We start from the raw sequence: 72089 nt of genomic DNA on the forward strand, positions 1-72089 counted from the left end.
TGATTATAATTCAGTATCTGAGACATATCAAGTCTTCATCCAAGGTGGGTCCTTTTGCAGTACTTTGTATTTAGCCTGTACTATACATTGATCTTCTCTATTTATATGTCTGTACTGAGTATTGACCTGGTAGAAAGTGCAAATAAATCTTTGCTGTCTTTACAAGACATTACAAAAGGATGGTTTTTTTACACTGCAACTTTAAAAGTAGTCAATTCTCATTTCCTCACATATCTTAAATAAAACATAAAACACACATCTGAATGTTTGATGACTGTCTTGTGTTTACAGCTGGCAGCCAGAGGAGGGCGCCATTATATCATGATTGTATCTGATTGTTTGGCTGTTGCAGACATGGTTCCCAGACCAGTGATGACGATGACGTCAGAGCACCACTCCAACCTGACTGAGGGATCCTGCAGCGTCACAGTAAACTGCTCCATCCAGGACAACTTGCTGTGGTCCGTCTGTGATGAAGACGGCTGCAGACCACCTCAGAAGTCATTCCACAATTTCAACATCACCGTTTTCACTGAGAACAGAACTGTTGTCTGCAGTGGCAACAACCATGTTAGCACAAATAACATCACAGAGAGGATGGAGACAGCTTGTAAGTTTCATCAGTTACTTGGAAATTTAAATAAACTGTTGGTTTGTCATTCGTGCATTTGTGTGCTGAAGTTCAACTTCACGTTCATTTTTATTTTATCATGATTATTTTCTTGAATTCCTTATTATTTAATTCAGTCTTTTTTCATCCTGGCCTATGGGGACACCTGCCCTGCATGTTTTGGAGGTTTCCAACTCCAGCACACCTGATTCAGATTAATCAAACTGCTCATCAAGGTCTTTGCTAATGAGACATCTTTCTGTTACTGTTTTATGTTGGAGATGGGCTTTCCCAGCTGCCTCTGAAGGCATCTTACCTCTGACTCTGATTGCTTTACCCTGATTGTTAATGCTTTCCACCTGTGTTGCTCCCTTGATAAGCAGGAGTCTCTGCTGCTTACTGCCAGATAATCAGCATTTACTCCTGTAAGTTTCCAGCCCTTCTCCTCTGTCTGCTTCAGCCTGATAACTTTTTGTTTTATTTTTTGTGAGGCTCTCTTGGACTTTGACCTTCGGATTATTTTACGGATTGGATATGGATTCTGGATGAAGCTTATTTCCCTTTTGGAGGAATAGAAGGAAATACTGGAGCTCCTGGAATGCTCTGCCGGAATCATAATAACCCGGTGCTATTAACCCTCTAGTTCTTCCCACATCATCTCCTGTTGTCGCTTGCAGTTAGGGATGGTGAAACCGAGGCCTCATGAATCATCGAGCCAACTTTGACCCAAATGCTTGAAAATGGCTTGCTGTTCTGAATCATTTGACCAAACCAAAGAGCTCCATCTGCTGGCTGTGGGAGTCTGATGTATCAGAAGGACAGCATTGACAAATCACATCTGTCATTCCTAACTCAACTTGGAATATTTGTTCAATATACGATACGTAATCTACCATCCGAGTGCATATTTATTTTCTGTTGTTCATATAAATAAGAATGAGGGGTATTAGGTAACATTTGTTTAGGTAACAGAATTGTGGTGTAACTTAAGTAAACCAATCTGTAATGATAGTAGTTACTCAGTGGGAAGGCATGAGGGAAGGAGTGTTTGTGTAACGGGTATAGTGACTGTGTTATTTTATACAGTTGTAATAAAAGTGTTTACTGTTTTATGTGTCTTATTATTTATAATATTGCAAATGCGGGTTATCGTCTACCTCATGAGTTGTTTTCTTTTGCATAGCTGATTGTTGTTAAATGTGGCACAACAGTTTATAGCACACTGCACATTTATGTACATAGATTATTTACTCAGTTTTTTTGTTTATCTTCTATTTTTTTTTTTTTTTTTCAAATTGTTGATTTTTATTTTATAATGTTTTATGGCATTCAGGTTAGACGGCAAAGTAAGATTTTCATTGTTCAGGGAAACTTGTTTCCTTACTGTGCAAATGACAAAGACACTTTGAATCTTGAAATGTATTATGAGAAATAAACTTTGGCAACATTGTGATGTGTCATAGATTTTTATTTAAAAACATATTTTCTGTCAGGCTTCAGTCTGCTCCTCTTCTGGCACACTACCTCTCCAGCTCTGGAGAGGTTGCACCTGAAAGAAACACAAGAACAAAATTGTAATTACCCAACTTTAAAATCATTAAATTCTCTGCTGATGGTGATCAGAAACCAGCTTGGTGTCTAAGGTCCTGCAGGTGGTGGTTTAACTCTGCAGCTGTAGACTGAGACGTTTCCTCTGATGCTTCTGGTTGAAGTTTATGATTAACTTAACTTAACAAAAATATGTCATTTTTGGAAATCGTCAAATTAACTCAAACAAGAAACTAAGAATAAACAAAATAGAAATAGAAAGAGTAACAGGTATCAAGTTTCTTGGAGTAATAATTAATGATAAATTAAATTGGAAATCACATATAAGCTACATCAAGTCAAAGATATCCAAATCAATTGCAATATTACTTAGAGCCAAAAATTTCATAAATTCAAATTCACTATATACTTTGTACTGCTCCTTCATACTCCCATACCTGACTTATTGTGTGGAACTTTGGGGTAACACCTACAAAACAAATACAGAACTCATATATATTATTCAGAAAAAAGCAATAAGAATCGTTTGTAATGCTCCGTACAGACAACCCACAAACCAACTCTTTGTCAATTTGAAAGCGCTCAAATTCAGAGATCTAGTTGACTTTAAAATAATACAATTTATGTATTTAGTAATTCATCAAAAAGTTCCACAAAGTATCCAGGGGTTGTTTCAGATAAGGGAAAGCACATATGCTCTACGAGGTACAAGTATGCTAAAAACAGTTATGGTACGAACGAAAACAAAATATCATTGTATTACAACTAAAGGAGTTAAGCTATGGAACACTTTAAGTGATGAAATGAAATCATGTCAAACTCTTAATAAACTTAAAAGTACTTTGAAAAATCATATACTACATAAATATAGGACAGAAGCATTTTGATGTATGTATGCCTGAGTGCTAGTATGTGTATGTATATGTACGTGCATGCCTATGCATGTATGTATGTGTGTATATTTATAAATATATACATGTATGTGTATATACATGTGTAAATGAGTATGTACATATAAGTATATGTATATATGTGTGTATGTGTGTGAATATATATGTGTATATTATAAACATAATTGGAGAGTATGAATCTGCTGAATGACGGCTATTATGTAACATATATGAGTAATTCCATTGAGGACTGATAGGTAACTGATAAATTATTTATTGGTGTATTGTGTTTTAAAAAGGGGCAGGCATTATAAGTTTTCTTCTTCCTGCTCCTTTTCTAGCATGGTTGTGCCTTAAGATGTGTTTTTGATTTGTTTTAGTAAAATTCTGTGTTGCTTGTGCATAGCCATGTGAGAAATAAATAAAATAACTAACTAACTAACTAAATGATTAACTTTAAAGTCTGCTCTTTGCAAGGCTATTTAAGAAGAAAAATGAAGATGAGAAACAGCTTTTGAAGCTTTTGAAGAAAGATTATATGTGAGTCATGTTGGGCGGCTGGAACCAGCCTGGACCACTTTGCTCAGACAGGTTTCTTACAAGCACCTGATCTTTTAAGAATTCAACAACAAAAAATCCATGTATAAAAAGAAAAATGACATATTGTAAAGCAGATTGAGGTGATGTTAACAATGTCGTCATTGTCATCCATTAGGAATTTAACCCAGGAACTTAATAATTAGCTCATTTTTAGATAGGCCTGCTGATAAATCCACTCACTATAAATTATAAGGAAAATAACGAGAGGCCAATACAACATGACTTTATGTATTTCTAATGGTTGCTGTATCTTTACATTAAGTCATTGTTCAGGTTTATCTGAACATTTTAGCACTTAAAAAAAAAAAGAAAAAACTGCTTAGTTCTTTTTTGGGATGGCAGTAAGAAATGAGGAAGTGGATTTATTTATTGTCAAACGTCACTGCAGCAGAAAGCAGACAGAGCTGAAATTAAAGCTTTTTATTCATTCTAATAATTTAGGGTCAGTTAAGATCTACATGCAAAAAGCTTTGCTGATATTTTCTGTGTTGCAGTTTGGGGGAATCAGGCTTATTTTTATTAGCATGCATACTTTAAGTTTTATCTGCTTACTGATCTCCAGCACACTAAAGGTGTGTTCACACTTAAGAAGAAAGGAACCTGGCGGGGCCAGCGGCTGCCGATCTTGGCCCACTGGGACCTGTGCCCCAAGACCATGGGGGGCTCTCGCCCTTCGGGTGGGGCTGGAGTCTTCTTCGGGGTGGGGTATTTGGGTTGTGCTCCAGGGCTGCTGCTGAGGGCCCGGGTCTCTGACTTTTAATTTGACTTTAGTTCATGCCTCTATGGATTATCTGCAGCATGTTTTAACACTGAGCTCATGTTTCCTTTCTGTGCTGCAAGATTAAAATGGGGAAGTGGAAGTTTCAAACCAAACATGCTGCTTTCTGCAATCATACTGATTTTACTCCTGATTGACAAGAAAACCAGAAGGAAGTTATAAACAGTTATAAACTGAGTTCAAGGCTTAAAGCAAAGTAGAAAATATCTTCATATTTGCACAACTCATCTCTTTGATGACTTGTCCTCACATAATGTTTCAGAAAATCTAAATAGTGGCCATCCTGTTGTACATTCACTTCACTTGCATTATACTTCATTCACTTTATGGGCTCTTCAGAATCATTGCACTAAAAGAAAGAAAAAACTGAAGCACATCTTTCACAGTTTGACACATTTTATCTGCTATAAACACACTAGCTCTGAGCTGAATGTGATGCATGAGGTCATTCTTGTACTCACACCTCCTTGTATGTGGTGAAGAACTGGAAAGTTGTCCTGTCAGTTTGTTATCAGGCCCTAGAAGCCGACTAATGTTTGACACAACAGAGCAATTTATTCTTTAATTTAGTGTTTTATCTAGTTTCAGCTCTGGTGATAACATTGTTAAGGTTACCATAGCAACATGGCTGAAAAATAAAGGCATTTCTAATAAGAAATGTTCATCTTTACAATTTCACAAAACATTTTCTGCTTTAATCTGCAGCAATCTGATGTTTCCCAGCAGGAGTTTGTATCATGAAGTGACGATCAATGTTCTTCACTTCACCTGTCAGAGTTTTTAACATTATGGCTGTAAATGCTGTCTTTGTGAAACAAAATGTTTAGCTTCAGCTCAGTCACACATTCAGTCAACGGTTTGGGGTCTAAACCACAATCCCACCACAATGTGAGAACATCTGCAGACTGTAGCATCAATACAATGAAACACTGAACTAAACATAACAAATATAGAGATAAAATTATTTTAAATCTATTCTATTCAGGTTTGACACTATATACATCCATATGAGTTTTTATTTATATACAGATATGATCTATAGATAGAAAATGGAACAGATCTGGAAAGTTACTCTATATATATATATATATATATATATATATACACACACATACACATATATATATGTAGTATATTTTTATGTATTAAAAAAAATAATGACACATTTATTGTTATCAATAAGCGATATTACTAAAATGTTTCCAAACCAATGCAAGAAAAATCTGGCCCGTTATAGCTTACATGGTGTATGTACGTCACTTGAGGTGCACATTAATCTGTGCAAATTTACACATATTTTTCTTGTATTAGGAGTTAGCACTAATGTGAAAAGTCTGCAACCAGCCCACAGTGGCAAACCGCTGAGACCGTTGAGGAAATGGTAACTACCGCTACAGAAACGGTAAGTGCCATTGCAGAAACAGTAACTGCTGTTGTAGTGAGAGTGGCTGGCCTGGATCTTAGCATCTCTCTTTCTCTCTCCCCGCCGCCACCCTCCCCTCGCCCTCCCTCTGCTTCTAGCTGTTGAGAACAACTGCACAAAACTGACGTTACTCCATTTGCGATCCACTAGTTTTGCCTCACGTCAGGTCCCGGATGTGTGGCACAAAAGTTTGAATTTCAGATCTGAATTTGAATTTCAGATCTGAATTTGAATTTCAGATCTGAATTTAAATTTCAGATCTGAATTTGAATGGAGAGAACTGAAACTGAACTATGAAAATTAATTAGGGAATGAATTTTTTCAATTACAAAAGTTTCAACTTTACCAATATACACATTCAAAAAACAAAGATTCAATATCAAATATGATAATTTGGATTCAGTTTTTTAAAGCAATTATTCAAACAGGCATATTCAGATTCAAATTGAATGATTCAAATTCAAATATAAAGAATTCTGATTCGCTCCCCAGTGGCACAAAGTTTATCTCATAGAAACGTGTCATCATGTCATCATGTCAGCTGCAGAGAATCCAATAATTCTGGACCTGCAGTCAGGTCCAGAACTATTGGATTCTCTGGTAAAAAGGGCATCAGTATTAACACATGAACCTAAATATAAGATTAATAAATAAACTATCTTAAAAAGTGTTTATTTTATGCATATACATATGAACACAACGAGCTAAAAATAGCTGTTTTATTGGTGTTTTTATCACTTCATCATTACTTAGAAAACTGCGAGTTAAGTTTACTAATAATTAGCAAGTTCACTGCTAATTTACTCATATGGATTGTAGGTGTGAAACCACAGACCCAAAAAAGTTGAAACCCAAACTTGTGGTTTTCTCACATTTTCTCTGAAATCTAGTTCTCATGCTACTTGCTGGTGACAGTTGCTGATGGAGACAATTATAGACTGAGTTCAAGGCATAAAACAAAGTAGAAAATATCTTCATATTTACACAGCTAATCTGTTTGATGACTTGTCCTCACATAATGTTTCAGAAAAAACTAAATATTGGCCATCCTGTTGTACATTTACTAACTGTGAAAGCAAATAATGCACATTGTATTATACTTCAGTCACTTTGTGAGCTCTTCAGAATCATTGAAACTAAACAAAGAAAAAAACTGAAGCACATTTTTCACAGTTTGACACGTTTTATCTGCTATAAACACACTAGCTCTGAGCTGAAAGTGATGCATGAGGTCATTCTTGTACTCACACCTCCTTGTATGTGGTGAAGAACTGGAAAGTTGGCCTGTCAGTTTGTTCTCAGGCCCTAGAAGCCTAATAATGTTTGACACAACAAAACCTTTTATTATTTAATTCAGAATTTTATTTAGTTTCTCCTGAGAATATGACTTTTCTAAGGTTATCATAAAAACATGGCTGAAAAACAAAACCACCTCTAATAAGAACTGTTCATCTTTACAATTTCACAAAACATTTTCTGCTTTAATCTGCAGCAATCTGATGTTTCCCAGCAGGAGTTTGTATCATGAAGAGATGATCAATGTTCTTCACTTCACCTGTCAGAGTTTTTAACATTGTGGCTGTAAATGCTGTCTTTGTGAAACAAAATGTTTAGCTTCAGCTCAGTGACACATTCAGTCAATGGTTTGGGGTCTAAACCACAATCCCACCACAATGTGAGAACATCTGTAGACTGTAGCATCAATATAATGAAACACTGAACTAAACATGACAAATATAGAGATAAAATTATTTTAAATCTATTCTATTGAGGTTGGACACTATATACATCCATAAGAGAGTTTTTATTTATATATAGATCTGATCTATAGATGCACCAGAGGAATGACGTGTGGGTGTTGCAGAGGGAAATAACAAACAGAGCTCTGAGATGGAGAAAACGACAGTGGGTAGCAGAAAAAAGCACAAGATATTTATAACAACTGTGGTTAGGCTGAACTACTTTAACAGTTTTCTGTGGGGATGAATGAGCTGCTGTGGTGCTACTTCCTACTCTGTGGGGCTTAGAGTAAAGTCCAGGACTGACCTGGATCCTCTGATCAGCTTCTGTTCAGTTCTTTCCTGCCCTGTTCTGTACATTCACCACCCCAGCAGACCACACAGTAATACATGCTGATGCTAGCACAGTGTTCTATGTTTTCAGCAGTGACTTCCTAACTCCAAAAGACCTCGGCCTTCTCAGCTAGTGGAGATGAGTTTGGCCTTTCTTGTATAGGGCATCTGTGGTGGGTCAGTCCAGTTTATTGTTGAGGTGAACACCCAGTCACTGGTATACTGGTGCACGCCATGCAGCTTCAGTGAAATCAAGAGAAACACAAACACAGATTTACTGAATGTAACAGAGACAGAATGAAAGGAATAAAAGTTAACAACATAACAAAGATGGAGGTCTTTAACAGGGATGGAGAGCTGGTTGGATACAGTGAGGGGGATTGGGGGATGAGTGAGAGTTAAACAGCTGAGTGTAAAAGTTTAGCAACCTGGAACTGGTGAGAAAGGTACAACTCACCACTTTTTTAACTTCACATTTGAAGAAGTGGATGCGCCAACAGAGGAGCAGAAAATAAAAACATGCTCGGGCAAACTGTCGTGTGAAAAATCAAACAGCACAACTTTATAAATAACTACACATACACACAACACGTCCCTTATCAATAGACATTGCAATATTTCTTTAGGGATTATATTAATTAAGACCTTGCACAGACCTCTGTACATGAAAACAGCTAAAATGTTTGTGCAATGGACAGGAAATGTAACAACGTCAACCAACTGCTGCGGTCAAAACTACCAACGCTATCTGAGCTCAGTGTGAAAGGGAAGGAAACGGAGGGGGTTTTAATTTAAGAAGAGAAGTTAGAAAAACATTAGTCTCACATGCATGTCAGATGTAACATCTCCTTCATCATTACTGTTGATGCACATTAGAAGACTTTCTGACTGGCTGTGCAGCAGGACTGGATGTGATGATGGATCACTCTTTTCTCTGTGTGCTGGGGTTATTCTGTAAGTACATCACTGACTTTCTGTCTGCAGATGATAGAAAATATTTCTATATAGTGAGAATGACTGTGTATCATTGGTTTAATGTGTTTCTCTGAGAGCCTGAGAAGAACAGAGCTGTGTGTTTCTTGCTAATCAGATTGTTGACTCTCAAAAGTAAAAAATGTGATTTACTTGGGGGGGTACATATTCTGGCAGACCCCTCTGCCAGAATAATTAGCCCCTTCCATTTTTCACTCCAGATGACTTACAGCCACCAAATTCACAACATCAATCAATAATCACGATCTGACTCTATTCCCAAAAGTAAAAAAATGCTGGGTCCAATAGGTTCCGATTTACTGAGTGGGTCCATATCCTGGCAGACCTCTCTGCAGAACATGGACCCCAATAGACCTACAACTGAAAGTGATCCATGAATGGCATCTTGTGGTTCGGTTGTATGGGCCCCTTTAACAATAGAAACACACAAAACAGCGTACCGGACCACCAACCAAACCGAACCAAACTCCTCAGTTGAAACGAGGCTTTACATGCCCTCCACATGCGAGTTGCTTCAATCTTCAACTGTGCTACATGTGAGGGTGCTTTTCACAGCAAGGGAGCTTTTTTCAGCTCAACACTTATTTCTCTCCACTTCCGTAAAAAAATGATTTCAGACAGTATGCAGAAATCGTTCCGATGAGTTTCTGCCATCAGTATAGACGCTGAAGTGAAGACCAGTTAATGATATTCAGTCTAATTCTTTAGACAAACTGAAAGGGAAGATTTAAAACTTACAGTCAAAGGAGTTGATGATCATGTGGAGAGATTCTGAACAAAAACACAACTGAGAAAAGTCCAGTCGGCTATAAATTGTGTTATTTAAAATGTAATCTCATGAAAATTCTTTTCTTTATGTTTAAATAGTATTGGATAATATCTTTAAGTAGCCTCTTACAGTCATAGCACCTGCACATATTTTTGTCATCCAACACTGAAACAAGGTGCAAATTTAGAGCAAGCAGAACCTCAGTTGTCTCAAACATCATGGTCTAGTGTCTTTGTGGTAGAAAATGGGATATGAATTCAAACAAAGCACAAGCAGACCAGAGAATTTGATGCCCAGGGACCACCAGCTCAGGATCTCCAGGCATCACAAGTGTCATGCAGGTTTTAGATCAGGGATCTAACAAACATACATTACGTCATTATCTAATTCAAACGTCTTTCATTCTTCTTATTATAGGAGCTGTGCCTCTCAGTTTTGTGCAGCCATCAGATCCACTATATTCTTGCAAAATATCTCTAGTTTTGTTTTTACTTGTGTGAGCAACACAAAATCTCTTCATTTTATTTTGACCTTATGTTTGCATGAAATATGAGTATTGGGCTTGTCTTTCACATGTTCCTGGGTGTTCAGATTTGATGGAGTCTCTGTTTATCTTGTTTCCTGTTTTGTTTTGTAAAACATTTTCACGTGTGTGCTTGTATTTGTCTGTGTGTGGGATTTACTTCCCTATCACACCTGGGTCCCCTTTCAGGAAGCGGATTTAGTAAAAACTCAGAGTTATGGGAATCTTTTTTTTAATTTTTTTTATTTAACCTTTATTTAACCAGGAAGTCCCATTGAGATTCAGAATCTCTTTTACAAGAGAGACCTGGCCAAGGTAGCAGCCAAATACAGTTTACAAATACACAAAAATTAAGCAAAATAAACACATTAAGATTTAGAGCAACTATTTAAAAACACAGTGAGCCTCTCAAGAAAAACAAACACATGTCTCCTTTACCACGCTCTTTATGATTGCCTTAAATTTATCCACTGAAATAAAGGATTCCAATTTAAGATCTCTTTGTAAATTGTTCCATGTCCATGGTGCAGAATAGGAAAAGGCTGTTTCTTCCAACTCTGTGAGCGACCGGGGAACAGTGAAAAGCAAGCGATTTGCAGAGCGGAGCCGGTAACTCCCAGAACTGACACAGAGTAGGTCACAAAGATATCCTGGAAGTTTTCCTGATATTGCTTTATAGATGAAAAAATACCAGTGATGTTTTCTGCGAGTGGTTAGTGATGTCCAACCGACCAGATTATGGAGAGTGCAGTGGTGAGTGAGGGATTTTGCATTTGTTATAAATCGTAATGATGCATGATACACTGAATCGAGTTTATGCAAAATTGATGAGGCTGCATGCATATACAAGGTATCACCATAATCAATCACAGACCAAAAAGTAGCATTCACAAGTTTTTTCTTTGCGCTGAAAGTAAAGCAAGATCTATGTCTAAAATAAAAACCAACCTTCACTTTGAGCTTTTTGATTAAAGTGGTGATGTGTACATTAAATGTAAGCTTATCATCAGTCCATATACCCAAGTACTTGTACGATGAAACCCTCTCAATGAGTTTCCCATCTGATGTAGAGATGTTATAATCACCTAATGGGGATAGGGCTTTTGAGAAGACCATAAATTTTGTTTTCCGAACATTTAAAATCAATTTCACTTTCAGAAGTGCAATTTCTAAAGACTGAAATGCAGCCTGAAGATCTTGTACAGCCCCTATGGTGGATGGAGCATAGGTGTAAATGACTGAATCATCAGCATATAGATGTATTTTTGATTTAATATCTTTTCATTTATGAAAATAGAAATAGGCCCCAGAATAGATCCCTGTGGAACACCTTTCACTATGTTAAGGAATTCAGATTTATGGCCTTCTACAAAAACTCACTGGGAACGATCTGTAGGATAATTTTGAAACCATTTTGTGGTATTACAACTAAAACCAATTGATCTTAATTTGTCAATAAGCAATCCATGGTCAACTGAATCAAATGCCTTAGAGAGATCCACAAATAAGGCAGTGCTGTTTTTAATCTAAGGCTCCAATTATGTCATTTATTACAACTGTGGCAGCAGTGACAGTGCTATGACCAGCTCTAAAACCCGACTGAACATTATTTAAAATATTTTTATCAGCCAATTTACACAAGACTCAAGGATCTTAGCCAGAACTGAAAGTTTAGAAATTGGACGAAAATTGTCCAAATCTGCAGGATCGCCACCTTTAAATAAAGGGAGAATTTGGGCTGATTTCCAATTTTTAGGTATAGTATTAGAGCAAAGACTCAAATTAAAAATATGAGTGATGGGCTCAGCAATAATATCAGCTGCAACCTTTAAGAGGTATGGATCCAGTGTATCTGGACCTGCAGACTTTTTGTGATCAATTTCTTTCAGTGCTTTATGAACTTGAGAAATGGAGACAGGTTTAAAATCAAACAGCTCCTTATTTCTATATTCTACTGAGTTGGCTGGGCTTGAGACAGGTGTATTCACATTTTTGTGATCAAATATAGATCCAGCTTGAATAAAGTGTTTGTTAAACTGATTGACCATAACATCTTTGTCTTTTATTTTGTCTAAGCCAACAAGAATTTCTTCCTGGAGGATTGAGGCCATGTCTGTACCAGACAGGGATTTAATTCAATTTCCAAAATTTTGCAGGGTTTTTTGATTTTCTGTAACTGATTTTAAATAGAATTCAGATTTGGATTTTCGGATCATTAAAGTACACTTATTTCTTAGAGTTCTAAATGCTGTCCAATCTTGAGAGGAATTTGAAAATCTAGCCTGCACCCACAATTTATTCCTCAAACAAATTTGCTCTTTGAGACTGTCTGAAAACCATGGATTTCCCTACCACTGACCCGAAACTTCTTGATTGGTGCATGTTTGTTAGTAATAGAAAGAAAAATTGATTGGAAATATTGCCATGCCAATTCAACAACAGAAATCAGAGAAACTCTATTGAGATTATTTTGGTATAGGTCACGCAGAAAAGCCTGCTGTTCAAAGTTTTTAAAGTGTCTTTTAAAAATGAGACGAAGTTTTACCTTGGGGATTTTAGCATTTCTGACACAAGCAATTACACAATGATCACTAATATCATTACAAAATATAGCAGGTGAAATGTACTTGTGAGCTATATTTGTTATAATTAAATCAAGAATAGTAGATTTATTATGTACTTTGGGATTTAATCTAGTTGGTTCATTTATAAGTTGCACCAAGTTTAATGTATCACACAATTTCTTTAGACAATCTGAATTTTCTGAAATCCAATCCAAATTTAAATCACCCATAAGAATGAATTCAGAATCATTTATTTCATGTAAAATATCTGAAATAGATTGAAGGGCATCTTTAGAGGCAGATGGGGGCCTATAACAGCCTACTACAGTAAAATGAGTGTCCTTTGAAATGGTCACTTTAATTGCCAAGAGTTCAAACTGTTTAGCTTTTGTAACTGAGAGTGTAACAGAGCTTATGAACCTTGATTTTACATAGATTGCAACCCCACCTCCTTTACCAACTCGATCAGTTCGATGAACTTTATAACCTTCAGTTGAAATTGATTCATCAGGTATAGAATTCTTAAGCCAAGTTTTGGATAAGATCATTACATCAGTGTTTGTATTTGCCCAGATCTTGAGCAAATCAATTTAAGGGACAAGGCTTCTAACATTTAAATGTATAAACCCAAGACCATCTCTACTTTTGAATTCTGAGGCGGGTAGATAAGCACTGCGAATTAGCATACAGAGATGTGGCTAGCAGGCAAAGCTGGAGAATTAGCATGCAAAGCTGTATGCTAGCATGCAGAGCCTGAGGTTAGCATGTATTGCTTGAGGCTAGCAGACAATACTGACTCATGGAGGACAACAAGAAGAGCTTCCAGCAAAGAGATAGCAGTCCAGTTTGGTAAAAAGAGAGGCTAGCACAAAGGTCTAACAACTTCAAACTGGTATCTAGTAGCATGGGCTGTGAGTCTTTAGCAGATTTTTTAGCAGGTTTTGTATACTTAGCTTTAGAGTTCACACAAAGAAGGGTGTTTAACAGCTAGCAAAATTTGTTGTTTGTCATAGGCTAGCACATTGAGAATCTGTCCACTCAGGTGCTCCAATCCATCATGTGGATTTCCAAATAGGCCTAGGCCTCATGCAGTTGATATTCCATGGCAATCAAAAATAACTTCTGCTGAGTATATAACATCCCAAACTGCAGGAAAAGTGGTTTCCTTGAGAAGCATCACAGACATGTGCCCAAAACATTTAAAATATTACACATAAAACCATAAAAAATCAGATCTCAAGCATTGAGACCCACACAGAGAACTGATCTGGCTGCCATCTTGAATGAAGAAGGTCTGGGTTTTTGGTTTCATAAAGCGAGTTCAGTGTAACTCTGTTACAACGAGTCAAACAAATATGGTTTTTTAACCCCAATGTGCAGACACAGACAAACCAGAAGGCACAGGATGAATCAAATAGAAAAGAGTTTTTAATGAAAGTTCGAGCTGAATCTGGAAACAGTCTAATCCAAGTTCAGGATCCAGTGACCGCAGTGGTTCGCAGCTGACCAGACAGAACGGGCGGGCAGGTAGAGTGTGGCGTGGAGTCGGTAGGAGCTGGAGATGAGTGAACGGATCAAAGCTGGGAAAACAATCCAAGAAGTTGGCGAGGCAGACAGGGCTGGCAAGATCTGTAGCACTAAGAGCCTAAGCATAAGACAGATGTTGTTAGTTATAACTAACAACATTTGAAAGGCCACGATATACCAGAAGGGAAACTGGACGATCCAGCGAGGAATATGGAATGATCCTGTGTATAAGTACTGTGGTGGCTTGATTGATGGATGAGATCCTGGTGTGGAGATCAGCCCAGGTGAGGGGATTGCTGCCTTGGAATATTCTGGTAATCCTCCTGGCCAGGAACAGACATGACACACAAAACAGACAGAGGAAGCCAAACGCATACACTAGGGCAATCCGAGAACACACACACAGGGGAGACATACAGAAACCCTAACAAACTCTGAATCAGTAACTGTGGCAACAGACTCCGTGAAGCTAACCTGCTCGCTGGCAGGTTTTCTTCATCTAATCCTGAGTTTCTCCTCCTCTTTAGCTGCAGCCTGCAGACTGAAGGGAGTGTCAGACAAGGCATGTCCATTTTGTTGAAGAGCCAGTTGACATCAAAGCACAGTTACTCCACAGAAATCTATGTCTGGAAAGAGTGATCAGACCCCACTTGGCTGTTTTATTGTTCCCTCGTGAATATTTGTTTGAGCATCAACGTTTCTGCACAATCGATCATGTATCTGAAAAATATTCTCAGCCCTAATATTTTCATATGACACATCTTGGACATGCTCTCAGTTTGGAGCAAGTTCTTTCAGTTGCACTTTATTTTTGCCACCGGGAGTTTTCTTTATAACATCAATGATGCTGAGCATATTTTATATGGCCTCTTCTTTGTTGTTCTGGTCTAAACGTTAGTCTAAGCTGTGTTAATAATGTTGATATGTCTGTTAGTGAAAATGGACATTTTTTTTATGTATTATATTTCAATATATATAGACCATATATGAACATATGATACAGATACATGTGTCTTTGACCCACATCACCTGGGTTTGGATTTGGAACAGGGATCAAAGAATATGTCACCCCTGCAGGTTCATCACTAGTGAGTGATGAGGGAGTGGGGGGGAGAACTCTCACACAGGAATCTCCTGAAGTCCAAGCTCCAGGACCATGAAATGGTCTGCAAATCCAGTGCTTCTCTCTTCTTTTTATTAATTTTATTCTTTTTATGCCCTCTTCTTTACCTTTGGCAACCATCAATCAATCTTTCACTTCAATCAAATCCCATTTCTTTCCTTCCTTCTCACCACATTTCTTCTCCAATTCATCCACCAATTTTTGACATCCATCCACATTCTGATTCCCATTAAACTTAAAGTTTTTCTTCCACTTTTTCAAACACCTCACATTTGCAGAATCTTTGCAAAATATAAACTTCAAATCCCTTTCCAACACCAAAGAGCTGCCTTGTCCCATGGTGACAAAGGTTTCTTATCAAGGTTCCCTGAACCCCCTTAAATATTTCCAGACTATTAAATGTGTCCCAGACACACTTAAATTCTGACGCAAATTTAGATAAGAATTCCACCACAAATTCGTTCCCCAAGATTAAAAAAAAATCAGCTTTTTCACCAGATCAAGTCATGGTTTGGACTAATTGGCTCCCGTTATTTTCCAAAGGTTGGTGCGTTCTGGCCCCTCTAGCTGCAGCTAATTCAGACTGGGGGTCTTTATAGCAAGAAGGTCCTGGACCTCCCCTGTGAACGGTGGAGGGGGAGCCTCCTTCTTTTCCCCCTGCCTCTCCTGTAGTGAATCAGCTGATCGGCTTTTCTCTCTTGTTGCGTTTGTTCATCATTCAGCTAAGAAGAAGGAAACTAGCAGTTTTACTCAAAAGTATTGTTTTTGGATGCACATGCTAAAGTACCGAGCTACATTTATCAATCACATGTCAATCAGACCCATGTTACTGAAGCTGAAGAAAGAATGGAAACTTGGTATCTTTAATGGAAACTTGGTATCTTTCAACACAATAATCTCACAGTATGGAATCATCAGTAATAAATTCTTAGAGTACCACCAACTAAAATCAATTATATATAAGAAGTATACCCCTGTACAGTTAGACTTGCAGCTTCCTGTCAGAATAGCAGAATTCTTGAATCTTAATACTCCAAAATTATTATCAAAAATATATAGATTACTTGCAAAGCTAGAAGACAGGATATCTCTCCCAACTTCAAAATGGGAAGATGATTTATCTAATAACTTTGATAAGAAAAGATGGTCACAAATATGTTTAAACACGTTTAAAATGACTCAGAATTCAAATATACAACTAATACAATTCAAAATTCTCCATAGAACTCATTATACAGGACACGGGATGTTCAGGATGGGCCTTTCACCATCAGATATCTGCCCACACTGCTCTGAGAACACTTCTGATAGCTACATCCATGCGCTGTGGTCCTGCACACCTGTCCAAAGGTTCTGGATTAAGGTGTGTGAAGATCTCTCAAAATGGTTTAAAACCAGTTTTTCTGCAAACCCCACACTTTGCCTACTGGGCGACCTGGGCGACACCAACATAGGAATACACTCCATAAACTTGGTCCTCGCAGCCTTATGCATCGCAAAGAAAACTATTCTTGTGAACTGGAAAGATAAGAATAATTTGTCTATCCAGCAGTTTAGAAATCTCCTGTTAGACCACATCAGCATTGAGACAATGTCTGCCTCCTCCAGGAACCAATCAGATGACTTTCATTCCCTCTGGTCCCCTGTGACTGGCTACATCACTTAAAGTAGGTGGAGGATTGCGGCTTCGCTGGGATGACGGTGGATGTGGGTGGGGGGTCCCTGGTGGCTTCGGGTCTCCGGTTGTCTCCTGGGTGGGGATCTCGGCTGCTCCACTGTTGGGTCGGCTGGGGGTTCCGATCTGGGCGGGTGGCATTGGGTGGGCCCCGGGGTGGGGCTGCCTCGTGGCGGTGGGGGGTGGCTGCCGGGGTGCCTGGGTCGGTGTCCGTCGGCCCCTGGCCGGGTGGCCGGTCGGGCCCGGGGTGGGACGGGTGGGGGCCCCGGGCTCTGGGGCGTCGGGTCTCCCTCCGCTCCTGGGGGTGGGGGGTCTGCCGCTGCTGGGGGGGGGCTGGGCCCGTCCGGATGTGCCGTGCCGGGGGCTGGTTGGTCCGTGCCCTGGTGCTTGGTCGCAGCCCCAGAACCTGGGTGGGGGTGTGTGTATATATAGGTGGGTGTGTGTGTGTGTGTGTCTGTAGGTATGTGTGTGTGTGGGTGGGTGTAGAGGGATGTGTGTGCTGTACGTGTGTGTAGGTGTGTATGAAGGTCTGGGTGTGAGCGTCTATGTGTGTGTGTGTGAGGGGTGTGCGGGTGTATGTGTGGAGGTCTATGTGGGATGTATGTGTGTGTGTGTGAAGGTGTGTATATGTGAGTGTGTGCATGTGGAGGTCGATGTGTGTGTGGAGGAGTGAAGGTGTGGGTGGAGGCGTGAGTATGTATGGAGGTGTTTGTGTGTATATGCAGGTATGTATGTGAGTGTGTGTGTAGTGGTGTATGTGTATGGAGGGGTATGAGAGTGTGTGTGTATGTGGGCGTGTGTGTATGAAAGTTTCCATGTGTGGGTATGGAGGCACCGGTGTGTGTTTTTATAGGTATATGCCTGAGGTGTGTGTGTGGTGGTATGTGCACGTTTTGAGGTGTTTGTGTATAGAGGTGTGTGTGAGGGTGTGTGAGTGGCTGGAGGGAAAAAAAAAAAAAAAAAAAAAAAAGGGTGTGTGTGTTTGCAGGGGTTAGGACGTGTCCTCTGGGGGGCGCCCTGGCCGGGTGTCGGGGGCGTGGGCCTGGGGTTCCCTTCCTTCGCCTCGCCCCCCTCCCACTCAGAAAGAGGAAAGTAGCCCCTTGGGCTGGTGGCTGGCACCTGGGGGGGTTCGTGGCGTGCCTGGGTTGGGTGGCTGCTCCGGGCCTGTGACGCCCTTCGGGGCCGGCGGAGGACGGGGGCGCCCTAAGCCGCTGGCGGGTCGTCTTCCAGGGGGGAGGTTCACTCCCCTCTGGACCTACATCTCCTGACCCCTCCCCTCCCCCACTCTTCACTACATACACAGGTAGGGCTGTGGGAGGTGTGATTGTTGCGCTGGGCGGGGCAGGGGGGTCATCATAGTGGCCCCACCGCTTCGCCAAGCGGCAGCATGCCTCCCAGCTTTTAATTCCACTTAGTCACTGAGCACCAATAACATTTGCAACATACAAACACGTTTTGGGGGGCGGAACATGCGAGGTCAGGTGGGTGGGACTGCTCAGGTGGCCCCACCCCCTCCTCAATGCAGTTACTGCCCCCCAATTTTAACTCTTTTAATTGCAAACAGCACATAATATATTCCCTCGCTAGTGGGGGAGGGAAGGGGGATGGGGTCTTTAAGCGCCCCTGTCTCCATGGATGGCCCGGGGGCGGGGCGGGCCGGGTGGCCTGTCGCATTGGCCCGGGGCGTGGGCGGGCTGTCCCTGGGGATTCTGGCTGCTGGCCCTGGGGGGAAGGTGCTGTTTTGGGGGTGGGGAGTGGGGGGCTGGGGCGATGTGGGGGGGTGGGGGCCTGGCTCATGTCTCCTCGCCTCCTAGCTGAGGCTGTCCCCCCGGGACATAAGGTGGCGGGAGGATGATGGTGAAAGGATGGTGTTTGTGTGGGAGGAAGGTGTATGTGAGGGAGGATGGTGTATGGGTAGGAGAATGGTGTGAGGATGGGTAGTGGAAGGATAGTGTGTGTGTGTGTGGGAGGATGGGGTATGTGTGGGAGGATGAATGGTGGAAGGATGATGTATGTGTGGGAGGATGGGGTATGTGTGGGAGGATGGATGGCGGAAGGATGGTGTGTGTGTGGGAGGATGGATGGTGTATGAGAGGGAGGATGGTGTATGGGTAGGAGAATGGTGTATGTGTGGGAGGATGGGTAGTGAAAGGATAGTGTGTGTGTGTGTGTGGGAGAATGGGGTATGTGAAGGTGGATGTATGGTGTAGAAGAGGGAGGATGGTGTATGTGTGGGAAGATGGGGTATGTGTGGGAGAATGTATGGTGGAAGGATGGTGTGTGTGTGGGAGGATGGACGGTGGAAGGATGGTGTGTGTGTGTGGGAGGAAAGAGTATGTGAGGGATGGATGGTGTATGCGTGGGAGGATGAATGGAGGAGTGGAAGGAGAGTGTGTGTGTGTGTGTTTGTTTGTGTGTGTGTTGGTCTGGGGGGGGCAGGACTAGTTCTCGGGGTGTGCGGCTGGGCACTGGGGTGTGGGGCTGGCCTCTGGCGGTGGCCGTCTGGGCGGGCCGGGTCCCCCCGGGTGGCGTGCTGGTCCTCGGCCTGTGGGGGTGGGGGGTGTCCCTGCGCTCCTGGGCCCGGGCCCTCTGCCCCGTCTGTCCCGGGCGGCCGGTGCTCGGGGGGGTCGGGGACTGCTGGCCTCGGCCTGCCGGGGCCGGTGCCCTGTGTCCGCGGGGGGGCTCCTGCTGGGGTCTCCTGCTGCTGCCTTCCTGGGCGGACGAGTGGTCGTCTCTGTGGACCGGTCGGGGTCTGTTGCCTACGGGGGGGCTGGTGGCCTGGGTCTCGGGACCGCTGGCCTGACTCTGGCCTCTGTTCAGGTGAGGTGGCATCTGCATGATCACTCTGCATGGTCACTCCTTCCTGAACGTCTCCACTCCGTATATTCGGTATGTATATTCGGTATGTTGACATAGTCTCTGCGTCGCCGTGTAGCCGAGTCCTTCAGCACATCCACACAGGTTTCTCTGCGCGTGTTCTTGAATACAGCAGTTTCACTTATATCTATTATCATATTTTTTTTCCTCAATATACCTTTTCTCTCTATTCTTATAATTATTCTTAAAATTTTATTATTATTTCTGTTATTATTAGGGTCCGAGCCATACAAAGTATGGCAAGGCCCTATTGTGGTTGAAATGTTTATTAGGGTCCGAGCCATACAAAGTATGGCGAGACCCTATTGTTCCTGAAATGTTTATTATTATTAGGGTCCGAGCCATACAAAGTATGGCAAGGCCCTATTGTTTCTGCTATGTTTATTATTCTTCTCCTCCTTCTAAGCATTTCGAGGCCAAATTTGACCCCCTAAACACCCATGAAAAGTTGTGAAACTTGGCACACACATCAAGCCCGGTGAAAAATTTTATATTCTACAGTCCGCATTGACTTCAATGCAAAATTGGCTCAACAGCGCCACCTACGGACACAAAAATTCCCCAGATGAATGGGGTCCCGAACGTCTACTTCAACATAGGAAGACGAAACTTGGCACACACGTGTAACATGCTGAGCTGACCAAAAAATTCAATAGAACAACTGTTGCCATGGCAACGGGGCGCCCGCCATCTTGGCGTGTGCGGCCATTTTTTTGCCATTTTTTGCACTTTACACACATCGTATTTGAACGAACTAGTCTGAGGGGATTCGTGCGACTGACTCCAAACTTGGTGGGAAGCTTCCTGACAAGTTGGGGACCAAAAATTGTTCCAATCTTTCTAATAGCAGAAAGCATGTTACCGTGGCAACCGACGGAAAATGACCTTCTCGCCATGAAACACGGTTTGCTCATATCTCCATGTAAATACATGGGATCTGCACCAAACTTGACAGTATTCATACTGGTGACACCCCAAGTGCAGCAAAGAAGTCAATCGAACAGCTGTTGCCATGACTACGGCGTGCCCGCCATCTTGGATTTCACTGCCATTTGAACGAACTAGTCTGAGGAGATTCGTGCGACTGACTCCACACTTGGTGGGAACCTTCCTGACAAGTTGGGGAACAAACGCTATTCAAATCTTTCTAATAGGAAAAAGCCTGTAACCGTGGCAACAGACCGAAAAAGCCTCCTCGCCATGAAACACGGTTGGCTCATATCTCCATAGAAATACACGGGATCTTCACCAAACTTCACAGCATTCATACGTGTCCCACCCCAAGTGCAGCAAAGAAGTCAATCGAACACCTGTTGCCATGGCAACGGTGTACCCGCCATCTTGGATTTCACTGCCATTTGAACAAACTAGTCTGAGGGGATTCGGGCGACCGACTCCAAACTTGGTGGGAACGTTCATGACAAGTTGGGGACCAAACGCTATTCAAATCTTTCTAATAGGAGAAAGTGTGTAACCGTGGCAACCGACGGAAAAAGCCTTCTCGCCATGAAACACGGTTTGCTTATATCTCCATAAGAATACGTGGGATCTGCACCAAACTTGACAGGATTCATACTTCTTGGGTCCCTAACGCATTACAACACCTGTTGTCATGGCAACATAGCATGTTAGCTAGCAAATTAGCATGCTACGAAAATATGCTAACTAAGTATATCAACATTTCAGCTGGGTGTTTTACCATGTTAACTATGATGTTACCAGGTTACCTACAATGCTAGGAAAAGGTTTAGGACACGGGTGGCAGGGTCCAGGCCGCTCGGACCCGATGGATGCCGCTTGCGGCTTTAATTATTATTATTCTTCTAAGAACTTTGAGCCCAAATATCACTGCCTAAACACCCATGAAAAGTTGTGAAACTTGGCACACACATCAAGCCCGGTGAAAATTTTGATATTCTCATGTCCGCATACACTTCAATGCAAAAGTGGCTCAACAGCGCCCCCTAGACACCCCAAAAATCCCCAAATGAATGGGGTGCAGAAAGTGTACTTCGACGTAGGAAGACGAAACTCGGCACACACGTCTAACACCCCAACCTGACCAAAAAAGTCAATCAAACACCTGTTACCATGGCAACGGGTTGCCCGCCATCTTGCCGTGTGCGGCCATTTTTTGGCCATTTCTTCCACTTTACACACATCGTCTTTGAACAAACTAGTCTGAGGGGATTCGTGCGACTGCCTCCAAACTTGGTGGGAACCTTCCTGACAAGTTGGGGACCAAACGCTATTCGAATCTTTCTAATAGGAGAAAGCGTGTTACCGTGGCAACTGACGGAAAAATGCCTTCTCGCCATGAAACACGGTTTGCTCATATCTCCATATAAATACCTGGGATCTGCACCAAACTTGACAGTATTCATACGTGTGACACCCCAAGTCCAGCAAAGAAGTCAATCAAACACCTGTTGCCATGGCAACGGGGTGCCCGCCATCTTGGATTTCACTGCCATGTGAGTGAACTAGTCTGAGGAGATTCGTGCCACCGACTCCAAACTTGGTGGGAACGTTCATGACAAGTTGGGGACCAAACGCTATTCAAATCTTTCTAATAGGAGAAAGCGTGTTACCGTGGCAACCGACGGAAAAAGCCTTCTCGCCATGAAAGACGGTTTGCTCATATTTCCACAGAAATAGATGGGATCTGCACCAAACTTGACAGGATTCATACTTGTTGGGTCCCTAACGCATTGCACCACCTGTTCTCATGGCAACATAGCATGTTAGCTAGCAGAATTAACATGCAAGCAAAAAATGCTAACTAAGTATATCAACATTTCAGATTTTCAGCTGGGTGTTTTACCATGTTAAATATGATGTGACCAGGTTACCTACCATGCTAAGAAAAGGTGTATGACACGGGTGGCGGGGTCCAGGCCGCTCGGACCCGATGGATGCCGCTTGCGGCTTTAATTCTCCTTCTCCTCCTCCTCCTAAGCATTTCGACGCCAAATTTGACCCCCTAAACACCCATGAAAAGTTGTGAAACTTGGCACACACGTCAAGCCCGGCGAAAATCGGATATTATAAGGTCCGCATACTCTTCAATGCAAAATTGGCTCAACAGCGCCACCTAGAGTCACCAAAAATCACCACATGAATGGGGCCCAGGAAGTCTACTTCAACGTAGGAAGACGAAACTCGGCACACACGTGTACCACCCCGTGTTGACCAAAAAACTCAATGTAACACCTGTCGCCATGGCAACAGGGTGCCCGCCATCTTGGCGTGTGCGGCCATTTTTTTGCCATTTTTTCCACTTTACACACATCGTATTTGAACGAACTAGTCTCAGGGGATTCGTGCGATTGCCTCCAAACTTGGTGGGAAGCTTCCTGACAAGTTGGGGACCAAAAATTGTTCAAATCTTTCTAATAGCCGGAAACGTGTTACCGTGGCAACCGACGGAAAAACGCCTTCTCGCCATGAAACACGGTTTGCTCATATCTCCATAGAAATACATGGGATCTCCACCAAACTTCACAGTATTCATACATGTCACACCCAAAGTCCAGCAAAGAAGTCAATCAAACACCTGTTGCCATGGCAACGGGGTGGCCGCCATCTTGGATCTCATTGCCATTTGAACGAACTAGTCTGAGGGGAATGGTCCGACCGACTCCAAACTCGGTGGGGACCTTCCTGACAAGTTGGGGACCAAACGCTCCTCACATCTTTCTAATAGCAGAAAGCGTGTTACCGTGGCAACCGACGGAAAATGACCTCGCCAAGAAACACGGTTTGCTCATATCTCCATAGAAAGAGATGGGATCTTCACCAAAGTTCACAGGATTCATATGTGTAACACCCCAAGTCCAGCAAAGAAGTCCATTAAACACCTGTTGCCATGGCAACCGACGGAAAAATGACCTTCTCGCCATGAAACACGGTTTGCTCATATCTCCATAGAAATAGATGGGAACTGCACCAAACTTGACAGGATTCATACCTGTGACACCCCAAGTCCAGCAAAGAAGTCAATAGAACACCTGTTGCCATGGCAACGGGGTGCCCGCCATCTTGGATTTAACTGCCATTTTAACGAACTAGTCTGAGGGGATTCGTGCGACAGACTCCAAACTTGGTGGGAACGTTACTGACCAGTTGGGGAACAAACGCTATTCAAATCTTTGTAATAGGAAAAAGCCTGTAACCGTGGCAACCGACAGAAAAAGCCTCCTCGTCATGAAACACGGTTTGCTCATATCTCCACAGGAATACATGGGAACTGCACCAAACTTCACATGATTCATACAGGTTGGGTCCTTAACGCATTACACCAGCTGTTGTCATGGCGACATCGGGTTTCGGGGTCCAGGCAGCTCGGACCCGATGGATGCCGCTTGTTAGGGTCCGAGCCATACAAAGTATGGCAAGGCCCTATTGTGGTTGAAATGTTTATTCTCCTTCTCCTCCTCCTCCTAAGCATTTCGACGCCAAATTTGACCCCCTAAACACCCATGAAAAGTTGTGAAACTTGGCACACACGTCAAGCCCGGCGAAAATCGGATATTATAAGGTCCGCATACTCTTCAATGCAAAATTGGCTCAACAGCGCCACCTAGAGTCACCAAAAATCACCACATGAATGGGGCCCAGGAAGTCTACTTCAACGTAGGAAGACGAAACTCGGCACACACGTGTACCACCCCGTGTTGACCAAAAAACTCAATGTAACACCTGTCGCCATGGCAACAGGGTGCCCGCCATCTTGGCGTGTGCGGCCATTTTTTTGCCATTTTTTCCACTTTACACACATCGTATTTGAACGAACTACTCTGAGGGGATTCGTGCGATTGCCTCCAAACTTGGTGGGAAGCTTCCTGACAAGTTGGGGACCAAAAATTGTTCAAATCTTTCTAATAGCCGGAAACGTGTTACCGTGGCAACCGACGGAAAAACGCCTTCTCGCCATGAAACACGGTTTGCTCATATCTCCATAGAAATACATGGGATCTCCACCAAACTTCACAGTATTCATACATGTCACACCCAAAGTCCAGCAAAGAAGTCAATCAAACACCTGTTGCCATGGCAACGGGGTGGCCGCCATCTTGGATCTCATTGCCATTTGAACGAACTAGTCTGAGGGGAATGGTCCGACCGACTCCAAACTCGGTGGGGACCTTCCTGACAAGTTGGGGACCAAACGCTCCTCACATCTTTCTAATAGCAGAAAGCGTGTTACCGTGGCAACCGACGGAAAATGACCTCGCCAAGAAACACGGTTTGCTCATATCTCCATAGAAAGAGATGGGATCTTCACCAAAGTTCACAGGATTCATATGTGTAACACCCCAAGTCCAGCAAAGAAGTCCATTAAACACCTGTTGCCATGGCAACCGACGGAAAAATGACCTTCTCGCCATGAAACACGGTTTGCTCATATCTCCATAGAAATAGATGGGAACTGCACCAAACTTGACAGGATTCATACCTGTGACACCCCAAGTCCAGCAAAGAAGTCAATAGAACACCTGTTGCCATGGCAACGGGCTGCCCGCCATCTTGGATTTAACTGCCATTTTAACGAACTAGTCTGAGGGGATTCGTGCGACAGACTCCAAACTTGGTGGGAACGTTACTGACCAGTTGGGGAACAAACGCTATTCAAATCTTTGTAATAGGAAAAAGCCTGTAACCGTGGCAACCGACAGAAAAAGCCTCCTCGTCATGAAACACGGTTTGCTCATATCTCCACAGGAATACATGGGAACTGCACCAAACTTCACATGATTCATACAGGTTGGGTCCTTAACGCATTACACCAGCTGTTGTCATGGCGACATCGGGTTTCGGGGTCCAGGCAGCTCGGACCCGATGGATGCCGCTTGTTAGGGTCCGAGCCATACAAAGTATGGCAAGGCCCTATTGTGGTTGAAATGTTTATTCTCCTTCTCCTCCTCCTCCTAAGCATTTCGACGCCAAATTTGACCCCCTAAACACCCATGAAAAGTTGTGAAACTTGGCACACACGTCAAGCCCGGCGAAAATCGGATATTATAAGGTCCGCATACTCTTCAATGCAAAATTGGCTCAACAGCGCCACCTAGAGTCACCAAAAATCACCACATGAATGGGGCCCAGGAAGTCTACTTCAACGTAGGAAGACGAAACTCGGCACACACGTGTACCACCCCGTGTTGACCAAAAAACTCAATGTAACACCTGTCGCCATGGCAACAGGGTGCCCGCCATCTTGGCGTGTGCGGCCATTTTTTTTGCCATTTTTTCCACTTTACACACATCGTATTTGAACGAACTACTCTGAGGGGATTCGTGCGATTGCCTCCAAACTTGGTGGGAAGCTTCCTGACAAGTTGGGGACCAAAAATTGTTCAAATCTTTCTAATAGCCGGAAACGTGTTACCGTGGCAACCGACGGAAAAACGCCTTCTCGCCATGAAACACGGTTTGCTCATATCTCCATAGAAATACATGGGATCTCCACCAAACTTCACAGTATTCATACATGTCACACCCAAAGTCCAGCAAAGAAGTCAATCAAACACCTGTTGCCATGGCAACGGGGTGGCCGCCATCTTGGATCTCATTGCCATTTGAACGAACTAGTCTGAGGGGAATGGTCCGACCGACTCCAAACTCGGTGGGGACCTTCCTGACAAGTTGGGGACCAAACGCTCCTCACATCTTTCTAATAGCAGAAAGCGTGTTACCGTGGCAACCGACGGAAAATGACCTCGCCAAGAAACACGGTTTGCTCATATCTCCATAGAAAGAGATGGGATCTTCACCAAAGTTCACAGGATTCATATGTGTAACACCCCAAGTCCAGCAAAGAAGTCCATTAAACACCTGTTGCCATGGCAACCGACGGAAAAATGACCTTCTCGCCATGAAACACGGTTTGCTCATATCTCCATAGAAATAGATGGGAACTGCACCAAACTTGACAGGATTCATACCTGTGACACCCCAAGTCCAGCAAAGAAGTCAATAGAACACCTGTTGCCATGGCAACGGGGTGCCCGCCATCTTGGATTTAACTGCCATTTTAACGAACTAGTCTGAGGGGATTCGTGCGACAGACTCCAAACTTGGTGGGAACGTTACTGACCAGTTGGGGAACAAACGCTATTCAAATCTTTGTAATAGGAAAAAGCCTGTAACCGTGGCAACCGACAGAAAAAGCCTCCTCGTCATGAAACACGGTTTGCTCATATCTCCACAGGAATACATGGGAACTGCACCAAACTTCACATGATTCATACAGGTTGGGTCCTTAACGCATTACACCAGCTGTTGTCATGGCGACATCGGGTTTCGGGGTCCAGGCAGCTCGGACCCGATGGATGCCGCTTGTTATACTTCTCCTTCTAAGCATTTCGACGCCAAATTTGACCCCCTAAACACCCATGAAAAGTTGTGAAACTTGGCACACACGTCAAGCCCCGCGTAACTCGGATATTATAAGGTCCGCATACACTTCAATACAAAATTGGCTCAACAGCGCCACCTACAAAAAAAAACAATCCCCAAATGAATGGGGTCCCAAAAGTCTACTTCGACGTATGAAGACCAAACTCGGCACACACGTCTAACACGCCAAGCTGAGCAAAAAAGTCAATCAAACACCTGTTGCCATGGCAACTGGGTGCCAGCCATCTTGGCGTGTGCGGCCATTTTTTTGCCATTTTTGGCACTTTACACACATCGTATTTGAACGAACTAGTCTGAGGGGATTTGTGCCACTGACTCCAAACTTGGTGGGAAGCTTCCTGACAAGTTGGGGACCAAACGCTATTCAAATCTCTGTAATAGCAGAAAGCATGTTACCGTGGCAACCGACGCCATGAAACACGGTTTGCTCATATCTCCTTAGAAATACGTGGGATCTGCACCAAACTTGACAGGATTCATACTGGTGACACCCCAAGTTCACCAAATAAGTCAATCGAACACCTGTTGCCATGGCAACGGGGTGCCCGCCATCTTGGATTTCACTGCCATTTGAACGAACTAGTCTGAGGGGATTCGTGCGACAGACTCCAAACTTGTTGGGAAGCTTCCTGACAAGTTGGGGACCACACACTATTCAAATCTTTCTAATACGAAAAAGCCTGTAACCGTGGCAACCGATAGAAAAACGCCTTCTCGCCATGAAACACGGTTTGCTCATATCTCCACAGGAATGAATGGGAACTGCACCAAACTTGACAGGATTCAGACACGTTGGGTCCTTAACGCATTACACCACCTGTTGTCATGGCGACATCGGGTGGCGGGGTCCAGGCAGCTCGGACCCGATGGATGCCGCTTGCGGCTTTAATTAGGGTCCGAGCCATACAAAGTATGGCGAGACCCTATTGTTCCTGAAATGTTTATTATTAGGGTCCGAGCCATACAAAGTATGGCAAGGCCCTATTGTGGTTGTAATGTTTATTATTATTATACTCCTTCTAAGCGCTTCGACCCCAAATTTGACCCCCTAAACACCCATGAAAAGTTGTGAAACTTGGCACACACCTCAAGCCTGGCGAAAATCGGATATTATAAAGTCCGCATACTATTCAATGCAAAATTGGCTCAACAGCGCCACCTAGAGTCACCAAAAATCACCACATGAATGGGGTCCCGGAAGTCTACTTCAACGTAGGAAGACGAAACTCGGCACACACGTGTACCACCCCGTGTTGACCAAAAAACTCAAAGTAACACCTGTCGCCATGGCAACGTGGCACCCGCCATCTTGGTGTGTGCGGCCATTTTTTTGCCATTTTTTGCACTTTACACACATCGTATTTGAACGAACTAGTCTGAGGGGATTCGTGCGATTGCCTCCAAACTTGGTGGGGACCTTCCTGACAAGTTGGGGACCAAACGCTCCTCAAATCTCTCTAATAGCAGAAAGCGTGTTACCGTGGCAACCGACGGAAAATGACCTTCTCGCCATGAAACACGGTTTGCTCATATCTCCATGGAAATGCATGGGATCTGCACCAAAGTTCAGAGTATTCATACCTGTCACACCCCAAGTGCAGCACAGAAGTCAATCGAACACCTGTTGCCATGGCAACGGGGTGGCCGCCATCTTGGATTTCACTGCCATTTGAACAAACTAGTCTGAGGGGATTTGTGCCACTGACACCAAACTTGGTGGGAAGCTTCCTGATAAGTTGGGGACCAAACGCTCCTCAAATCTTTCGAATAGGAGAAACCGTGTTACCGTGGCAACCGACAGAAAAAGCCTTCTCGCCATGAAACACGGTTGCTCATATCTCCATGGAAATACATGGGATCTGCACCAAACTTGACAGTATTCATACCTGTAACACCCCAAGTCCAGCAAAGAAGTCAATCGAACACCTGTTGCCATGGCAACGGAGTGCCCGCCATCTTGGATTTCACTGCCATTTGAACGAACTAGTCTGAGGCGATTCGTACGACTGACTCCAAACTTGGTGGGACGCTTCCTGACAAGTTGGGGACCAAACGCTCCTCAAATCTTTGTAATAGGAAAAAGCGTGTAACCGTGGCAACCAACGGAAAAATGCCTTCTCGCCATGAAACACGGTTTGCTTATATCTCCATAAGAATACGTGGGATCTGCACCAAACTTGACAGTAATCATACGTGTGACACCCCAAGTCCAGCAAAGAAGTCAATCAAACACCTGTTGCCATGACAACGGACTGCCCGCCATCTTGGATTTCACTGCCATTTGAACGAACTAGTCTGAGGGGATTCGTGCGACTGACTCCAAACTTGGTGGGAAGCTTCCTGACAAGTTGGGGACCAAACGCTCCTCAAATCTTTCTAATAGCTGAAAGCGTGTTACCGTGGCAACCGACGGAAAATGACCTTCTCGCCATGACACACGGTTTGCTCATATCTCCACAGGAATACATTGGAACAGCACCAAACTTGACAGCATTCATACGTGTCCCACCCCAAGTGCAGCAAAGAAGTCAATCGAACACCTGTTGCCATGGCAACGGTGTACCCGCCATCTTGGATTTCACTGCCATTTGAACTAACTAGTCTGAGGGGATTCGTGCGATTGACTCCAAACTTGGTGGGGACCTTCCTGACATGTTGGGGACCAAACGCTCCTCAAATCTTTGTAATAGCAAAAAGCGTGTTACCGTGGCAACCGACGGAATACGCCTTCACCCCATGAAACACGGTTTGCTTATATCTCACCAGGAATAAATGGGAACTGCACCAAACTTGACAGGATTCATACTTGTTGCGTCCTTAACGCATTACACCACCTGTTGTCATGGCGACATCGGGTGGCGGGGTCCAGGCCGCTCGGACCCGATGGATGCCGCTTGCGGCTTTAATTATTATTATTATTCTTCTAAGAACTTTGAGCCCAAATATCACTGCCTAAACACCCATGAAAAGTTGTGAAACTTTGCACACACCTCAAGCCCGGCGAAAATTTCGATATTCTAAGGTCCGCATACACTTCAATACAAAATTGGCTCAACAGCGCCACCTAGAAAAAAATAAAATCCCCGAATGAATGGGGTCACGAAAGTCTACTTCGACGTAGGAACACGGAACTCGGCACACACGTGTACCACCCTGAGTCGAGCAAAAAAGTCAATCGAACACCTGTTGCCATGACTACGGGGTGCCCGCCATCTTGGCCTGTACGGCCATTTTTTTGCCATTTTTTGCACTTTACACACATCGTATTTGAACGAACTAGTCTGAGGGGATTCATGCGAGTGACGCCAAACTTGGTGGGAAGCTTCCTGACAACTTGGGGATCAAACGCTATTCAAATCTTTCTAATAGCAGAAAGAGTGTTACCGTGGTAACCAACGAAAAAATGCCTTCTCGCCATGAAACACGGTTTGCTCATATCTCCATAGGAATACATGGGAACTGCACCATACTTGACAGGATTCATACAGGTTGGGTCCTTAACGCATTACATCACCTGTTGTCATGGCAACATAGCATGTAAGCTAGCACATTAGCATGCTAGCAAATAATGCTAACCAGGTATTTCAACATTTCACATTCTCAGCTGGGTCTTTTACCATGTTACCTACCATGTTAACCGGCTACCTACCATGCTAGGAACAGCTGTATGACTCGGGTGGCGGGGTCCAGGCCGCTCGGACCCGATGGATGCCGCTTGCGGCTTTAATTAGGGTCCGAGCCATACAAAGTATGGCGAGACCCTATTGTTCCTGAAATGTTTATTATTATTATTATTATTCTTCTAAGAACTTTGAGCCCAAATATCACTGCCTAAACACCCATGAAAAGTTGTGAAACTTGGCACACACATCAAGCCCGGTGAAAATTTTGATATTCTCATGTCCGCATACACTTCAATGCAAAAGTGGCTCAACAGCGCCCCCTACACACCCCAAAAATACCCAAATGAATGGGGTGCAGAAAGTGTACTTCGACGTAGGAAGACGAAACTCGGCACACACGTCTAACACCCCAACCTGACCAAAAAAGTCAATCAAACACCTGTTACCATGGCAACGGGTTGCCCGCCATCTTGCCGTGTGCGGCCATTTTTTGGCCATTTCTTCCACTTTACACACATCGTATTTGAACAAACTAGTCTGAGGGGATTCGTGCGACTGCCTCCAAACTTGGTGGGAACCTTCCTGACAAGTTGGGGACCAAATGCTATTCGAATCTTTCTAATAGGAGAAAGCGTGTTACCGTGGCAACTGACGGAAAAATGCCTTCTCGCCATGAAACACGGTTTGCTCATATCTCCATAGAAATACCTGGGATCTGCACCAAACTTGACAGTATTCATACGTGTGACACCCCAAGTCCAGCAAAGAAGTCAATCAAACACCTGTTGCCATGGCAACGGGGTGCCCGCCATCTTGGATTTCACTGCCATGTGAGTGAACTAGTCTGAGGAGATTCGTGCCACCGACTCCAAACTTGGTGGGAACGTTCATGACAAGTTGGGGACCAAACGCTATTCAAATCTTTCTAATAGGAGAAAGCGTGTAACCGTGGCAACCGACGGAAAAAGCCTTCTCGCCATGAAAGACGGTTTGCTCATATTTCCACAGAAATAGATGGGATCTGCACCAAACTTGACAGGATTCATACTTGTTGGGTCCCTAACGCATTGCACCACCTGTTCTCATGGCAACATAGCATGTTAGCTAGCAGAATTAGCATGCAAGCAAAAAATGCTAACTAAGTATATCAACATTTCAGATTTTCAGCTGGGTGTTTTACCATGTTAAATATGATGTGACCAGGTTACCTACCATGCTAGGAAAAGGTGTATGACACGGGTGGCGGGGTCCAGGCTGCTCGGACCCGATGGATGCCGCTTGCGGCTTTAATTAGGGTCCGAGCCATACAAAGTATGGCGAGACCCTATTGTTCCTGAAATGTTTATTATTATTATTATTATTCTTCTAAGAACTTTGAGCCCAAATATCACTGCCTAAACACCCATGAAAAGTTGTGAAACTTGGCACACACATCAAGCCCGGTGAAAATTTTGATATTCTCATGTCCGCATACACTTCAATGCAAAAGTGGCTCAACAGCGCCCCCTAGACACCCCAAAAATCTCCAAATGAATGGGGTGCAGAAAGTGTACTTCGACGTAGGAAGACGAAACTCGGCACACACGTCTAACACCCCAACCTGACCAAAAAAGTCAATCAAACACCTGTTACCATGGCAACGGGTTGCCCGCCATCTTGCCGTGTGCGGCCATTTTTTGGCCATTTCTTCCACTTTACACACATCGTATTTGAACAAACTAGTCTGAGGGGATTCGTGCGATTGACTCCAAACTTGGTGGGAAGCTTTTTGACAAGTTGGGGACCAAACGCTATTCAAATCTTTCTAATAGCAGAAAGCGTGTTACCGTGGCAACCGACGCAAAATGACCTTCTCGCCATGAAACACGGTTTGCTCATATCTCCATAGAAATACGTGGGATCTGCACCAAAGTTGACAGGATTCATACTTGTGACACCCCAAGTCCAGCAAAGAAGTCAATCATACACCTGTTTCCATGGCAACGGGGTGCCCGCCATCTTGGATTTCACTGCCATTTGAACAAACTAGTCTGAGGGGATTCGTGCGACTGCCTCCAAACTTGGTGGGAACCTTCCTGACAAGTTGGGGACCAAACGCTATTCGAATCTTTCTAATAGGAGAAAGCGTGTTACCGTGGCAACTGACGGAAAAATGCCTTCTCGCCATGAAACACGGTTTGCTCATATCTCCATAGAAATACGTGGGATCTTCACCAAACTTGACAGTATTCATACGTGTGACACCCCAAGTCCAGCAAAGAAGTCAATCAAACACCTGTTGCCATGGCAACGGGGTGCCCGCCATCTTGGATTTCACTGCCATGTCAGTGAACTAGTCTGAGGAGATTCGTGCCACCGACTCCAAACTTGGTGGGAACGTTCATGACAAGTTGGGGACCAAACGCTATTCAAATCTTTCTAATAGGAGAAAGCGTGTAACCGTGGCAACCGACGGAAAAAGCCTTCTCGCCATGAAAGACGGTTTGCTCATATTTCCACAGAAATAGATGGGATCTGCACCAAACTTGACAGGATTCATACTTGTTGGGTCCCTAACGCATTGCACCACCTGTTCTCATGGCAACATAGCATGTTAGCTAGCAGAATTAGCATGCAAGCAAAAAATGCTAACTAAGTATATCAACATTTCAGATTTTCCGCTGGGTGTTTTACCATGTTAAATATGATGTGACCAGGTTACCTACCATGCTAGGAAAAGGTGTATGAGACGGGTGGCGGGGTCCAGGCCGCTCGGACCCGATGGATGCCGCTTGCGGCTTTAATTATTATTATTATTCTTCTAAGAACTTTGAGCCCAAATATCACTGCCTAAACACCCATGAAAAGTTGTGAAACTTGGCACACACATCAAGCCCGGTGAAAATTTTGATATTCTCATGTCCGCATACACTTCAATGCAAAAGTGGCTCAACAGCGCCCCCTAGACACCCCAAAAATACCCAAATGAATGGGGTGCAGAAAGTGTACTTCGACGTAGGAAGACGAAACTCGGCACACACGTCTAACACCCCAACCTGACCAAAAAAGTCAATCAAACACCTGTTACCATGGCAACGGGTTGCCCGCCATCTTGCCGTGTGCGGCCATTTTTTGGCCATTTCTTCCACTTTACACACATCGTCTTTGAACAAACTAGTCTGAGGGGATTCGTGCGACTGCCTCCAAACTTGGTGGGAACCTTCCTGACAAGTTGGGGACCAAACGCTATTCGAATCTTTCTAATAGGAGAAAGCGTGTTACCGTGGCAACTGACGGAAAAATGCCTTCTCGCCATGAAACACGGTTTGCTCATATCTCCATATAAATACCTGGGATCTGCACCAAACTTGACAGTATTCATACGTGTGACACCCCAAGTCCAGCAAAGAAGTCAATCAAACACCTGTTGCCATGGCAACGGGGTGCCCGCCATCTTGGATTTCACTGCCATGTGAGTGAACTAGTCTGAGGAGATTCGTGCCACCGACTCCAAACTTGGTGGGAACGTTCATGACAAGTTGGGGACCAAACGCTATTCAAATCTTTCTAATAGGAGAAAGCGTGTTACCGTGGCAACCGACGGAAAAAGCCTTCTCGCCATGAAAGACGGTTTGCTCATATTTCCACAGAAATAGATGGGATCTGCACCAAACTTGACAGGATTCATACTTGTTGGGTCCCTAACGCATTGCACCACCTGTTCTCATGGCAACATAGCATGTTAGCTAGCAGAATTAACATGCAAGCAAAAAATGCTAACTAAGTATATCAACATTTCAGATTTTCAGCTGGGTGTTTTACCATGTTAAATATGATGTGACCAGGTTACCTACCATGCTAGGAAAAGGTGTATGACACGGGTGGCGGGGTCCAGGCCGCTCGGACCCGATGGATGCCGCTTGCGGCTTTAATTATTGTTATTATTACTCTTATTATTATTACTCTTATTATTATTAGGGTCCGAGCCATACAAAGTATGGCAAGGCCCTATTGTTTCTGCTATGTTTATTATTATTAGGGTCCGAGCCATACAAAGTATGGCGGGGCCCTATTGTTTTCCAAATGTTTATTAGGGTCCGACCCATACAAAGTATGGCAAGGCCCTATTGTTTCTGCTATGTTTATTAGGGTCCGAGCCATACAAAGTATGGCAAGGCCCTATTGTTTCTGCTATGTTTATTATTCTCCTTCTCCTCCTCCTCCTAAGCATTTCGACGCCAAATTTGACCCCCTAAACACCCATGAAAAGTTGTGAAACTTGGCACACACGTCAAGCCCGGCAAAAATCGGATATTATAAGGTCCGCATACTATTCAATGCAAAATTGGCTCAACAGCGCCACCTAGAGTCACCAAAAATCACCACATGAATGGGGCCCAGGAAGTCTACTTCAACGTAGGAAGACGAAACTCGGCACACATGTGTACCACCCCGTGTTGACCAAAAAACTCAATGTAAAACCTGTCGCCATGGCAACGGGGTGCCCGCCATCTTGGCGTGTGCGGCCATTTTTTTGCCATTTTTTGCACTTTACACACATCGTATTTGAACGAACTAGTCTGAGGGGATTCGTGCGATTGACTCCAAACTTGGTGGGATGCTTCCTGACAAGTTGGGGACCAAACGCTCCTCAAATCTTTCTAATAGCAGAAAGCATGTTACCGTGGCAACAGACGGAAAAAACGCCTTCTCGCCATGAAACACGGTTTGCTCATATCTCCACAGAAATACATGGGATCTCCACCAAACGTCACAGTATTCATACATGTGACACCCCAAGTTCAGCAAAGAAGTCAATCAAACACCTGTTGCCATGGCAACGGGGTGGCCGCCATCTTGGATCTCATTGCCATTTGAACGAACTAGTCTGAGGGGAATGGTCCGACCGACTCCAAACTCGGTGGGGACCTTCCTGACAAGTTGGGGACCAAACGCTCCTCACATCTTTCTAATAGCAGAAAGCGTGTTACCGTGGCAACCGACGGAAAATGACCTCGCCAAGAAACACGGTTTGCTCATATCTCCATAGAAATGGATGGGATCTTCACCAAAGTTCACAGGATTCATATGTGTAACACCCCAAGTCCAGCAAAGAAGTCCATTAAACACCTGTTGCCATGGCAACCGACGGAAAATGACCTTCTCGCCATGAAACACGGTTTGCTCACATCTCCATAGGAATACATGGGAACTGCACCAAACTTGACAGGATTCATACAGGTTGGATCCTTAATGCATTACACCACGTGTTGCCATGGCAACCCACGGAAAATGACCTTTTCGCCATGAAAACCGGTTTGCTCATATCTCCATAGAAATATATGGGAGCTGCACCAAACTTCACAGTACTCATACCTGTGACACCCCAAGTCCAGCAAAGAAGTCAATCGAACACCTGTTGCCATGGCAACGGCGTGCCCGCCATCTTGGTTTTCATTGCCATTTGAACGAACTAGTCTGAGGGGACTCGTGCGACTGACTCCAAACTTGGTGGGAACCATCCTGACAAGTTGGGGACCAAACGCTATTCAAATCTATCTAATAGCAGAAAGCATGTTACCGTGGCAACCGATGGAAAATGACCTTCTCGCCATGAAACACGGTTTGCTCATATCTCCATAGAAATAGATGGGATCTGCACCAAAGTTCACAGTATTCATACGTGTCACACCCCAAGTCCAGCTAATAAGTCAATCGAACACCTGTTGCCATGACAACGGCGTGCCCGCCATCTTGGGTTTAACTGCCATTTAAAAGAACTAGTCGGAGGCGATTCCTGCCACCGACCCCATACTTGGTGGGAAGCTTCCTGACAAGTTGGGGACCAAACGCTATTCAAATCTTTCTAATAGCAGAAAGCGTGTTACCGTGGCAACCGACAGAAAAACGCCTTCTCGCCATGAAACACGGTTTGCTCATATCTCCATAGGAATACATGGGAACTGCACCAAACTTGAAAGGATTCATACAGGTTGGGTCCTTAACGCATTACACCACCTGTTGCCATGGCAACCGACGGAAAATGACCTTCTCGCCATGAAACACGGTTTGCTCATATCTCCATAGGAATACATGGGAACTGCACCAAACTTGACAGGATTCATACACTTTGGGTCCTTAACGCATTACAACACCTGTTGTCATGGCGACATCGGGTGGCGGGGTCCAGGCCGCTCGGACCCGATGGATGCTGCTTGCAGCTTTAATTAGGGTCCGAGCCATACAAAGTATGGCAAGGCCCTATTGTTTCTGCTATGTTTATTATTATTCTCCTTCTCCTCCTCCTCCTAAGCATTTCGACGCCAAATTTGACCCCCTAAACACCCATGAAAAGTTGTGAAACTTGGCACACACGTCAAGCCCGGCGAAAATCGGATATTATAAGGTCCGCATACTATTCAATGTAAAATTGGCTCAACAGCGCCACCTAGAGTCACCAAAAATCACCACATGAATGGGGAACAGGAAGTCTACTTCAACGTAGGAAGACGAAACTCGACACACACGTGTACCACCCCGTGTTGACCAAAGAACTCAATGTAACACATGTTGCCATGGCAACGGGGTGCCCGCCATCTTGGCGTGTGCGGCCATTTTTTTGCCATTTTTTCCACTTTACACACATCGTATTTGAACGAACTAGTCTGAGGGGATTCGTGCGATTGACTCCAAACTTGGTGGGAACCTTCCTGACAAGTTGGGGACCAAACGCTCCTCAAATCTTTCTAATAGCAGAAAGCATGTTACCGTGGCAACAGACGGAAAAACGCCTTCTCGCCATGAAACACGGTTTGCTTATATCTCCATAGAAATAGATGGGATCTCCACCAAACTTCACAGTATTCATACGTGTGACACCCCAAGTACAGCAAAGAAGTCAATCAAACACCTGTTACCATGGCAACGGGTCGCCCGCCATCTTGGATTTCACTCCCATTTTAACGAACTAGTCTGAGGGGATTAGTGCGACTGATTCCAAACTTGGTGGGAAGCTTCCTGACAAGTTGGGGACCAAACGCTCCTCAAATCTTTCTAATAGGAAAAAGCGTGTAACCGTGGCAACCAACAGAAAAATGCCTTCTCGCCATGGAACACGGTTTGCTTATATCTCCATAGGAATACGTGGGATCTGCACCAAACTTGACAGGATTCATACAGGTTGGGTCCTTAACGCATTACACCACCTGTTGTCATGGCGACATCGGGTGGCGGTGTCCAGGCCGCTCGGACCCGATGGATGCCGCTTGCGGCTTTAATTAGGGTCCGAGCCATACAAAGTATGGCAAGGCCCTATTGTTCCTGAAATGTTTATTATTGTTCTCCTTCTCCTTCTAAGCATTTTGAGCCTAAATATCACCCCCTAAACACCCATGAAAAGTTGTGAAATTTGGCACACACATCAAGCCCGGTGAAAAATTTCATATTCTAAAGTCCGCATTGACTTCAATGCAAAATCGGCTCAACAGCGCCACCTAGACTCACCAAAAATCACCACATGAATGGGGTCCCGAACGTCTACTTCGACGTAGGAACACGAAACTCGGCACACACGTGTAACACCCTGAGTCGACCAAAAAACTCAATAGAACATCTGTTGCCATGGCAACAGGGTGCCCGCCATCTTGGCGTGTACGGCCATTTTTTTGCCATTTTTTGCACTTTACACACATCGTATTTGAACGAACTAGTCTGAGGGGATTCGTGCGATTCACTCCAAACTTGGTGGGAAGCTTTCTGACAAGTTGGGGACCAAACGCTCCTCAAATCTTTCTAATAGCAGAAAGCGTGTTACCGTGGCAACCGACAGAAAAACACCTTCTCGCCATGAAACACGGTTTGCTTATATCTCCATAGAAATAGATGGGATCTCCACCAAACTTGACAGTATTCATACGTGTGACACCCCAAATCCAGCAAAGAAGTCAATCAAACACCTCTTACCATGGCAACGGGTCGCCCGCCATCTTGGATTTCACTGCCATTTGAACGAACTAGTCTGAGGGGAATGGTCCGACCGACTCCAAACTCGGTGGGGACCTTCCTGACAAGTTGGGGACCAAACGCTCCTCAAATCTTTCTAATAGCAGAAAGCGTGTTACCGTGGCAACCGATGGAAAAAGACCTCGCCATTAAACACGGTTTGCTCATATCTCCACAGAAATAGATGGGATCTGCACCAAAGTTCACAGTATTCATACGTGTCACACCCCAAGTCCAGCAAAGAAGTCAATCAAACACCTGTTGCCATGGCAACGGACTGCCCGCCATCTTGGATTTCACTCACATTTTAACAAACTAGTCTGAGGGGATTCGTGCCACTGACTCCAAACTTGGTGGGAAGCTTCCTAATAACTTGGGGACCAAACGCTCCTCAAATCTTTCTAATAGGAAAAAGCGTGTAACCGTGGCAACCGACGGAAAAATGCCCTCGCCATGAAACACGGTTTGCTTATATCTCCATAGGAATACATGGGATCTGCACCAAACTTGACAGGATTCATACTTGTGACACCCCAAGTCCAGCAAAGAAGTCAATCGAACACCTGTTGCCATGGCAACGGGGTGGCCGCCATCTTGGATTTCACTGCCATTTGAACGAACTAGTCTGGGGGGGATTCGTGCGACTGACTCCAAACTTGGTGGGAACGTTACTGACAAGTTGGGGACCAAACGCTATTCAAATCTTTCTAATAGGAGAAAGCCTGTAACCGTGGCAACCGACGGAAAAAGCCTTCTCGCCAGGAAACATGCTTTGCTTATATCTCCATAACAATACGTGGGTTCTGCACCAAACTTGACAGGATTCATACTTGTTGGGTCCCTAACGCATTACACCACCTGTTGTCATGGCAACATAGCATGTTAGCTAGCAGAATTAGCATGCAAGCAAAAAATCCTAACTAGGTATTTCAACGTTTCAGATTCTCAGCTACGTGTTTTACCATGTCACCTACCATGTTACCAGGCTACCTACCATGCTAGGAACAGGTGTATGAGACGGGTGGCGGGGTCCAGGACGCTCGGACCCGATGGATGCCGCTTGCGGCTTTAATTAGGGTCCGAGCCATACAAAGTATGGCAAGGCCCTATTGTTCCTGAAATGTTTATTATTGTTCTCCTTCTCCTTCTAAGCATTTTCAGCCTAAATATCACCCCCTAAACACCCATGAAAAGTTGTGAAATTTGGCACACACATCAAGCCCGGTGAAAAATTTCATATTCTAAAGTCCGCATTGACTTCAATGCAAAATCGGCTCAACAGCGCCACCTAGACTCACCAAAAATCACCACATGAATGGGGTCCCGAACGTCTACTTCGACGTAGGAACACGAAACTCGGCACACACGTGTAACACCCTGAGTCGACCAAAAAACTCAATAGAACATCTGTTGCCATGGCAACAGGGTGCCCGCCATCTTGGCGTGTACGGCCATTTTTTTGCCAGTTTTTGCACTTTACACACATCGTATTTGAACGAACTAGTCTGAGGGGATTCGTGCGATTCACTCCAAACTTGGTGGGAAGCTTCCTGACAAGTTGGGGACCAAACGCTCCTCAAATCTTTCTAATAGCAGAAAGCGTGTTACCGTGGCAACCGACGGAAAAACACCTTCTCGCCATGAAACACGGTTTGCTCATATCTCCATAGAAATACGTGGGATCTGCACCAAACTTGACAGTATTCATACGTGTGACACCCCAAGTCCAGCAAAGAAGTCAATCAAACACCTGTTGCCATGGCAACGGGGTGCCCGCCATCTTGGATTTCACTCCCATTTTAACGAACTAGTCTGAGGGGATTCGTGCGACTGACTCCAAACTTGGTGGGAAGCTTCCTGACAAGTTGGGGACCAAACGCTCCTCAAATCTTTCTAATAGCAGGAAGCGTGTAACCGTGGCAACTGATGGAAAATGACCTCGCCATGAAACACGGTTTGCTTATATCTCCATAGGAATACGTGGGATCTGCACCAAACTTGACAGGATTCATACTTGTGACACCCCAAGTCCAGCATTGATGTCAATTGAACACCTGTTGCCATGGCAACGGGGTGGCCGCCATCTTGGGTTTCACTGCCATTTGAACGAACTAGTCTGGGGGGGATCGTCCGACTGACTCCAAACTTGGTGGGGTCCTTCCTGACAAGTTGGGGACCAAACGCTCCTCAAATCTCTCTAATAGGAAAAAGCGTGTTACTGTGGCTAACGACGGAAAACGCCTTCTCGCCATGAAACACGGTTTGCTTATATCTCCACAGGAATAAATGGGAACTGCACCAAACTTGACAGGATTCATACTTGTTGGGTCCTCAACGCGTTACACCACCTGTTGTCATGGCGACATCGGGTGGCGGCGTCCAGGCAGCTCGGACCCGATGGATGCCGCTTGCGGCTTTAATTATTATTCTCCTTCTCCTCCTCCTCCTAAGCATTTCGACGCCAAATTTCACCCCCTAAACACCCATGAAAAGTTGTGAAACTTGGCACACACGTCAAGCCCGGCGAAAATCGGATATTATAAGGTCCGCATACTATTCAATGCAAAATTTGCTCAACAGCGCCACCTAGACTCACCAAAAATCACCACATGAATGGGAACCAGGACGTCTACTTCAACGTAGGAAGACGAAACTCGGCACACACGTGTACCACCCCGTGTTCACCAAAAAACTCAATGTAACACCTGTCGCCATGGCAACAGGGCGCCCGCCATCTTGGCGTGTGCGGCCATTTTTTTGCCATTTTTCACACTTTACACACATCGTATTTGAACGAACTAGTCTGAGGGGATTCGTGCGACTGACTCCAAACTTGGTGGGAAGCTTCCTGACAAGTTGGGGACCAAACGCTCCTCAAATCTTTCTAATAGCAGAAAGCATGTTACCGTGGCAACAGACGGAAAAACGCCTTCTCGCCATGAAACACGGTTTGCTCATATCTCCACAGAAATACATGGGATCTCCACCAAACTTCACAGTATTCATACGTGTGACACCCCAAGTCCTGCAAAGAAGTCAATCAAACACCTGTTGCCATGGCAACGGGGTGGCCGCCATCTTCGATCTCATTGCCATTTGAACGAACTAGTCTGAGGGGAATGGTCCGACCGACTCCTAACTCGGTGGGGACCTTCCTGACAAGTTGGGGACCAAACGCTCCTCACATCTTTCTAATAGCAGAAAGCGTGTTACCGTGGCAACCGACGGAAAATGACCTCGCCAAGAAACACGGTTTGCTCATATCTCCATAGAAAGAGATGGGATCTTCACCAAAGTTCACAGGATTCATATGTGTAACACCCCAAGTCCAGCAAAGAAGTCCATTAAACACCTGTTGCCATGGCAACCGACGGAAAATGGCCTTCTCGCCATGAAACACGGTTTGCTCATATCTCCATAGAAATAGATGGGATCTGCACCAAAGTTCACAGTATTCATACGTGTGACACCCCAAGTCCAGCAAAGTAGTCAATCAAACACCTGTTGCCATGGCAACTGGGTGCCCGCCATCTTGGATTTCACTGCCATTTCAACGAACTAGTCTGAGGGGATTCGTGCGACAGACTCCAAACTTGGTGGGAACGTTACTGACAAGTTGGGGAACAAACGCTATTCTAATCTTTCTCATAGGAAAAAGCCTGTAACCGTGGCAACCGACAGAAAAAGCCTCCTCGCCATGAAACACGGTTTGCTCATATCTCCACAGGAATCAATGGTAACTGCACCAAACTTGAAAGGATTCATACACGTTCCATCCTTCACGCATTACACCACCTGTTGTCATGGCAACATAGCATGTTAGCTAGCAAATTAGCATGCTAGCAAAAAATGATAACTTGGTATTTCTACGTTTCAGATTCTCAGCTGCATGTTTTACCATGTCACCTACCATGTTACCAGGCTACCTACCATGCTAGGAAGACGTGTATGAGACAGGTGGCGGGGTCCAGGCCGCTCGGACCCGATGGATGCCGCTTGCGGCTTTAATTATTATTATTTTTCTAAGCATTTCGAGGCCCAATTTGACCCCCTAAACACCCATGAAAAGTTGTGAAACTTGGCACACACATCAAGCCCCACGTAACTCGGATATTATAAGGTCCGCATACACTTCAATACAAAATTGGCTCAACAGCGCCACCTAGAAAAAAATAAATTCCCCAAATGAATGGGGTCCCAAAAGTCTACTTCGACGTAGGAACACGAAACTCGGCACACACGTGTAACACACCAAGTCTAACAAAAAAGTCAATCAAACACCTGTCGCCATGGCTACGGGGTGCCCGCCATCTTGGCGTGTGCTGCCATTTTGTGGCCATTTTTTGCACTTTACACACATCGTATTTGAGCGAACTAGTCTCAGGGGATTCGTGCGACTGACTCCAAACCTGGTGGAAAGCTTCCTGACAAGTTGGGGACCAAACGCTCCTCAAATCTTTCTAATAGGAAAAAGCCTATAACCGTGGCAACCGAGGGAAAAAACGCCCTCGCCATGAAACACGGTTTGCTTATATCTCCATAGGAATACGAGGGATCTGCACCAAACTTGACAGGATTCATACAGGTTGGGTCCTTAACGCATTGCAGCACCTGTTGTCATGGCAACATCGGGTGGCGGGGTCCAGGCAGCTCGGACCCGATGGATGCCGCTTGCGGCTTTAATTAGGGTCCGAGCCATACAAAGTATGGCAAGGCCCTATTGTGGTTGTAATGTTTATTAGGGTCCGAGCCATACGAAGTATGGCAAGGCCCTATTGTTCCTGAAATGTTTATTTTTCTCGTTCTAAGCACATCGACGCCAAATTTGACCCCCTAAACGCCCATGAAAAGTTGTGAAACTTGGCACACACGTCAAGCCCGGCGAAAATTTCGATATTCTAAGGTCCGCATACACTTCAATTAGAAAGTGGCTCAACAGCGCCACCTAGACACCCCAAAAATACCCCAATCAATGGGGTCCAAAAAGTCTACTTCGACGTAGGAACACAAAACTCGGCACACACGTGTAACACCCCGAGTCAAGCAAAAAAGTCAATCTAACACCTGTTGCCATGACAACGGGGTGCCCGCCATCTTGGCGTGTGCGGCCATTTTTTTGCCATTTTTTCCACTTTACACACATCGTATTTGAACGAACTAGTCTGAGGGGATTCGTGCGATTGACTCCAAACTTGATGGGAAGCTTCCTGACAAGTTGGGGACCAAACGCTCCTCAAATCTTTCTAATAGCAGAAAGCATGTTACCGTGGCAACAGACGGAAAAACGCCTTCTCGCCATGAAACACGGTTTGCTTATATCTCCATAGAAATAGATGGGATCTCCACCAAACTTCACAGTATTCATACGTGTGACACCCCAAGTACAGCAAAGAAGTCAATCAAACACCTGTTACCATGGCAACGGGTCGCCCGCCATCTTGGATTTCACTGCCATTTGAACGAACTAGTCTGAGGGGAATGGTCCAACCGACTCCAAACTCGGTGGGGACCTTCCTGACAAGTTGGGGACCAAACGCTCCTCAAATCTTTCTAATAGCAGAAAGCGTGTTACCGTGGCAACCGATGGAAAAAGACCTCGCCATTAAACACGGTTTGCTCATATCTCCACAGAAATAGATGGGATCTGCAACAAAGTTGACAGTATTCATACGTGTCACACCCCAAGTCCAGCAAAGAAGTCAATCAAACACCTGTTGCCATGGCAACGGGTCGCCCGCCATCTTGGATTTCACTCACATTTTCACAAACTAGTCTGAGGGGATTCGTGCGACTGACTCCAAACTTGGTGGGAAGCTTCCTGACAAGTTGGGGACCAAACGCTCCTCAAATCTTTCTAATAGGAAAAAGCGTGTAACCGTGGCAACCGACAGAAAAAGCCTTCTCGCCATGAAACGCGTTTTGCTTATATCTCCATAGGAATACAGAGGAACTGCACCAAACTTGACAGTATTCATACGTGTAACACCCCAAGTCCAGCAAAGAAGTCCATCAAACACCTGTTGCCATGGCAACGGGGTGCCCACCATCTTGGATTTCACTGCCATTTGAACGAACTAGTCTGAGGGGATTCGTGCCACTGACTCCAAACTTGGTGGGAAGCTTCCTGACAAGTTGGGGACCAAACGCTCCTCAAATCTTTCTAATAGGAGAAAGCCTGTAACCGTGGCAACCGACGGAAAAAAGCCTTCTCGCCATGAAACACGGTTTGCTCATACCTCAATAGGAATACATGGGAACTGCACCAAACTTGACAGGATTCATACTTGTTGGGTCCCTAACGCATTACACCACCTGTTGTCATGGCAACATAGCATGTTAGCTAGCAGAATTAGCATGCAAGCAAAAAATGCTAACTAAGTATATCAACATTTCAGATTTGCAGCTGGGTCTTTTGCCATGTTACCTTCCATTTTACCAGGTTACCTACCATGCTAGGAACAGGTGTATGAGACGGGTGGCGGGGTCCAGGACGCTCGGACCCGATGGATGCCGCTTGCGGCTTTAATTATTATTATTATTATTATTATTGTTACTATTATCAACTAGTTGTGTAATGACCTACTGGCTAGGATGATCTTAAATATATATGTTGTAAGTAGTATGGATTACATGGTCTTTTGTATGATGTCTGAAGTCCCCACCTGCACTCCCCACACCCTTTCTGTCCCTCTCCCTCCCCTCCCTCTTCTCTCTCCTTTCTTTTCTCTCTCTCTCTCTCTGTCCCCTCCGGTCGAGTCCAGCATTAAGAGTTTGATTTAATAAAGTTTTTCATATCATCAAGAGGGACTTTATACATGTAGTATAAATCCCTGCTTGATAGAGTAAAATTGCCCGGCATCAGACGGCAGCCAGACAATCATTCTGTTTGCAACGATGCTGGACAAGACAGGTGAAAAAAAAAAAAAAAGAAGCTGAAGAAAGAAACCTGTTGATAACAGCATCCTATTTCAGTTAGACTTTGTTAGCCTTTATTTCATACAGTTTGCCACTATTCATGGTGTTTACTAGTGAAACAGCTGTAAAATCTACTAGTCATCAGACAGCCATGCACACATCTTTAAAGATAGATCAGGTTCAGATATCTAGAAAGAGTTGAACAGTAAAGGAAACAAGGGAACATCTTCTCCAAATCATTGTTGCTGTGCAGATGTTGTAGACACAGATCTGATTATTTATGGGCCATGAATATGGTGATAGGAATTATGAACAGGCTCTGAGATATAAATCAAAGCAGCTGCCAGGTGGTAGAAAAGGAAAAGGTTGGCACAATAGATGCATTTTGTAAAGTTTTGATTTTATGTAATATTGAATTGATTATTACAACTAAAGTGATCATCTAATGTTAAAATGTGAAGAAAAAGCCAAGTGAGCTTTGGCTTGCTTTTTCTGTTGATACAAAATAGTAAAAATGGACATATTTCAGGCATAATCACATATGGTGATTAATCATGATTAATTAAATAGTAAAAGGTAAATGGACTTGTACTTATATAGCACCTTTCCAGTCACTTTGACCCCTCAAAGCGCTTTACACTACATATCACATTCACCAATTCACACACACACATTCACACCTCGATAGGCACATCAGGAGGCAACGTGGGGCAACGTTCCACATGTAGTCAGTGGAAGACTGGAATCGATCCACCAACCTTCTGGTTGGAAGCCATTTCAATGGACATTTACTGGAGAATAAATGCCAACACAATATTTTAACAACATATTTTTGGGAGACTTTTCCAGTAATAACTAATAATAATATTTTCTGCAAATATAAATAAATGTGAGTGAAGTCTGACTATTTGACTTTTATTATGCTGGTTTTTTCAAACAAACCAAAAAATTCATGTGGCAGAGATTAAAACTGCAATACTGTTTTATTTATTTATTAACCTCAATTGTTGTTGTTGTTGTTTGTTCTTTCTGTAGTTCTTCGAGCTGCAGCAGCAAAGCAAAGAGAATCATTGTATGAAACTACTGTGTGTAACTCTGTTATCAAATATCAGACATGTTCAGTATCTTCTGTGTTTATGATGCAACATTTCATTTATCCTCTTTATTTAAGCTCAAGCTGCTCATTTCACATCTTTTAGGCACTTGGTAACATATTAGTTACTTACACTTTAATGCAGCGTTTCTCAATCCATGCCCTGCATGTTTTAGAGGTTACCCTATGTCAACACACCTGCATGAAATGAACGGATCGTTAACAGAATTTAAAAGAACTTACAAAGCTCATTAATCTGAATGTGTGTGTTGGAGTAGAAACATGGCCGACATGAGCCATGAGGACCTGGATTGAGAAACACTGCTTTAATGTATGCAGATATGTGAATGCAGCAGAACTGGAAATATGCATCATTATTTAATATGATATGATCAATCCTCCATTTATATTAATTTCACCTGGTTAGAGGTCATGTTTCTTTCTTAAAATGTATTGTTCTATGTTTATCTATATTTATGATCATTTTATTCTTATATAAAATTAGTTTTAGCAGAAAAAAAACTGTTTTTATTTAACTTTTTTCATGTGTGCTGGTGTGTAATATTTTTGTAAAATGTGCAAATAAAAAATGAAGCACATAGTTTTTTAAGGATTAAGATACATTATGAATTCAGATCACTTTGGTTTTTTAAAATGTTGGAGCTTTAATAAGTTCCTATTTTTTAATATTAATTAACTAAATTGTTTCCATGTGTTTATTTCTTAATTTGTGTTAGTATTAGTTGCCATGGTGATAAATCCTAGTAACAGTGAACCAGCATCCTGATGTAAATATCTGAGCTGATCTTGAAGTTTCATCATTAAATCACGAACACACCAGTTCTACTCTGTAGTTGTACAGGCCCACAGTAAGAACCAAAACTTTTCTTCTGTTCTCTAACAAAACCTTCAAACTGAAGGAAGTTGTACTTGTATTTTTACATGTTGGTGGATGAACTCACATTTAGTCATCTCAGGGATAATAAGACCCATCATCTGACTGAGGTAATGAGCATATTGCAAAAGAAAAGAGTTTCATGTTGCAGTCAGGAAACAGTGACAGACAGAAGCTCTTTAGACATCCACAATGTCACATCATGAATCATCATTTTACACATTTACTGACTTATTTATTTTTTACATTGTGATTTGTGTTTTTCTGTATTTCTTGCTTGTGTGCATGTGGTTGTTATGTTGTGTAAGATATACTATCTATATGAGATCACGTAGAAACCTTTAAATAAGAATCCAACATGTTTCAGGATCAGCAGGACAGGAAGTGTAGACACACACTAAACCATGCTGTGTTTAAAGTAAGGAAGCTTTGTGTTAAAGCAAGTTAACAAAGAGAGAAGTTAGAAAAATCCCACATTTATTATTTACACTACTCATGTTTTAACTTTGGTTTCTCTGCTGGTCTTGACTTCTCTCATGGTTTACTTTCATTTTTCTGTCTTTGTAAAAGGAATTTGTCAGAAGTGTGAGGATTAGTTGAGAGGATGGGACTCATTTTATTCTGTGTGCTGGATTTATTCTGTAAATATGACATGAGGACTTCTTCTGTTTAAATCATGGATATTAAGGAAACTGGATCAGATGAAATTAGGTATCAGTCATTTTCACCAGTGTCTGAGAATCTGAATGAAGAATCTGGGTGTTTTGTAGATGGGATTTTGTAATTTAAGTTAAATATCTGTGTTAGAATTTATGTTTTTTACCATTATATGTGTTTATGTTGTACTTTAAACAACTCTGGTTGCAAATGTTGATCCTTTGTTCATTTTTGTTGTTTCTACCTGGATTGCAGGGCTGTATACACTCCTCTGCACTGGACACACTCAAGGTGACACACTTTAGTTTTTCAGTTATTTTCTTTGTAAATGAATCTCAGCCTGTTGCCTCACTGTTAGACACAAGCTGACTTTTTTGTGGATTATCAGATAATTTCATTGTATATATCTACACAGTGTGTCGGCTGGCAAGTTTACGCAGGTGTTAAACATTTGTTGTTGTTTTCTAGGAGCTGTTCTGACCATTGATCCTAACTGGTCGACTTTTTATACTGGAGAGTCTGTTACCTTCATATGTGACATGAAGGAAGGAACAAACACTGACTGGGAATACAAACTCCTCAAGGATGGTCAAGAATTCATTCCCTACAACTCACATCCACTCTACGAATTACCACTTTTATATATAAGTTATAAAGATGAATACCAGTGCTGTGGTCGTCTGAAGACTTCAAATGATTCAAAGTGCAGTAATAAGATCTTTTTAAATGTTCGGGGTAAGTCCTCTGTTCTTTCAACATGACTAATTTTACTGTGACTAACATTTTTTAAGCTGTACATATGCACATCTTTCTTTACATGAACTTTAAATGTAAGTGTATTTAACATTTTTAATATTTTCTGTTTTATGTCTTTGCAAATTGTTTGTGTTTTTGGACGATACAACAGATAAACCCAGAGCAGAAGTGACAGCAGGAACAACAACCATATCAGTAGGAGGCAGCGTGACACTGAGCTGCTCTGTGGACAACTCTGCTGGATGGAAATACCAGTGGTTCAGAAGAACCTCACACACTTCTGAAAAGCGCCTTAAAACTAATGAAAAAAACAGAAGCATCAGTGTGTCACAGGGAGGAATCTACAGGTGTAGAGGAGAGAGAGGAGATCCAGCCTATTACTCTGATATAAGTCATGATGCCAGTATTAATATAATCTGTGAGTTCTATTATTTTATACAAAAACAAATTATTTTATATGAAAGTTACATGTAATATTTTCTGATGATATTTCTGTTTGTGTTTTTCTGTTCATATCTATGGAAACAGTTTCCAACCAGGTTGTTGTAACACGACAACCTGACTGGCCTCAGATTTTCAGTGGAGAGAAAATCACTCTGACATGTGAGATCCAGGGAGGAGAAAACACTGAGTGGATGTGTGTATGGAGACATCTTGGGTCAATTATACCGCAGATTTCCAGTAAAAACTTTACTTTCGCTGTTTCTGAGCTCAGCAGTGGAGACTACCAGTGTCAGTGTAAACGCAGAGATGACTCATATTCTTCATCAAAGTGGAGTGAAGCCATCAGACTGTCAGTATCAGGTCAGTCATGTTTGCTGTGTGTTCTGTCCAGATTAACAAGCAAACTGTCACATAGAAAAGAAACAAAGGCCCTCCATTTGGCACAAGGCTGTCGATAACCTGCAGGGAAGGAGAGACTGGAGAGAGTTTAAGTAAAGCTGAGCACAGGTGAGGATAGGGAGCAATCAGGGAAGCCCAGGTGGAACAAATGAACCTGATTAAGGAAGCAATCACTAGAGACCTGGAAGAAACATGAACCATGACAATTAAATAATTACTACAATCCGTATGAGCAGCCAGCACTTCTGTCCAAACAGCAGTAAATCTTCTTTGTAGACAATCTCTCTGATTCCTGAAATAATGAATCATCAGGTGAATATGTAACCTTCTTCTTCAGCACAGCTTCATGCTGCAATATTAATTAGTATAAATCATATCAGCACCTCCTCAGTAGAAGTAAAATCACAATAACTGTCTAATAACTTAACACACACGCAAAATTCTCCATTTTAAATCAGTTATTTTTACATTTTCTTTGTCCCACTAAATACCATGAGTTAACGGTAAATCATCAGATTAAATGGTATCAAATATATTTCCAACACATCAAACAAACAGCAGTAAATGAGACAAAAGTGTCTTAAGTGATGAAAGAAAGGAAACTTTGTCCAGACTAAAATCACACTAAGATAAAACATAAATGATGTTCTATGAAAACCCAATGAGCCGACACCAACAAAGCTACTGACGGCCACCTCAGATAAATATGAACTTTAGTGGCTGCAGCTGACTTGGACACGATTGCAGATACAAAGTTTACGTCTTCACTGTTTAACCCGCTGGTACCAGACGTCCCGTGGACGGGACATGACAATAAATATGTATTTTACTCAGTCTATCTTCCAAGTAGCTTCACATGTTATACGCCACTGGAAAGCTGAGAGTCTTGAGATCTGAACGATGTAAACCTTTCCAGGCTACAATCATAACTCTAGATTCAGCTAACACTTGTTTCAGAGTAGTCGCAAACACAGTTTATCTATGAAGCCATGCTGTGCTCCAGTATTTTTTATTTTATTTATTTATTTTTTTAGGACAATGCATATTAATCAACATATGAGCAAAAGCTTCACAGTAAATATGCCAGAATTAGCCACAAAAGCTAAATTGCATCTGTTGTCCTAAGGCAGGCACATTGAACAAACATTGACAAACATCTCATATTTACAATAGTTACAATAAACATTAAACACAGTGTTAGTAATAAAAGGTAAACAGGATGTTAGTTACACATGAGTACAGGACTGGTTTGTTTTTAACCACTCTTTTAGTGTTTTCTTGAAGGTGAGATAGTTGTCACAGTTTCTAATATGAGCTGGTAGTGAGTTCCATGACTGTGTGCCTCTGATAGACACCACCATTTGGCTAAACTTAGTCCTGCGGCAGATGATGCTGCAACAAAAACGCTCCTGTTTCACCAGCAAGGCTCCCGTAAAAGTCGTCCAGTAAAATAGTTGGTCCACAACAAGTTTTTATCTATAAAAACCTGTTTTAGGTAAAAACTGCAGGATTTATTTGACAAAGCTGAAACCGATTAGGAAGCTGTTTTATCATTTTTACTTAAATGTGAATCTGATCTTTAAATGTTTTTTTTTTTTTGTCCAACATCAGTTTCAGCTGAATGTGACCTGGAATCAGATTCAGTTTGTCTACATTTAGATTTTATTAGGGCTCTCAAATGATTAAAATTTTAATCAGATTAATCACAGCTTTCAAATTAATCATGATTAATCACCATCCGTGACTAAACCTGAAATTTACCCATTTTTACTGTATTGTATCAACAGAACGAACAGATGCTACAAATATTTACTGTTAACTGACCTTCCCTTGGGTAAACATCAGATGTCCAATGGTCAGTAAATGCAGCATGTAATGTTCTTCTAGATGTTGTTCTAAACCATCTCTACCATGTTGTAGATAATAATTCAGAATTCATATATCATCATCTCACCAACCGTCTCCATGGAGATAATTTCTGTAATAAAAGCAGCAGATGTGACGACTGAAGTTAAACAGCCAACATTGATGAAGAAACTCTGATAAAACTGATGATCTGGATAAAAACACATTTTTCCTTTTATCATTGAAGTGTGAGTGTTTGTGCAGCAGCATCACCCAAAGTAAACACCTGCTGATAAAATACATCACTGGCTGTTTGTTTTTCAAGTTATTCTTCAATTTGTTACATGACATGATGACTTTAGTTGTAATAATCAGTTCAATATTTCATAAAATCTAGACTTAAAAAAGAAGGTCCCATTTGTGCCCATTTTCCTGGTCAGCATGCTCCTGCCTGGACCCCCCATCAGAACTTTTCTAGACCCGCCCCTTCATAGCTGGAGTATAAACCATGTCTACCACCAGCAAACTACTGTGTTAGAGAAGGTCCTGCCAAAAACAAAACTTTTGGGGTAAATATGTGACGTGTGAACCATGAACCGCTAGTTTCCTCCTTCTCAGCAGAAACATAAACAAACGCAACAAAAGCCGATCAGCTGATCACAGACAGTCGTCATGATTCATGGAACAACATGAGAGGAAAGGAAAGAAGCATGCTGCTGCACAAACTGATGACCAGAGATCCTCTAGAGCAGAAACGTTGCTGCAAAATGCAGGATAAGTTTAAAAAGAATGAGAGGGAAAAGTGCGAAGTGTAGCTCATCATTTCTATCTCGCCTCTCCACGTCCCACATTCATAACAGAGAGATGATGGATGTATGGGACATGTCATGCTGCACAAGCGTTAATTATGTTAAAAATATTAATGCACTTAATTACATAAATTTGTTACCACTGTTAATACGTTATTTTTGACCGCGCTAATTTTTATTTAACGTACAGACATGTAAACAGACTGTTTATTACAGCAACAAGAGGAGACATAATTAGTCAGTTCCATCTCTCACATCATTTTAAATATGACAATATGTCAGAAAAGATTTAGGCCCAATCCCATTTCTCTTTGTTACCCATTCCCCTTCCCCTACCCCTTACCACTTACCTCTTAAAAAAGGAGCTAGAAGGGGAACCCCCTACGGATTGGGACACCCCTTCAACAGTCACATACGTCATCAGTAGTCATTAAAGAACATTTTACACTGGAACTGGAAGAAATTTTAAATAAAACAAAAACAATAACTATATTAAAAAATATTAAACATGGGCTCAAACAGGGAAAACCAGCAAAACTGCCAACTGTATTTATAAAAACTAGGAAAAAATATATTGTGCATCGTTGCTGTTTGTACAGCTGAAATATCTCCCTCATCACTGCGTGTCAGTCCAATCTATGAGCAGTGAGTGAAACGCTGCTGCGACGCAACGCTGCTGCGACGCAACGCTGCGTCTTTTTGACATATACGCCGGGACACCGGCCCAAAAGTAATGCGGCCCACTGGGATCCTCTAGAACCTCTCCATTAGCCGGCATTGCTCTTGATGTGTATTCCAGCGTGAGAAATCGGAGGTTTAGCGTGAGAGCATAAGAAGCAACTCAAATGCGTGAGTCTCACGGCCGATGCGTGACAGTAGCCCTGCAAACAAATGCAGCGTATCGGCTCGCACAGGTTAGTGTTTCACCACGATCTCGTGCTGCAACATGCTGCTGTCAAATATGACATGAGAGAGATCACTCCTCAAGAGCGTTCAGTCGAGATACTCCATAGTGAAACCTGTTGTCATACACAGTCTATGGTGAAGTAAGATGTGGGGGCAAGAGGTAGCACATGGAAAATAAAAACAAAAGTAGATGACAAGTGTAAAAATCCTGGACCGCTTCCATTAGCAAGTTTTTAAAAGATGATAGTGGTGTAGCGATTTAGTGTCATTAAACATTAAAGAAATCTAATAAAATTTAAATAAAATTATTAATTTGAATTATTTCATAAAATTATACATTATTAGTTAAAATATTGATTATACCTCGGGCACCACCGCACAGATAACTCTTAATACTAATCTAATGACTGTGTGGACACCATTAGAGTACTAGATTAATTATTTTAATAAATTAATTAATTCAAGCTAGTCAGATCAGTCAGTTATCAATTGATCAGTCTCAGGACGCTAACGACATGAATTCTTTAGTCGAAGGGACCCATAACATGGTTCAAAGGAGGAGTTTCCAATAACCTGAACAGTTTGGATAAAAATAAAATATTTATTACTAGTCTAATGATGCTTAAATGAAAAGGAAATAATTTACAGAAGGACTTCCGCATGGAAAAATGAATCAAACATTGTAAAATGCAGAATATGGTGTTCAAACCAGAATTTCAATGTAATGTGTCAGAATTAATGAAATGTATGCAAGAAATGAAAGAAAACTTAATTAACCTGTGGTGTTAATTCAACTAATGCTTAAGAAAACTGGGAGAATAAAAAATGATCTCTGAATCCTAAAAGGAAAAGAGGGAAAACTTAATCTGATCTGTTTAAAGCTGGAAGTTTAACTAAGATGTAGAACTGCTAAGGTCACTGTCAGACAACCAACCATTCCTTGGCAGACAAGCAGAGGAAGACCCAGCAGCACTAGTCCAGGTTCTGTCTGACTACGACCGTTGTGGTGATTCTCAGCTCCAGGGGAGGCCTGAGTAGGTGGTAGCCCCGACTCGCAGCTTCCAGGGAGGAAGGAGGCTTGTCCCATGTGATGGTTCATAGGCGTGAGTCCGAAGGCTCTGTCTGCTGGTACGGTCTGGTACCACGGCTCGGCTGGTGGTATCGATGATGGACAGTGAATGGTTTGCAGTGGTAGGTAGGAGAGAAAAGTCCAGCTTTGGATCAGTTCCAAAAGAAACTCTGTAGAACTGGTTCTGAAGCTTTTGTCAGCCTGTGATAACCAGTTATCAAAATTTTAAAAATCTAGGGTTAATATTAAAAGTCCAAAAGATAAAATCATAACTAAAGAAAAGAGAAGTATCAGCTGAAAAGGAATAAACTAAACGGAGTTAATCAGTCAAAAAAGGAAGAAAATCAATGTTGCAGCTTGAATGCAGGGCACAAACTTATTATCTGTAGTGATGTTCTTCACATCACGGCAAACTTAATTTTCCAGTATCATCTCTCTCTCTCTCTCTTGTGCGTTCAGACGAAGTGTCCTAAGAAATCCATGTCTCTAGGACCTCTGAGAGAAATCTAAGTGACTCTGGAAAAGAGCCATGTCTGACAAGGATGTAAAACTCCAGGGGAGGTTGAAGACAGACTAAAACTCTTTGTTCTGAGTTCAGAAGCGTTAGTGTGGAAACGCCCAAGGGTTTTGGTCTGAAATCCTTTTCAACCAATCAACGGTCTTGTGGGCTGGTTTTGGATCAGATCAGATACAGAGGGCTGGTCTGATCATTTTGTAAAAAGTATCAAATTAAACATTTTGTCTGTATGTCCACGTTTTTAAAGCCTTAAATGAAACATCATTAAAATCATCAGTGAATCATTGAAAAGACAATAAAATAGTAAGAAGGTTATATCTCAAACAAACTAATGTTGATAAAGTTTCAGATCACAAATTAATCAAGCTTGTTGATTAAACCATGTACAAAAAATTATAATGATTATATGCATGTGCATGGTATCAGAATGAAACACATGAATATATATATATATATATATATATTTAAATTAACCTTTTAAAATCTTTTTAAAATCATGAGTTTAATCTGTTACTCAAAGAGATTCCTTTACGCGGTGTGACACAGAGAAAATTTTACCCCTTTGGAATGTAAGAAAACCACTTCTTTGGGTGTTTCCAGATGTCCTGCTTCCAGTTAAGATTGCCTGAAAAAGGGGGTTGCTTATCAGTGGACAACGTACCGGATGAGTACCATCTGGGAATCATAAAACATTTAGTTCATTAATTAAAAAGGCAGATTTGTGTTGCAGAAGATTAAAGTTCAGAAATTTCCCAGATCTTTGATATAACTTAAACAAAGTACTCCGAGTCCAGGTTTGGAGGGTTGACCTTCTTGATCTGTAGAGCTGAAAAAAAAGTCATAAATCTGAGTCCTGGATTTTTCTGACTAATGAGTGAAGATGCAACGGTGTTTTTCTAATTATGGTTTTAGAAATCAACAGATACCAATGTGTTTATCTAAGAGAGTGAAGAGAGGGCTAACTGACCAGGGAACACAAGCTGTAGTGGTGTGTTAAAGGAGGATCTGGTAATAAAGCAAATGGCAGCTTTATAAATGGTGTCCAGTTAATAGAGGAGTGTTTAGAGGCAGCTCTATAAACGACATCACTGTAGTCTATGATTGTGAGGACTGTCAATTTAACCAAATGATGATTTGATAAATGTATAAAATATGATTTTATGTAATTCATTTTTGAAATGAGTCACATTTTAATAATATGTTGGTTTTATTTTTCCTTTAAACTCACCAGCCAGTAAACCCAGAGCCAGACTGGCAGCAGAGAGTTCATTCCTACCAGCAGGGGGCAATGTAACACTGACCTGCTCTGTGAACCACTCTGCTGACTGGAAGTTTAACTGGTTCAGAGATGGGTCAGTCTATCCTGCAGCTCAGCTCAGAAATAACAATGAACCAGGTGGAGTCATCAGAGTCTCACAGGGAGGTCTGTACCGCTGCAGAGGAGGAAGAGGAGAACCAGTTTTCTACACAGAAGACAGCCATGACGTCACCATCGAGGAAACTCGTGGGTTTCAATGATTTGCTCTAAAACACAACAATAAATAATCTTTGAATGTTTTATCTCTTATTTTAATCTGTAGAAAAAAGTATAATTTGTTTATAGTTTATATTTTATTCATTATCATATAAAATGTTGTCCTTATTTTTTTTTCAGTGGGAAAAATAAAGATAAATAAATGAATAAAGATTTTGACATGTGATTTATAATTTCAGGTTTTAGATGTGAAAGTTGGTCATTTTTGGTGCCGTTCTTCATCGGACTGGTTTGTGGGATTTTTCTGCTTCTCTTTGTGCTGCTGTTGTGTTGCTACAGAAAAATAAAAGGTGAGACCTTTTTGTCACTTATTGAAATGACAGAAACTGATTTACTGAAAATGATTAACAATTCTAACTTGGTTAAACAAATTAATTATACAAGAATCCATTTTCCATCTCTTTTGTTTATTTTTTACAGATCCATGTTGTAACAGGTTGGTACACGACTCATATTAAATTAGAAAGATAACAACCGTTTACATGATATGATTCTCATTAAATGAACATTATTTTAATTTTTCAGGTTGAATCAGATTCTAAACATCGGCAGAGTCTCTGCTACACAACAATCAGTCAACGAGAATGAAACTCAGGTTTATTCCTCTCTCCTTCATGGTCAGTCCTACAAATAATGTCTCAGTTTCTAATTGTTACGTAGCTGGAGCTTCAAAAATCAGATAATGCGGATGTTATTAACCTTTTACTTCAAATTTCTCTACTCTAGTCTAATCTAGTTTATCTCAGAACAATTTGCCCTTCTTCCATTTTAAAACAGTCACTTCCTGTTACTTCAAAATAAAGCACTTCAAAATAAAGCACTGCAATTGCTCTAAGAAACTAAATGATTCGGGATGCCCAGTCTGCCGCATCTGGGTGGGATGTGATGGGGGGGCAGATTTGGGGCTTGCTGTCCTCTGGTCTGCCAGGGACGTCCCCCACGTCTGGCGGTGTTGGCGGCTGCTGATCTTGGCCTGCCAGGGCCTGTGTCCCGTGTTATTAAGTTGTCCAGTGGGTTTATACACTAAGAGATCCTTTTGTTTTTTGTTTTCTGTGAGTGTATCTGGTACTTGTTGTGGTATGTTTGTGATATGTTTTTTTTTTTTTTTTTAAACTTTATTTTTGAATTTCACAATATATAATTCAACAATATACAAAGAATAGAAACAAAATAACCCCACCCCTGGCTCTTACAAGACAATAAAAACAAAAACAAACAAACAAACAAATAAACAAAAAAAAAACAGACAGGTCAAACATCTAGTGCATATAACCACGTAGTTGGCCATATATTAAGCATCAAAAGGGAAAAACTTTACAAACTCCATAAAAGAATTCCAGGTTATAGAAAATTTCTGTTGTGATGCCATCACTCGATATCTAACTAAGGCAAGAAAGCAAGCACTTCCTTTAACCACTGTGAAAATGACGGATGTTTATCTGACTTCCACTGGAAAAGAATGAGTCTACGGGCTAGCAATGAGGCAAATGCAACAGCATTAGTCTGGAAACTATTCATTTTGAAAGTTGGTGACACAGCGCTGAAGATGCTTATACGGAAATCAGGGGGCAAGTCTTGTCGACTTATACGAGACAATACTTCAAAAATACGTCCCCAATAGTTGTCAAGACGGGGACAGATCCAAAACATATGACCTACTGTGGCTGGGCTATGACTGCACCTGGGGCAAGCTGGATCTACACCTGGAAAAATTTTAGACAGTCTTTCCGTAGAGTAGTGAAGCCGGTGCAACACTTTAAACTGGATCAAACCATGGCGAATACATAAAGAGGATGTGTGTATACGAGTTAAACAGGACTGCCACTCCACATTGGACAAAGCAACACCAAGATCCTTTTCCCAGGCATCTTTTGATATGTTTTTAATCTGGTTATTATTTAGAAACTTTGTTTACTGGCAGCTCTGTTTTTTGTAGAAGCAGTAGGAAATTTTCTGGTGTGTTTATGTAAAAGTGTAGCAGTTTGTTGTCTGGGCATAGTTTGAATTGAGGGGCCGTTTCTTCTATCTGTTGTGTTTTTTTTTTTTCTGCTCTTTCTTTTTTCTGCTTTCCTTTTTGCTGTCTTCATCCTTTTTCTGTCCCCTCCTATCAGGTCCAACAAGATTAGATAGATTCCAAAATTCAAAGAAAATAAATAAATAAATTCATCAGATTATCAAGACGAGCCTTAACCCATAATGTTCCCCTTGGAATAGCAAATTTGTTAGACACAACACAGCAGCCAGACGATCATTCGACTTGCTAAGATGTTGGACAGGTTGATAAAAAAAAAAAAAAAAAAAAAAGAATTATCCAACAATCCAAGAGTAAATCACCTGGACCTGATAATTGACATCTTAAACAGATCTGCAGCATCTGTGAGGTCTCTGGGCCAGTTGTAGAGAAATCCCCTGGACTATGGGTACCACTGGCCTTATATAGGTTCCCAGACAAAGAACAGTCCTAAGCTAACATGTGGAAGCCCTGAGACTTGTATATGAAATCATGTGATGCTGTACCCTATAGGGTTCATTGAGTTGACCAAGTTCATGTGGTACTGCCTACTCTAAAGGTTGTGGAGTTTGCTGGATCCATATGATACTTACAGAAACAAACCCTAATTCCTAAATGTGCTTAGTACATCTAAACATGATGATACTGCCTACATGATGCTAATAATTAGACACCACACTTTCACCATTATTCATCAGACTTGTGTAAGAAATCAAGAGCACATTAAAAATACCACCCCATACGAACACAACACAACAGCAGCACATTGTCTTTGTGCTGCTGTTGTGTTGCTGCAGAAAAAAAGGTGAGACCTTTTATCACTTATTGAAAATGGTAGAAACTGATTTACTGAAAATGACTAACTATTCTAACATGGTTAAACAGATTAATTATACAAGAACTCATTTTCATCTCTTTTTTATTTTTTACAGATGCATGTTGTAACAGGTTGGTACATGGCTCACATTAAATATAACAACTGTTTACATGATATGATTCTTATTAAATGAACATTATTTATTTTTATTTCTCAGGTCTAATCAGATTCTGAACATCGACCGAGTCTCTGCTACACAACAGTCAGTCAACGAGAATGAAACTCAGGTTTATTCCTCTCTCCTTCATGGTCAGTCCTACAAATAATGTCTCAGTTTGTAATTGTTACGTAGCTGGAGCTTCATAAATCAGGCAATAGGGATGTTATTAAACTTTTACTTTAAAGTTGAAGTTAACACAAACAACAAACGCATCACATCTAGTTTAAAAATGGCGCCGACTGAACGGCAGCCAGTTACGGCAGCTCTGACGCTCTTCATCGTTTATTTCCTTTACACTTTATGTGTCTACAGTAGTCGCTCCTGTTCACGTCCATACTCGGATGTGAAGCTAGTGAGACTGGTTCTGTGTTTTTTACTGCTTTTTGGACTTTTATACACTGCGTCGGCCAACGCATCCAGCCATGGCTCAGTTGTTTACACTCGGGAGCAGCTACTAGAACTTAGCCAAGCTAGGCTACCCCACGAGGAGAGACTGAATTTCCCCGCCGAACTAAGGAGGAGGAGGAGGGGATGCAGAGCCGGAGTTAAGCGCCGTGAGAGGAGACGAAGGTACAAACCATGCCTTCCATCTGTTATCACGGGAAACGTGAGGTCTCTCATGAACATGATGGAAGAGCTAGCAGCGCTAACGAGGCTACAGCGAGAGTACCGAGAGTGCAGTCTGATTCACTTCAAGGAGACCTGGCTAAACGAGCTCACCCCGGACTCACTGGTGCAGCTGGACGGATTTCATTTTGTCAGAGCGGACAGAAACTTAAGGGAGAGTGGTTAGAAGAAGGGCGGGGGAATAGCGATGTTTGTGAACAAGAAGTGGTGTAACCCTAGGCACACTCATGTTAAGGAGCAACAGTGTACTAAGGATATTGAGCTGCTAGCTGTTAGCATTCGGCCATACTACCTGCCGAGGGAGTTTTCACATGTCATCGCAATAACGGTGTACATCCCCCCCTCGGCCAACGCCAATGCAGCCTGTGAGCTTCTCCACAGTGTTGTGGCACAACTACTGACAGCGCATCCTCAAGCCTTTCTTCTCATCACTGTGGACTTTAACCATGCTTCCCTCTCTGCTACTCTCCCTAACTTCCATCAGTATGTGGACTGCTGCACCAGGGACAATAAAACTCTGGACCTGCTGTATGCAAACACAGCAGATGCCTACAGCTCCCACCCCCTCCCTCCGCTTGGCTGCTCAGACCACAACCTGGTCCATCTGCTCCCTGTTTACATGCCTATGGTGAAGAGATTGCCCCCCACCAAAAGGTGTGTGAAAATGTGGTCTGAGGAGGCCAGTGAGGCACTGAGGGACTGTTTTGACACCACTGACTGGGAGGTGCTCTGTGGGCCACACGGACAGGACATTGACAGTTTAACAGACTGCATCACTGATTACATTAACTTCTGTGTAGAGTCCACCGTGCCCACCAGGAGGGTGCGGTGTTTCTCAAACAACAAGCCTTGGGTGACTCCTGAGCTGAGAGCCTTGCTGCTGGACAAAAGAAGGACTTTCAAATCTGGAGACAGAGAGGAACTGAGGAGGACACAGAGGGATCTTAAAAGAAAGATCAGAGAGTGTAAGGACAGCTACAGGAGGAAAATGGAGGACCACCTGCAGCAGAACAACACAAGGGAGGTTTGGAGAGGACTGCAAACTATTTCAGGGCAGGGCAAGGGCAAGAGGAGGGATCCTGCATCTGGAGATAGAGACTGGGCTAACAAGCTAAATCTCTTTTTCAACAGATTTGATACTGGGCCTACTCCCAACCCTGTCAGCTGGAGCACAGACCAGCATACCCCCAGCCCCCCTTGCATGTCTGACACCTCACTACAACCACCATCACCATCATCTCTGGGTCTCACACCCTCCCCCTCACCACTATCACCATCTCCGGAGCTCTTACCCTCCCCCTCACTCCCACCACCACATCTGGGGCTCTCCTCTCCACCACCCCCTTCTCTCCTCACACCGACAGTGGATCAGGTGAGAGTGCAACTAAAGAAGATCAAAGCCAGGAAAGCCACAGGTCCTGATGGCATCAGCTCGAGACTCCTCAGGGACTGTGCAGACCAGCTATGTCAGGTGGTCTGCTACATCTTTAACCTGAGCCTGAGTCTGGAAAGAGTTCCGATCAAGTGGAAAACTTCCTGTGTGGTCCCAGTACCCAAGATCCCGTGTGCCAGGGAGCCCATCCACTTCAGACCGGTGGCCTTAACCTCTCACCTGATGAAGGCACTGGAGAGGATCGTCCTTAACCATCTCCGCTCACTGGTAAGCCCAAATATGGATCCTCTGCAGTTTGCATACCAGCCTGGCATTGGGGTGGACGACGCAGTCATCTACCTGCTGCAGAGATCCCTGTCTCACCTGGAGGGCACTGGAAACACTGTGAGGATCACTTTTTTTGATTTCTCCAGTGCTTTTAATACGATTCAACCTTTACTACTCAGGATGAAGCTGGAGAAGGCAGCGGTCAGTGACCATCTGGCTGCATGGCTCATGGATTACCTTACTTACAGACCCCAGTATGTAAGGCTGAGGGACTGTGTGTCGGATGTGGTTTTCTGCGGCACAGGGGCCCCTCAGGGCACAGTACTATCACCTTTCCTCTTCACCCTGTACACATCTGACTTCAGGTATTCCACGGACAGTTGTCACCTCCAGAAGTTCTCCGATGACACTGCCATAGTGGGATGTGTTTCCAAAGGGAACGAATGCGAGTACAGGAAGGTCATCATGGACTTTGTCGACTGGTGTGAGCAGAATCACCTTCTAGTAAATGCCAGCAAGACAAAGGAAATGGTGATCGATTTCCAGAAAAAACCCTCCTCTACTGCACTGTTAAACATCCAGGGACTTGACATCGAGAGAGTGAGGACATACAAGTACCTGGGTGTCCACCTAAATAATAAACTGGACTGGACAGATAACACCGACTCTCTTTATAAGAAGGGTCAGTGTCGCCTATACCTGCTGAGGAGGCTGGGATCCTTTGGTGTGAGCAGGCAACTTCTGAGAACTTTCTACGAGACCGTGGTGGCATCCGTGGTTTTTTATGCTGTGGTGTGTTGGGGAGGGGGGTGTTCTGAGCGGGACAAGAACAGACTCAATAGACTGGTAAAAAGAGCTAGCTCATTCTGTGGCTGCCCTTTGGACTCCATTGAGGTGGTGGTGGAGAGGAGAGTTCTGGCAAAACTGTCTGCCATCATGGACAACACCTCTCACCCTCTGCATCAGACTATGGGGGCCTTAGGCAGCTCCATCAGTGAAAGACTCCTACACCCGAAGTGTAAAAGGGAACGCTTCCGCAGGTCCTTCATACCCACAGCAATCAGACTGTATAATGCTGCATTACATTCTACTGCATCACCGGAACCCACACTCACATGACAGTATGACCGACAGCTAATAATGCACTTTTATTGTATAGTGTATATAATGTTTCTTTCATTTAATTGTATCTTTAACTTGTTTTATCTCCTTTTGAGCTGCTGTAACAGGGAACTTTCCCCATGTGGGATTAATAAAGATTATCTTATCTTAACCTCAGCCTCATAGCAAGAAGGTTGCTGGTTGGAGCCTTGGCTGGGGGAGGTTGAAACCTGGTGGCCTTTCTCTGTAGAGACAAGTTCTCCGGCTTCTCTGTTTGTCTCATTCTGTGTTGGCCCTGCAATGGACTGGAGACATGTCCAGGGTGTACCCTGCCTTTCACCTGCTAAGATGCTGGGATAGGCTCCAGCTTACCCGCGACCTTTAACGGACTACGTGGTAGATAATGAATGAATGAACTATCTGACAGTAAGCCAGCGCGGATCATCCAGCAGCAGAAACTGAACGTTTCAGTTTAATCATGAAACATTGAACATCTGCTGCTCTGAATGCAGCTGCTGCTGCGTGAGGACCAAGCCTCTTCTGAGTGCTTTTGGACAGGGGAGGAGTCTGCGCAGCACCCACTCCTCACTGAGAAGAATAAACTACGTTCATTCACATCAGTTTCCAAAAGTCTCCAATTCATATGCATGTCAGAGTTTTAACAGCAACTAATCATGAAATACAGGCAAATTCATACTCAGCGAACTAAACATATTAAACATCACTATTCATTTAGCATTTCACAACAGTAATAAAGTGGTAACTTGTCACAAATCTGATTTTCTTTATTTTCTCTGACATGCAGGTGATGCTGCTGTCTACAAATCAATCAGAGGTTGTGGAAACACTGGAAGTGGTACAGTATAAACCTGATTCATGTGGAGCTGTCAGAAGACCATATAATGTAGGGAAGCATGACTCGCCCTAAATGTATGTAAATATTTATTTTAGACGCACCAGCAGATGAATACATCAACGTCACATCTCATCTTAACCTTAAAGGTCGTGATAAGAGCAGTAAGTACATAAAATATTTTACAAAATCATTTTTGTTTATGTTACTACAAATATCAGAGTCTAATTGAAAGATAAAGTGTGTGTTACTGAATACACTGAAACCATCATTGTTACAGGGAGACACGAGAGCTCTGACTACATTAATGTGCATCCTGAATCAGCAACAGGTACTAATGTAAACATGACAACTTCTGGATGAGTAGCAGTAAAATAACTGCATTTATATATTTATAATGAAGTTTCTTCATCATTTTATAGAAGTAACTATGGACCTCTTCAATCTTACTACAGCTGTTGAATTTTTAGATTTAGATATTTACATGAAATTTATCAAAGGAAAATGTAGTTTTATTTTAAAATAAAACATTTTCTTTTTCTTTAACTTGGATGAGATATTTGACCAACTAGTTCATTTACTGTGAATGAATCAGCTTCTGATGTCACTTTGTTCCTCATCGTAGTTTAACAGTCATCACCTCATATTTACCATTTAAAGGTCCCATATTATACACTTTATTCCCAATCTGAGACCATTCATTAATATCTAAATGAAATATTTGCGCCATGGTATGGACAAATCGACCCTCAGTTTGAGTGCAGCGGCTTCTCTTCACCTCCCTCTTTTTAGCAGCTTCAGAAATGTGCCGTTTATGGTGGGCGGAACCCTGGTGGAGCAGCTCAGCTGTTGGCTCCGCCCATCGCATCGCCCGTCATGAGGTGATTGACAGGTTAGGCCTTAGCGGTTACTAGACGCTGATTACAGCGTAGTGAAGGATAAACAAACGCCGGAACACCGGAACCCATTCCTGAAGAAGTTCGAGCAAGAAGACCAACAGGACGTTAGTGAAAGGTTAGTGTGACTTTTACTCGTCCAGCCAGTAAAATTTCAGCCATTCCATTAGTCCCTGTCTTGAATTTTTTCCCCCTTATTTGTAACTATGTTCATGGATGATGCCCGTTCATGCCGCTCTCGTGAACAGCAGCGTTATGGCAACTGGTAGAGACGCTGTCGTTCTCCCTTACCAGTTTCAGTTACCCCTGTTTACATGGTAACTGAAATCAATAGTAATATCCCGACCCAAACCGCGACGCACGGAGAACACAGCTAGCTACGCTCATCAATCTGATGCACAATGGCACCGGATACAAACAGTAGAAACAGTGACTTGGCTACATTTACAACAGTGCTAATATATTTTCAAGCTATCAGACTAATAAGGCCGAAATGATAAAATAACTGCCAGCTCTTACCTCTCCAGCTGTGTCACAGACAGTTGGTATTGAACCTGGCTTCAGCTTCAAACGGTTGGCGAAGCCTGCTTTCCATGCCCCCATGTTGTGGAAACAGTCCTCTTTGAAATGCTGGCCACAGACATGCAAAACCTTTGGAAGTTTTCCGGGTACATTTCCTCCAAAAATAAAATTAATCCACTCAGTCCTCGTGGGTTCAGTGGATGGAAGTAAAAAAACGTTTTCGTGTTCATTTATGCAGCCATAAACAGAACAGTGCTTCTGTCGCTTAGCCATGTCCGCTAACGAGGGTTGCCGAAGAGGGAAAAACACTGGGCGCTAGGTGATTTTTAGAGGGCGGGCTTTGAGAGCCGGTAGGCGGGTCCATCGCTCTGTGGGGAGTGGTTATTGTCCCTTATGACGTCATAACGTACACGCTTTCAAACAAGCTCATTTCAGCGCTTACTTCCCTAGAGGTGGAGCAGGGGGGAGAGAGAGCGCCTGAAAGAGTTTTACACTTACGGGTCTCCTACACATGCGGGGGGACCAGTATGACTGTTCCAAAACCATTAAAAAGTGAATTTTGCATAATATGGGACCTTTAACTTAAAAATCTCACCATTTGTCCATTTTCATTTTCTTTTTTTCTTTAAAATGTTTTCTTTATCTGTGTTTTAGGTCCATGAAAAGAAGATTATTACCACCAAAAGAAGAGACTTGTGGACAACAAGCAGAAACAATATTCTTGTTTAAACGTGTTAGCAACTGTTCTAGACGTCCAAGAGTCCATCAGACAGTCATTTGTCCAGTTTTGTGTCATATTTCTTTAAAATATTACATGATCTGAATTTATTTGTTCTTATTCATGCTTTTTGTAGCAAAAACGTAAGAAAACTAAAACCATGTACAAAGTTTAACAGCCATGTCCATCTTATACCTCGTCTGCAACATACATAGTAGTAGATTAAAACAAAATTATGAAAAGATTTTTAATAATGTGACCATGGACTGAAGCAAAACAAATTGACCCTTGTTGTATTTTACAGGTTAAACATTAAATGACTGAAATATTTACTGTCAGTATTAAAATGGGTTTAATAGAGTTAACTGGCTTTGATAACATTTCAATGTGCTCATTGTGTAACTATGTAGTACTCTGCTTATTTAATATGCAAGTGTATTATAACCAAGTCATATGTTGGATGTTATGTGGTGTTTTTCCTCCCTGTCAGAGGTTGGTGGTGTTATGTTGTGTGTGTGTGTTTCCCTGAATGTCTTTCAAGGATTGAACAATGATGGTGTACGCTTTAAAGTGTGATGAGCAAGATTGCTAAGAATGCTATTGTGTGGATATTATTTATCCTTTTTTCTGGTTTAATTTCTTTTTCAAATTTAGTTGATTGTTAATAAAGACAGGTGTAAAATAAATGGTTGAATATCATTATTTAAATGTTACTTGTCTTGTTATCTTATGTATGTTGAAAACGGTCAGAGGAGGACGTTAACATCAGCCTGGAGTCAATAAGAAAAAGAATAACACAAAAAATATTATATGCTTAATTTCCTGTGTTAACTTTCTAACATCAGGAATCCAGTCCAACTTTATTTATATAGAACTTTTAAAACAAATTGACTGACATGCAACCGTGGCCCAAGAGGGAGGGGGCATCGGTGCTCAGCTATAATTGGTAGCCCAGAATTCATCATGACTAGTGTGTCGATCTAACAGATTTGTGTACCAACAGGTATCAAACCTTTATAATTACAACCATTAGTAGCCTAAAAGAAAAAAAAAAAAAGAAAAGGCCCGGCCTAAAAGCCAGCAGTGCCTTCAGTATCATTGCAGTATCAAAGACTTGGATGAAACCAGATAAGGGAACAGACTTTGAATTAGATGGATATGATTTGATCTTTATGAACAAAAGAAACAAGCGAGGAGGGGGAGTGGCCTTTTACGTGGACAAGACATATGTTTATAAGCTGGTAGAAAGAATGACAACAGTTATCAATATTATATTGGAAATTATAACAATAGAAATATGTCTGGAAAATAGGAAAAATGTTATTTTGAGATGTATATATAGAACACCAGGTTCCAGAAATGAGATTCTCAAAGAATGGATGGATGAAAAGTTTAGAATTCATGTAATAAAACTATATTTATTTGTAGTGACTTTAACATAGATTTACTAAATCCAAATAAGCATAATATGACAGAAGAGTTTATCAATACAATGTATAGCATAGGCCTGTACCCCAAAATAATAAGACCTAGCAGAATTACATCACAAAGTGCTACACTAATCGATAATATATTCACAAATGAAATGCACAACAAAACTGTGAGTGGATTACTGATCAATGATATCAGTGATCATTTGCCAGTTTTTGCCATTTATTATAACTGTAACAAGGACAAAAGGGATAATATGTTAAAGTATAAGTGGGTGAGGACAGAAGAGACAATAATGCATTTAAAATGAGCTCTTAACATGTAACTGGAAACTATATTGGAAGAAGCAGATGTTGACAGAACATATGACAAATTCTTAAGAATTTTAACATTTTTACATGATAAATATAAGACAATTTAGAAGTAAATATAAACATAATCATTGTCCATGGATTACAAAAGGATAAAAAAATGCCATCAAGAAGACAAACAGTTTATACAGAAAATGTTTACAATGTAGAACAATGAAAGCAAAAGTAAAATATAAGAAGTATAAAAATAAATTAACCACCATAATGAGAACATGTAAGAAAAATTATTATTGTAAAGTATTAGAGGAAAATAGAAGCAATATTAAAGAGATTTGGAAAATATTAAATGGTATTATTAACTATGGGTCTAAGGAAATATCATCATCCAATTATTTTATTGATAATGGCAAAAAATTACCAACATAAATGATGAAACCAATAGCTTCAGTGAGTTCGTTGTTAACGTTGGACCAAAACTGGCAAGAGAAAAGAATGAAAATGGTGCCTGAAGATGATGATGAAGAAACAATAACAAGAAACGTTAGCTCATTGTTTATATGTAAAGCTGGAGAAAATGAGATAATACAGTAAGTAAATGCAAAAATAAGACATCAACAGACTGGAATAAAACTGACATGGCAATACTCAAAAAGGTTATTCTGGGAATTTCTAAACCATTAACACATATCTGTAATTCATCATTTCAAACAGGAACATTTCAAAGTAAAATAAAAATTATAAAAGTTATACCATTGTTCAAAACATGAGACCAACACAAATTTACAAATTATAGGCCTGTTTCATTGCTTTCACAGTTTTCTAAAATCCTGGAAAAGTTATTTATAAAAAGACTGGATAGATTTAATAACAAACATATTATCTTATCAGACTCAATTTAGAAACAACAGATCAACATCTTTGGCGATAACACATTTAATAGAGGAAATTACTAACTGTATAGATCAGAAACTATTAGCAGCAGGGTTATTTTGTCCATGGTATTTTCATTAATAAATTGGAGCGGTATGGGATACGAGGGGTTGTGCTGAAATGGATTCAGAGCTATTTAACTAAAAGGCAACAGTATGTGATGGCTGGTGAACACAAATCAGATTGTTTGGACATTGTTTGTGGAGTATATGTGGAGTTGTATATTTAAGGGTTGCAGAGAACTCTTGTAATGAATGAACAGTCATTGATTGCTGTCAAAGCAAACAAGTATGCTCTTGATTAAAGAAAATACCCCCGTATACATGTTTATATTCATTCTTTCCTGTATGTTTTCCCAAAAAAATTAAAATAAAATTATGATTATAAAAGGGGGGCAGGAATAAATAAGTTTTTAAACTTCATCCTGCTCCTTTTCAGACTCTATAGCAACTGTTACTTTTTTATTTACTCTGAATAATTTGTGTTATTTTTTTGTTCGAAATTAAAATCAATCATCCATCCATCCATCCATTCTCTTCCGCTTATCCGGAGTCGGGTCGCGGGGGCAGCTGCCTAAGCAGGGAAACCCAGACTTCCCTCTCCCCGGCCACATTCACCAGCTCATCCGAAGGGATCCCGAGGCGTTCCCAGGCCAGCCGAGAGATGTAGTCTGTCCAGCGTGTCCTGGGTCTGCCCCGGGGCCTCCTTCCGGTGGGACGTGCCCGGAACACCTCACCAGGGAGGCGTCCAGGAGGCATCCTAACCAGATGCCCGAGCCACCTCATCTGGCTCCTCTCGATGTGGAGGAGAAGCGGCTCTACTCTGAGCCCCTCCCGGATCACCGAGCTTCTCACCCTATCTCTAAGGGAGAGCCCGGCCACCCTGCGGAGGAAACTCATTTCAGCCGCTTGTATTCGAGATCTCGTTCTTTCGGTCATTACCCACAGCTCATGACCATAGGTGAGGGTAGGAACGTAGATCGACCGGTAAATCGAGAGCTTTGCCTTTCGGCTCAGCTCTCTCTTCACCACGACAGACCGATGCAGAGCCCGCATCACTGCGGACGCCGCACCGATCCGCCTGTCGATCCCTCGCTCCATCCTTCCCTCACTCGTGAACAAGACCCCGAGATATGTAAACTCCTCCACTTGGGGCAGGACCCCATCGCAGACCCGGAGAGAGCACTCCACCCTTTTCCGGCTGAGGACCATGGTCTCGGATTTGGAGGTGCTGATTCTCATCCCAGCCGCTTCACACTCGGCTGCGAATCGCTCCAGTGCGAGCTGAAGATCACGTCCCGATGAAGCCAACAGAACCACGCAAAGAGCAGAGACCCAATCCTGAGGCCACCGAACCGGATCCCCTCGACACCTCGGCTGCGCCTAGAAATTCTATCCATAAAAGTTATGAACAGAATCGGTGACAAAGGACAGCCTTGGCGGAGTCCAACCCGCACTGGAAACGATTCTGATTTACTGCCGGCAATGCGGACCAAGCTCTGACACCGGTCGTACAGGGACCGGACAGCTCTTACAAGCGAGTCCGGCACTCCATACTCCCGGAGTACCCCCCACAGGAGTCCCCGGGGAACACGGTCAAATGCCTTCTCCAAATCCACAAAACACATGTAGATTGGTTGGGCAAACTCCCATGCCCCCTCGAGGACCCCAAAGAGGGTGTAGAGCTGGTCCACTGTTCCACGACCGGGACGAAAACCACACTGCTCCTCCTCAATTCGAGGTTCGACTATCCGACGGACCCTCCTCTGCAGCACCCCTGAATAGACCTTATCGGGGAGGCTGAGGAGTGTGATCCCCCTGTAGTTGGAGCACACCCTCCGGTCCCCCTTTTTGAAGAGGGGTACCACCACCCCAGTCTGCCAGTCCAGGGGGACTGCCCCCGATGTCCACGCGATGCCGCAGAGGCGTGTCAACCAAGACAGCCCTACGGAATCCAGAGCCTTAAGGAACTCTGGGCGGACCTCATCCACCCCCGGGGCCTTGCCACCAAGGAGATTTTTAACCACCTCAGCGACCTCAGCCCCAGAGATAGGCGAGCCAGCACCAGCTACCCCAGACTCTGCTTCCTCATCAGAAGACGTGTTGGTGGGATTGAGGAGGTCTTCGAAGTATTCCCTCCACCGCCTCACAACGTCTCGAGTCGAGGTCAGCAGCCCCCCATCCCCACTGTACACAGTGTTGACGGAGCACTGCTTTCCCCTCCTGAGCCGCCGGGTGGTGGACCAGAATCTCCTCGAAGCCGTCCGGAAGTCATTCTCCATGGCCTCTCCAAACTCCTCCCACGCCCGAGCTTTTGCCTTAGCGACCGCCGAAGCCGCGCTCCGCTTAGCCCGCCGATACTCATCAGCTGCCTCTGGAGTCCCACAGGCCAAAAAGGCCCGATAGGACTCCTTCTTCAGCTTGACGGCATCCCTTACTGTCGGTGTCCACCAACGAGTTCGGGGGTTACCGCCACGACAGGCACCGACGACCTTACGGCCACAGCTGTGGCTGGCCGCCTCGACAATAGAGGCACGGAACACAGCCCATTCAGACTCAATGTCCCCCGCCTCACCCGGGACTTGGTTGAAGCTCTGCCGGAGATGGGAGTTGAAACTCCTTTTGACAGGGGACTCTGCCAGACGTTCCCAGCAGACCCTCACAACACGCTTGGGCCTGCCAGGCCTGACCGGCATCCTCCCCCACCATCTGAGCCAACTCACCACCAGGTGGTGATCAGTTGACAGCTCCGCCCCTCTCTTCACCCGAGTGTCCAGGACATGCGGCCGCAAGTCCGACGACACGACTACAAAGTCGATCATCGAACTGCGGCCTAGAGTGTCCTGGTGCCAAGTGCACATGTGGACACTCTTATGTCTGAACAAGGTGTTCGTTATGGACAATCCATGACGAGCACAGAAGTCCAACAACAAAACACCACTCGGATTCAGATCAGGGGGGCCGTTCCTCCCAATCACGCCCCTCCAGGTCTCGCTGTCATTGCCCACGTGAGCATTGAAGTCCCCCAGCAGAACGAGGGAGTCCCCAGAAGGAGTGCTCTCCAACACCCCCCCCAAGGACTCCAAAAAGGGTGGGTACTCTGAACTGCTATTTGGTGCATAGGCACAAACAACAGTCAGGACCCGTCCCCCCACCC

General features: G+C 43.0%; 1 long non-coding RNA gene across 1 annotated transcript; it reads left to right on the plus strand.

The window, feature by feature from the left end:
• Window positions 1–8770: 8770 nt before the first annotated feature.
• LOC121640070 lies at window positions 8771–49172 on the plus strand. The gene is made up of 4 exons (XR_006010324.1): window positions 8771–8875; window positions 48471–48541; window positions 48813–48848; window positions 49026–49172. It is a non-coding gene; the product is annotated as an uncharacterized LOC121640070 (long non-coding RNA).
• Window positions 49173–72089: the final 22917 nt, after the last annotated feature.

Source organism: Melanotaenia boesemani, chromosome 5 (genome assembly GCF_017639745.1).
Source record: "Melanotaenia boesemani isolate fMelBoe1 chromosome 5, fMelBoe1.pri, whole genome shotgun sequence".
Classification (NCBI taxonomy): domain Eukaryota; kingdom Metazoa; phylum Chordata; class Actinopteri; order Atheriniformes; family Melanotaeniidae; genus Melanotaenia; species Melanotaenia boesemani.